The 65,109-nt window shown below is 43.5% G+C and overlaps 1 protein-coding gene and 1 long non-coding RNA gene across 10 annotated transcripts; both read right to left on the bottom strand.

The window, feature by feature from the left end:
- Positions 1 to 6,540: 6,540 nt before the first annotated feature.
- LOC117423390 (septin-9-like) lies at positions 6,541 to 51,941 on the bottom strand. 8 transcript variants are annotated; one of them, XM_058989654.1, is made up of 11 exons: positions 51,749 to 51,941; positions 39,844 to 40,473; positions 25,308 to 25,502; positions 24,061 to 24,189; positions 23,204 to 23,285; positions 22,836 to 22,973; positions 18,778 to 18,895; positions 17,485 to 17,580; positions 17,116 to 17,212; positions 9,085 to 9,136; positions 6,541 to 8,634 (listed from the first exon to the last, which is right to left on the bottom strand). In XM_058989654.1, exons 1-11 carry the CDS (start codon positions 51,768 to 51,770, stop codon positions 8,502 to 8,504), a joined length of 1,692 nt encoding a protein of 563 aa, XP_058845637.1. In that variant the 5' UTR covers positions 51,771 to 51,941; the 3' UTR covers positions 6,541 to 8,501. The 8 variants fall into 8 exon arrangements, with proteins under 8 accessions (XP_058845637.1, XP_058845636.1, XP_058845641.1 ...); XM_058989653.1 differs by lacking the exon at positions 51,749 to 51,941 and adding an exon at positions 50,916 to 50,955; XM_058989658.1 differs by lacking the exons at positions 39,844 to 40,473; positions 51,749 to 51,941 and adding exons at positions 30,335 to 30,442; positions 32,444 to 32,537.
- Positions 51,942 to 56,819: 4,878 nt separating this feature from the next.
- On the bottom strand, positions 56,820 to 64,124 carry LOC131697906 (uncharacterized). Of its 2 annotated transcripts, none has more exons than XR_009307533.1 (3): positions 63,876 to 64,124; positions 59,431 to 59,721; positions 56,820 to 58,063 (listed from the first exon to the last, which is right to left on the bottom strand). It is a non-coding gene; the product is annotated as an uncharacterized LOC131697906 (long non-coding RNA). The 2 variants fall into 2 exon arrangements; XR_009307532.1 differs by having other exon boundaries at positions 59,616 to 59,721.
- Positions 64,125 to 65,109: the final 985 nt, after the last annotated feature.

The following is a 65,109-nucleotide window of genomic DNA, read 5'->3' as shown; positions in this document are numbered from 1 at the left end:
TGTTCGTTCTTGTGCAGACCTGTGTTACTGCATGAGGCCCCTGCTTGCAGTTTCCTCAGATCAGCGTAGGAGCTAAAGCCCGTAAAGCCTTCGTTCTCAAGCCGTGTCAGAGCCTCAGCCACTTGTCTCATTTGTCAAGGTCAGAGAGGGCTGCAGTGTTCTGTTATCATTATTCCCAAGCTGTGGTATCTCTCTTGCTCTGGCGCTGCTGTGCAGTGGAAGAGTCTCAGCACAGATACAGATACATCTCCCCTAGTTTGCTCTATATCTATAGTTTGTTATTTTATTTGTATTTTACTATCAGGGGAGTTTGTGTTGCTTGTGCTAAAATTGATTTAACCCTTGGTTAGACCTCAGCGTTATACAGTAGTCTAAAGACGAGTTATCTTGTCCACATGCAGGTGTATGCCTGCTACTCCTTTCTGTTCATCTCCTGCTATACGCTTCCCATCTCCAGCTGTGGCAATAGATAGCCCCATTTAATCAAGTTCCATTTAGCTGTGAATCACGCTAACAAGATTACTTAGCTGGGGCTAATTGTGCCTGTGCTGAAGTGCAGTATCCAGGGTGAATAATCTCCCAGCACTGGAGTGAGTTCAAAAGCAGTTTAGCTGCAAGCTGGAGCCCTGGCTCCCATACACATCACCACTATTGATAGACATGGCCTTTCTGTCACTCAGTGCCGGGTGATTGAGGAACATGCTGAGAGGGACTTCATTTTAACACATTGTCAGCTCTACCAGGTCATATTTGAGGTCCTATCCCAGAGCACTGCCTCTCTGAAATGTGATTCTCTGATCCTGAATGAGGTGATGAGGTGCAGCTCCTATCCCAGAGCACTGCCTCTCTGAAATGTGATTCTCTGATCCTGGATGAGGTGAGGTGCAGCTCCTATCCCAGAGCACTGCCTCCCTGATATGTGATTCTCTGATCCTGGATGAGGTAATGAGGTGCAGCTCCTATCCCAGAGCACTGCCTCTCTGAAATGTGATTCTCTGATCCTGAATGAGGTGAGGTGCAGCTCCTATCCCACAGCACTGCCTCTCTGAAATGTGATTCTCTGATCCTGAATGAGGTGAGGTGCAGCTCCTATCCCAGAGCACTGCCTCCCTGATATGTGATTCTCTGATCCTGGATGAGGTAATGAGGTGCAGCTCCTATCCCACAGCACTGCCTCTCTGAAATGTGATTCTCTGATCCTGAATGAGGTGAGGTGCAGCTCCTATCCCAGAGCACTGCCTCCCTGATATGTGATTCTCTGATCCTGAATGAGGTGATGAGGTGCAGCTCCTATCCCAGAGCACTGCCTCTCTGAAATGTGATTCTCTGATCCTGAATGAGGTGAGGTGCAGCTCCTATCCCAGAGCACTGCCTCCCTGATATGTGATTCTCTGATCCTGGATGAGGTGATGAGGTGCAGCTCCTATCCCAGAGCACTGCCTCCCTGATATGTGATTCTCTGATCCTGGATGAGGTGAGGTGCAGCTCCTATCCCAGAGCACTGCCTCCCTGATATGTGATTCTCTGATCCTGGATGATGAGGTGCAGCTCCTATCCCACAGCACTGCCTCCCTGAAATGTGATTCTCTGATCCTGGATGATGAGGTGCAGCTCCTATCCCAGAGCACTGCCTCTCTGATATGTGATTCTCTGATCCTGGATGATCCTATCCCAGAGCACTGCCTCCCTGAAATGTGATTCTCTGATCCTGGATGATGAGGTGCAGCTCCTATCCCACAGCACTGCCTCCCTGATATGTGATTCTCTGATCCTGGATGAGGTAATGAGGTGCAGCTCCTATCCCAGAGCACTGCCTCTCTGAAATGTGATTCTCTGATCCTGAATGAGGTGAGGTGCAGCTCCTATCCCACAGCACTGCCTCTCTGAAATGTGATTCTCTGATCCTGAATGAGGTGAGGTGCAGCTCCTATCCCAGAGCACTGCCTCCCTGATATGTGATTCTCTGATCCTGGATGAGGTAATGAGGTGCAGCTCCTATCCCACAGCACTGCCTCTCTGAAATGTGATTCTCTGATCCTGAATGAGGTGAGGTGCAGCTCCTATCCCAGAGCACTGCCTCCCTGATATGTGATTCTCTGATCCTGAATGAGGTGATGAGGTGCAGCTCCTATCCCAGAGCACTGCCTCTCTGAAATGTGATTCTCTGATCCTGAATGAGGTGAGGTGCAGCTCCTATCCCAGAGCACTGCCTCCCTGATATGTGATTCTCTGATCCTGGATGAGGTGATGAGGTGCAGCTCCTATCCCAGAGCACTGCCTCCCTGATATGTGATTCTCTGATCCTGGATGAGGTGAGGTGCAGCTCCTATCCCAGAGCACTGCCTCCCTGATATGTGATTCTCTGATCCTGGATGATGAGGTGCAGCTCCTATCCCACAGCACTGCCTCCCTGAAATGTGATTCTCTGATCCTGGATGATGAGGTGCAGCTCCTATCCCAGAGCACTGCCTCTCTGATATGTGATTCTCTGATCCTGGATGATCCTATCCCAGAGCACTGCCTCCCTGAAATGTGATTCTCTGATCCTGGATGATGAGGTGCAGCTCCTATCCCACAGCACGACCTCTCTGCAGGGTGCTGGGTGCCCCTCTGCTGTCATGTGTATTCATTCTTAATCAGGAAGCAGATAGCAGAGGCTGGCGAACACATCCTGCATCTGCTTTATTAAGGTACTGGTCATGGGGGTCATTAAATTCATGTTTCAAACATGGCTGACGAGATTGTCCATAATGTATTCAGTAGTGATTTCTTCTGTTGAAAAATACCAGCTGTGCATTCTTAAAAAAAAAAAAAAAGCCTCCATTTTCATGGGCGCAAACCCACAACCCTAAACCCACATTTTCAGGAGTCACCCCCAAGGGAATGAAATGGTTAATCATGTCACACAACTAGCATTGAAACGATGGGGGAAATAGAGCATGGAATATATAGAGAGAAAAGAGTCAGGCAAAACTGAGAGATTGTTCATCAATAGCTCATTTCCATCAGAGCACCAGGCCCCCAATTCATCCACTGTGGCACACAATATTTCAGTTTTATTAATATGAAATGTCTGGGCTGGTCCCAATGCCCCCCTTCAATACCTAACTGCACGGCAGCTTTTCAGTGCAATATATTGTTCTTAATATCTAAATTTAGATAAATGGAGTTAGAAATAGTAAATAAAAATATAGTGAGAGTCAATGAGAAGTCCCCACAAATATAGCAATGCAAACATATGCGTGTGCGGGAGTGTCTGTGTCTATGTGAATGTGTGTGTGCATGTGTGTCTTGGTAATAAACATTACAATCCTGCTGGCTACGAGAGTCCCCATTATTGCTTAATATCTTCTAGTTCTCTTCCTCCGATATGAACTCCCCTCAAGGACTGAGAGGATTGCAGCTCCAATGAAAACACACAGGCTGCTGGGAGCCGCATGCTGTGGACTTTATTTAAGGATTAAATGATATGGCCGGAACAAAAGCACTTGCAGGAATTAACACTTTAAAGATGAGTTACGACAGGTTTGATATTCTCTTAAACACTGGCTGGGGAGCATCGGAGCTGCAGTCCTGGCGATGGTTTCTTAATGGATCTGCACACGGCACTGTATCAGCAAGCAGCCAATGGCTATGGAGTACAAGGAGTAAGGGCAGTTGTGGGTTACACCCCCAGCCTGGTGTACCTGCTCAGATGGAAATCAATATAATCACCAATGGTGTCACTCCTCCCAATCTCTCTGTGCTTCTGTCGGCTGCCACAGGTTTACAAGTAGACACTGAGATGAGGCAGACAGGAACACAAACTGTGCTGATGAATGTGTGACTTGGTGTTTATTTATGTGTATTGTGCAGCACAGACACTGAATGAATACCTCTCCACCATGACTGTCAACCTGAAACATCACCCCTGTGTATAAAGCTGTCTGAGGAATCTGCACACAGATCTCATTATGAATTCTCTCCCTGCGTGCCGATTCTTTTAATATGAAAATAATACCTGCTCTTTCCTGGAGAGGCTTTGATCTTCTTTAGCCTTTATGTCACACGCAGGCAGTTCCATCTCCTGTGTTTTAAAGGAGCAGTCAAGTGGAAAATGAATTCCTTATTACCCGATCATATTATTAGGTTTGGGTCAGAGTGCCGGTTAAAGTAACAGCCTGAGACATCTCTCCCATTCTCCAGAATAAAGACTGGCATTGCCCATATGCTCGCAGAGACCAATTTACTCCACGAGAACAAAGTGTAGCTTCATGCTGTGTGGATTTCATACAGCTCAGGCCTTCTGCTTGTGTTTCATTCAATAAGACATGCTGATTTCAACAGCTACTGTGCCGTAGAGCCTGCACGCTTTTTATATTTCTTTAATAGAAAAAAGATGTTATTGCAATCCTAAAATAATCTGGCTAAACTTCTGCAATCCCAAAAAACATAGACAGTGGTTAATGCTTTTCTTAAGCCTACCTTCTATAGGTAGAAAGGTAGAAAAACAGTATTTCTTCCTCAAGGCTACAATTATTATGATAAATAATACATTTGTGATAAAAATGATCATTAGGACTGTTAAATGTTTAGTAGCAGCTACAGCTTTCCACAAACCAAACAAACACAATGCACTAGCCAAGCCATACCACTGGGTGGCAGTGTTGTTATGTTTTTGGTGAACATTGCGAGAAACATCAGCCAACTCTGGAGACTGGAGGTTCCATTCAGTGAAGGGAGTCCCACACCAGAAATGTGTTCCTGTTCAAAACTGCCATCACTGTATAACCCAAGCAGGGCTATACTTCAGCTAGCACTCCCTTCATTTATAATATGCACTCAAAACCAAACCCATTTGGCAACGAAAGTAAACCTACTGTAAGTAAAAACAATTGCAACCGTCAACAAATCGTCACATGTGCGCAGAACAAGTTGCTGGGGAAAAAAATAAATAAATAAATAATGGTTTCCTTTTTTAATTCTTCATCAAATTTAGTTATCAAGGATTTGAGTTAATTTGTTCCAAGAATAATTGACAAAAAACATCACTGATCATTTGTGTTGTTAAGAATGCAACTGCTCATGCCTACGGCTTGGAGTTCAAATCCTGACCTGGTCTCACAGGGCTTAGGTTCTGAGAACTGATGAAACTCAGGGTGGCATGACTAATATTAAGAACTTACAAATGACCTCTGAGCTAATATTCTTGATATTCAGTCATTCATAAAACAGGAGATCCAGGAAGTACTGGGTGTCAAAACAGACGTCAAAGTGTTTCCTGCTTACAAAGAACACAGAACTATCAGCTATTAAAGAGCACCAGACACCCCAACTTTCCTGAACCCCCGAGCAGCATGCAACCCAGCCCACTCCTGGCTCCCCCTCTTTCATTGGCAGGATTACTCATTCATTTCTCTCTTTTATTGGCACTGTTAAACAGTCCAGCAACTTCCCCCCCTTTCTCTGAATTGAATTGACAGCGGCCTTTTACTCGATTAATCGAGATGGACGCTATCTCCTTGATGCAAAGAGACTGACGTAAAGGGACGTCAGAAAAAAATAAATAAATAAATAAACGGATGGATGCAAGAAACAAAAACAGAAAAGCAAACAGAGACGAGCTTAGAAAACAAGCAGAGGAAGCACAGCGATGTGAAAGTGCTGTCTCTCCTGTGTGTTGTCCTGCTGCAAACTACTAACAACGTGTTTCAGTGGCTTCATAACAAAAAAAATCAAAACATGCTCAGATTCCAAGGCCCTCCACAAGCCGCCGCTAATTAATTAGTGAGACATTACCTTCATGCAGATTAGCTGGGCAGGCTCACAGCAGCTTCATGGCGGGGGTTTCTATAGGATTCTTTTCTGTGTGATTTCTTTTTTGTAGCTCCCGCGTATCACAGAATAAAATGGAAATAGAAGAGAAAGGAGTGCCAGAGTGAAGCTGCTCCAGAGGAAAGAATCCCTTGCATATGAAAGCAGCGCATGTAAAAGGACTGCATTCACATCACCCTCAGCCACTGCTCTGTGAGAGCATCCCTGTCGTAGCAGCTGCCTGGAGCAGCCCTGGAAACACTCTCCTCAAAGCAGCCTTTCATTGTGCTGGCACTCCAACTGCTTTACAATATTCTGCTCTCTATTTTGTGTCTCTTTCTAGATAGTAAAAAGCATGTTGGGAAATGATAAATGCAATCAATACACATAATGAATGAGAAGAAAAATTATCCAAGTTTGATCAAATGAGCACAATAATGATGCATTTATTCAAGCAACATCGGATTCGTTTTTGAAGGAACTTGGAATTTCTCAAACATTGGAGTTGCGACCATGAGTTCAGAATGCAATTCAATCGTTTTGCCCCTTCTCCGCTACAGCCACGTATTCACTGGTCACACTCCTGTAGAAGGATATTATTGTTGCCTTTTCTTTCATCACCACTGAGCATTGCTGGATAGAAATGGAAATTAGCCAGTTTGCTAAATAAAGTCCCAGAGTTTTGCATCTGGGATAAATGTTATAGGTTAACAAAATAATAATAAATAAAAAAAAAAAACATAACACAAATTTGCAAATGTTTATTTTAGGAAATGATATAAAACATAAAGTGTGTTATTTATCATCATTTGTTAACAAAAAAGCCTAATATTTGTATTATTTTTACCCACAATGAATAGATTCCATATTGAAAAATGTAAGATATGCTTAAATCTTTGAATTGCCAAAACAAAAACAGAATAAAGAAATGAACAAGAAAACTGCTCTCAATGAATCCCCCCCTCCCCCAGACAGAAGTGCTCTCAATGAATCCCCTCCAGACAGAAGTGCTCTCAATGAATCCCCCCTCCCCCAGACAGAAGTGCTCTCAATGAATCCCCCCTCCCCCCTGGAAGGGCGTGAGGTGTCATCATGTTTAGTAAACAGATTCAAGATGTCAGAAATGCACACTGATAAATACATGATCCACAGAGGAGCTTGCTGCACTTCTATAGCTATTGAACTGAAACACACTGTACATCGAAGCAGCACGACGATCAGTATGCAAGACACAGCTAGACAGGTTGTGCAAATCCCATCATGTTGTACTGTGATCCAACAGTGTGTCCTTTGTGCTGAAGACCATGTTACACACACTGGATCCATCTCGAGCTAGTCCCCCCCCCCCGCCCCCTAAAGAAAAAGAAAGGTGCTAATCAAAGGAAAAATAAATAAGAGCAAGTCATCATCAGAACAGATCATAAAGAGTGCGCCTGGAAGAGGAGATCTCACCAACCATGATCTGCATTCAGAGGCAATACCTTTCCATTCAGTACAAAGAGTTGATCTTTTATTACATCAAATTATACATGTTTTACTTTAGAGGAAAAATAACACAGCTCTTATTAGGTTTACATAAGGCACAGAAAGCAGAACTAATAAACATATTGTGACCCCACCCCCACCCCGTCCTTCGCAAAAACAGGACAAATATTCAAGGACAAATGCAAATGAACAGCACTGAAGAAGCAATCAGACAGTTTACAACAAAGGTCCAGAAAACAATGAATGAAATGCTACTCTACACTGTCTGCACACACAATCAGACAGCCCTGTCAACACCACATTACACAATCACACAGCCCTGTCAACAACACATTACACACAATCACACAGCCCTGTCAACAACATATTACACACAATCAGACAGCCCTGTCAACACATTCCACACAATCACACAGCCCTGTCAACAACACATTACACACAATCACACAGCCCTGTCAACACCACACTACACAATCACACAGCCCTGTCAACATCACATTACACAATCAGACAGCCCTGTCAACGCTGCTACACAAACCTAACAATGCTACACACATTACACCGTGCAGTTTACTTCCAATCGTCTGCATTGCAATTCTATAAAATCACTCTGAACTCGCCTGACCAGTTAGACAAGCAGTCCCCATCTCTCAATTTACTAAATCCACCAAAACCTTTACCAAGCTCTCTCCCCCCTCAACTCAAACCATCCCAACAGCCTTACTTAGGAAAGCTTTCTAAAACTATTTTTATTTAACAGCAAGTACTACAAATAAATTACAAAATTGCCAAACATTCAGAAAACTTGTTATAAAACCCAACTGAACATTATTACTGTAAACTCACAGCAACTTTTATAAACAAGCACCCCACATCACGACCTGCCACATTCCCCTCTATGAACACATCTCTTACTGCTCACACACTGAGACACACACAGAGAGAGACACACACACACAAACAAACAAACATACAGAGACACACACACACAGCAAAGCTTAACCTCAGTCTGCTCCAGCCCCAGGCTCTAGACTCTCTTTTCAGGCTGCTGCAGTTTGTCCCCAGTGTGATTCAGACAGGTTTCAGAGTGAGCAGAAGCTCATAGACACTACACACTACATACTCTACACACACACATTTGGTCACATTTGGCACTTTGTTCAAGTTGGTTTTCTTTTTGGCTGATCCAGGTGGACGGAGGGGTGTGGCCTGCGAGGCCTGCTTTACATTTCATTGGTCGAAGCGTCTTGTTCAGAAACCCCATTGGAGTACGCGTTGCTCTCGTTCAGCCTCTTCACACGGTACATCTCATAGTGGATACTGCTGGTGATGTCCTTTATGTTTTGCATGTGTGTTCTGTAATAAAACAAACACAACATGAAGCTTAAAGCCACCGCTACAGTCACTGCTGTCAATGTAGCAGCGTCTTACAACACACACACTGGGTCCTATTGTGAAGCAAAGGCAAACTGTCAGAGGGGTCTGAGCAGTTTAATTATACTTCCTAGCTAGTTTTATGCATTAAAATATTGTATACATTTATAATAGGAACCACATTTTTTTTAATGCTACACTAAAATTTAAATATTGGTTAAACAATCAAATGAATCCATGAATGTGTAATACAAGATATTATAAACAATATTAGACAGATAAAACCTCTTTCAAAAGATAAAAAGTCTTTCATTTAGAGAGGTTTTATAATGGATCATTAAAACCAAAGAGGTCATTACGAAACAACCAGGCGACATGTCCTGTACAGACAGGGTCATTATTCTCAAAGTACAATTTAGAATGAATACCAACCTTATCAGGAGGTCTCGCAAATATGCAAACTCACAGTGTGCAATATTCTCAACTGAAAAACAAAGATTTAAGACATCATGAGCTCCTGTTAAAGACACAAGCAGATCTGCATTTCCAACCCAGCTCCACCCCAGTCACTAGGCTACAGTTTGACTGACCCAGTTACCCAAGGGAAAGTCAAGCTTAATACTCAACATACAATGCTGCACATTACAACAAATTACAAAATGAAAATGTTCCTTTCTGAAAATAATGAGCAGATTCTCAGGATGAGCAGCATCCCTTCGGTGAGCTGCTATTGTGATGCTCTGGGAAGGCTCACGTGGAGAATTTGACTGTAAATTCATTCATGCATCATTCAAAAGCTGTCACTAGAGGGCAGTCTTGCAGTGTAAAACAGCACAAAAAAGTATGCAGACACAAACATGAGCAATCACAGAGTAACTTCTGAGGAATTCCGTGTGTTGAAACCGTTTCACAAGAGAGAATTGAAGACTCGACTAAATGCACAACAAGCATGCATTAGCTTCTCAAGTGAGAATGCATGTATGAATTTTAGATGTCAGTTTGTAAATGAAAATCGTATTTGTATAACTGCACCTAGAACATAGGCAGCAATGTAAGGTCTTACATGTTAGTTACATTGCTGTTGCTTACAGTGGCCTTATGATGGAATACAGTCAGAGAATGTAGATAGCAGCTTTATATGAGACACACAATATCCACCCAGATAAAGGCTGGAGTGTACACTAGCCACCTGTCAGAGACAATACAAATTATTTGAATGAAAATACACGGCAATTTGCACATAGCAGACAAAATGAGACAAACAATTATCATTGAGAAACAGAATCAGATCAATCAAATTTATTTTGTATAGCGTCTTTCATGCCAAGGCATCCCAAAGCGCTTCACATTACAAATAAACACACGATACAATAATACAATATAATATACAATAAAATATCAAAAAACACCCAACAACAAAAAGGAAAAAATATATACATATAAACAACTCTAAAATAGGCCATCCCGATCTACAGAAAGGCCTCTGTGTAAAGATGTGTTTGAAGCTTTGATTTAAATGCATTTATTAAGTCAGCTTTACGGATTTCAATTGGAAGACTGTTCCATAATACAGGTGCATCGTGACGAAAGGCTCTTCCACCACAAGAGCTGCGTTTTATCACTGTAGGCACCAGAAGCCCAGCATCAGCAGAGATCAACTGGCGTCCAGGGACACAAGGTAAAAGCATATCATTAAATGTAAGCAGGGCCATTTCGAAAGCCAGATTTAAATTTTTCAAAAGAGATTATTAGCAGAGAGACATGCAGACAACTGAGCAACAACAAGCTTTTCAAGGTAAATTAGAAATGGGACAATAATTAGACAAGACATCAGGATCCCATGTCCAGTTTTTAGGGAGAGATTCACGATGTATTACAAAATCACAGGAGCAAGCGTGTCTGCATAATGACGGACAATATTAGTGGGAGGCGGTGTGTGTCTCTGCAGGCAGTGATGTATGGTGTGTGGGGGGGGTGTCTCTGCAGGCAGTGATGTATGGTGTGTGGGGGGGGTGTCTCTGCAGGCAGTGATGTATGGTGTGTGGGGGGGTGTGTCTGCAGGCAGTGATGTATGGTGTGTGGGGGGGTGTGTCTCTGCAGGCAGTGATGTATGGTGTGTGGGGGGGTGTGTCTGCAGGCAGTGATGTATGGTGTGTGGGAGGGGGTGTGTCTCTGCAGGCAGTGATGTATGGTGTGTGTGTGGGGGGGTGTCTCTGCAGGCAGTGATGTATGGTGTGTGGGAGGGGGGTGTGTCTCTGCAGGCAGTGATGTATGGTGTGTGGGGGGGTGTGTCTCTGCAGGCAGTGATGTATGGTGTGTGGGGGGGTGTGTCTCTGCAGGCAGTGATGTATGGTGTGTGGGGGGGTGTCTCTGCAGGCAGTGATGTATGGTGTGGGGGGGGGTGTCTCTGCAGGCAGTGATGTATGGTGTGTGGGAGGGGTGTGTGTCTGCAGGCAGTGATGTATGGTGTGTGTGGGGGGGGGTGTCTCTGCAGGCAGTGATGTATGGTGTGTGGGGGTGTGTCTCTGCAGGCAGTGATGTATGGTGTGTGGGAGGGGGGTGTGTCTCTGCAGGCAGTGATGTATGGTGTGTGGGGGGGTGTGTCTCTGCAGGCAGTGATGTATGGTGTGTGGGGGTGTGTGTCTCTGCAGGCAGTGATGTATGGTGTGTGGGGGGGTGTCTCTGCAGGCAGTGATGTATGGTGTGTGTGGGGGGGGTGTCTCTGCAGGCAGTGATGTATGGTGTGTGGGGGGGTGTCTCTGCAGGCAGTGATGTATGGTGTGTGGGGGGGGTGTCTCTGCAGGCAGTGATGTATGGTGTGTGGGGGGGGTGTCTCTGCAGGCAGTGATGTATGGTGTGTGGGAGGGGGTGTCTCTGCAGGCAGTGATGTATGGTGTGTGGGAGGGGGGTGTGTCTCTGCAGGCAGTGATGTATGGTGTGTGGGGGGTGTGTCTCTGCAGGCAGTGATGTATGGTGTGTGTGGGGGGGGTGTCTCTGCAGGCAGTGATGTATGGTGTGTGGGGGGGGGTGTCTCTGCAGGCAGTGATGTATGGTGTGTGGGGTGTGTGTCTCTGCAGGCAGTGATGTATGGTGTGTGTGGGGGGGGGTGTCTCTGCAGGCAGTGATGTATGGTGTGTGTGGGGGGGGGTGTCTCTGCAGGCAGTGATGTATGGTGTGTGGGGGGGGGTGTCTCTGCAGGCAGTGATGTATGGTGTGTGGGAGGGGGGTGTGTCTCTGCAGGCAGTGATGTATGGTGTGTGGGGGGGGTGTCTCTGCAGGCAGTGATGTATGGTGTGTGGGGTGTGTGTCTCTGCAGGCAGTGATGTATGGTGTGTGTGGGGGGGGGTGTCTCTGCAGGCAGTGATGTATGGTGTGTGTGGGGGGGGGTGTCTCTGCAGGCAGTGATGTATGGTGTGTGGGGGGGGGGTGTCTCTGCAGGCAGTGATGTATGGTGTGTGGGAGGGGGGTGTGTCTCTGCAGGCAGTGATGTATGGTGTGTGGGGGGGGTGTCTCTGCAGGCAGTGATGTATGGTGTGTGGGAGGGGGTGTGTCTCTGCAGGCAGTGATGTATGGTGTGTGGGGGGGGTGTCTCTGCAGGCAGTGATGTATGGTGTGTGTGTGGGGGGGGGTCTCTGCAGGCAGTGATGTATGGTGTGTGTGGGGGTGTGTCTCTGCAGGCAGTGATGTATGGTGTGTGGGAGGGGGGTGTGTCTCTGCAGGCAGTGATGTATGGTGTGTGGGGGGGGTGTGTCTGCAGGCAGTGATGTATGTTGTGTGGGGGGGGTGTGTCTCTGCAGGCAGTGATGTATGGTGTGTGGGAGGGGGTGTGTCTCTGCAGGCAGTGATGTATGGTGTGTGGGGGTGTGTCTCTGCAGGCAGTGATGTATGGTATGTGGGGGGGTGTGTCTCTGCAGGCAGTGATGTATGGTGTGTGGGGGTGTGTCTCTGCAGGCAGTGATGTATGGTGTGTGGGGGGGGTGTCTCTGCAGGCAGTGATGTATGGTGTGTGGGGGGGGTGTCTCTGCAGGCAGTGATGTATGGTGTGTGGGAGGGGGGTGTGTCTCTGCAGGCAGTGATGTATGGTGTGTGGGGGGGGTGTCTCTGCAGGCAGTGATGTATGGTGTGTGGGGGTGTGTCTCTGCAGGCAGTGATGTATGGTGTGTGGGAGGGGGGTCTCTGCAGGCAGTGATGTATGGTGTGTGTGGGGGGGGGTGTCTCTGCAGGCAGTGATGTATGGTGTGTGGGGGTGTGTCTCTGCAGGCAGTGATGTATGGTGTGTGGGGGGGGGGTGTCTCTGCAGGCAGTGATGTATGGTGTGTGGGAGGGGGTGTGTCTCTGCAGGCAGTGATGTATGGTGTGTGGGGGTGTGTCTCTGCAGGCAGTGATGTATGGTGTGTGGGAGGGGGTGTGTCTCTGCAGGCAGTGATGTATGGTGTGTGGGGGTGTGTCTCTGCAGGCAGTGATGTATGGTGTGTGTGGGGGGGGGTGTCTCTGCAGGCAGTGATGTATGGTGTGTGTGGGGGGGGGTGTCTCTGCAGGCAGTGATGTATGGTGTGTGTGGGGGGGGTGTCTCTGCAGGCAGTGATGTATGGTGTGTGTGGGGGGGGGGGTGTCTCTGCAGGCAGTGATGTATGGTGTGTGGGAGGGGGGTGTGTCTCTGCAGGCAGTGATGTATGGTGTGTGGGGGGGTGTCTCTGCAGGCAGTGATGTATGTTGTGTGGGGGGGGTGTGTCTCTGCAGGCAGTGATGTATGGTGTGTGGGAGGGGGTGTGTCTCTGCAGGCAGTGATGTATGGTGTGTGGGGGTGTGTCTCTGCAGGCAGTGATGTATGGTGTGTGGGGGGGGGTGTCTCTGCAGGCAGTGATGTATGGTGTGTGGGGGTGTGTCTCTGCAGGCAGTGATGTATGGTGTGTGGGGGGGGTGTCTCTGCAGGCAGTGATGTATGGTGTGTGGGGGGGGGTGTCTCTGCAGGCAGTGATGTATGGCGTGTGGGAGGGGGGTGTGTCTCTGCATCCAGTGATGTATGGTGTGTGTGTGGGGGGGGTGTCTCTGCAGGCAGTGATGTATGGTGTGTGGGGGTGTGTCTCTGCAGGCAGTGATGTATGGTGTGTGGGAGGGGGGTCTCTGCAGGCAGTGATGTATGGTGTGTGTGGGGGGGGGTGTCTCTGCAGGCAGTGATGTATGGTGTGTGGGGGTGTGTCTCTGCAGGCAGTGATGTATGGTGTGTGGGAGGGGGTGTGTCTCTGCAGGCAGTGATGTATGGTGTGTGGGAGGGGGGTGTGTCTCTGCAGGCAGTGATGTATGGTGTGTGGGGGGGGGTGTGTCTCTGCAGGCAGTGATGTATGGTGTGTGGGAGGGGGTGTGTCTCTGCAGGCAGTGATGTATGGTGTGTGGGGGGGTGTCTCTGCAGGCAGTGATGTATGGTGTGTGGGAGGGGGTGTGTCTCTGCAGGCAGTGATGTATGGTGTGGGGGGGGTGTGTCTCTGCAGGCAGTGATGTATGGTGTGTGGGGGGGGTGTGTCTCTGCAGGCAGTGATGTATGGTGTGTGGGGGGGGGTGTCTCTGCAGGCAGTGATGTATGGTGTGTGTGGGGGGGTGTCTCTGCAGGCAGTGATGTATGGTGTGTGTGGGGGGGTGTCTCTGCAGGCAGTGATGTATGGTGTGTGGGAGGGGGGTGTGTCTGCAGGCAGTGATGTATGGTGTGTGGGGGTGTGTCTCTGCAGGCAGTGATGTATGGTGTGTGGGGGTGTGTCTCTGCAGGCAGTGATGTATGGTGTGTGGGGGTGTGTCTCTGCAGGCAGTGATGTATGGTGTGTGGGGGGGTGTCTCTGCAGGCAGTGATGTATGGTGTGTGGGGGGGGTGTCTCTGCAGGCAGTGATGTATGGTGTGTGGGGGGGGTGTCTCTGCAGGCAGTGATGTATGGTGTGTGGGGGGGTGTGTCTCTGCAGGCAGTGATGTATGGTGTGTGGGAGGGGGGTGTGTCTCTGCAGGCAGTGATGTATGGTGTGTGGGAGGGGGGTGTGTCTCTGCAGGCAGTGATGTATGGTGTGTGGGGGGGGGGTGTCTCTGCAGGCAGTGATGTATGGTGTGTGGGGGTGTGTCTCTGCAGGCAGTGATGTATGGTGTGTGGGAGGGGGGTGTGTCTCTGCAGGCAGTGATGTATGGTGTGTGGGAGGGGGGTGTGTCTCTGCAGGCAGTGATGTATGGTGTGTGGGAGGGGGGTGTGTCTCTGCAGGCAGTGATGTATGGTGTGTGTGGGGGGGGTGTCTCTGCAGGCAGTGATGTATGGTGTGTGGGGGGGTGTGTCTCTGCAGGCAGTGATGTATGGTGTGTGGGAGGGGGGGTGTCTCTGCAGGCAGTGATGTATGGTGTGTGGGAGGGGGGTGTGTCTCTGCAGGCAGTGATGTATGGTGTGTGGGGGGGGTGTCTCTGCAGGCAGTGATGTATGGTGTGTGGGGGGGGTGTCTCTGCAGGCAGTGATGTATGGTGTGTGGGGGGGTGTCTCTGCAGGCAGTGATGTATGGTGTGTGGGGGGGGGTGTCTCTGCAGGCAGTGATGTATGGTGTGTGGGGGTGTGTCTCTGCAGGCAGTGATGTATGGTGTGTGGGAGGGGGGTGTGTCTCTGCAGGCAGTGATGTATGGTGTGTGGGGGGGGGTGTCTCTGCAGGCAGTGATGTATGGTGTGTGGGGGTGTGTCTCTGCAGGCAGTGATGTATGGTGTGTGGGAGGGGGGTGTGTCTCTGCAGGCAGTGATGTATGGTGTGTTGGAGGGGGGTGTGTCTCTGCAGGCAGTGATGTATGGTGTGTGGGAGGGGGGTGTGTCTCTGCAGGCAGTTATGTATGGTGTGTGTGGGGGGGGGTGTCTCTGCAGGCAGTGATGTATGGTGTGTGGGGGGGTGTGTCTCTGCAGGCAGTGATGTATGGTGTGTGGGAGGGGGGTGTGTCTCTGCAGGCAGTGATGTATGGTGTGTGTGGGGGGGGGGGTCTCTGCAGGCAGTGATGTATGGTGTGTGGGAGGGGGTGTGTCTCTGCAGGCAGTGATGTATGGTGTGTGGGAGGGGGTGTGTCTCTGCAGGCAGTGATGTATGGTGTGTGGGGGTGTGTCTCTGCAGGCAGTGATGTATGGTGTGTGGGGGTGTGTCTCTGCAGGCAGTGATGTATGGTGTGTGGGGGGGGTGTCTCTGCAGGCAGTGATGTATGGTGTGTGGGGGGGGGTGTCTCTGCAGGCAGTGATGTATGGTGTGTGGGAGGGGGGTGTGTCTCTGCAGGCAGTGATGTATGGTGTGTGGGGGTGTGTCTCTGCAGGCAGTGATGTATGGTGTGTGGGAGGGGTGTGTGTCTGCAGGCAGTGATGTATGGTGTGTGGGAGGGGGGTGTGTCTCTGCAGGCAGTGATGTATGGTGTGTGTGTGGGGGGGGGTCTCTGCAGGCAGTGATGTATGGTGTGTGGGGGGGTGTGTCTCTGCAGGCAGTGATGTATGGTGTGTGGGGGGGGGTGTCTCTGCAGGCAGTGATGTATGGTGTGTGGGGGGGTGTGTCTCTGCAGGCAGTGATGTATGGTGTGTGGGGGGGGTGTCTCTGCAGGCAGTGATGTATGGTGTGTGGGGGGGGTGTCTCTGCAGGCAGTGATGTATGGTGTGTGGGAGGGGGTGTGTCTCTGCAGGCAGTGATGTATGGTGTGTGGGAGGGGGTGTGTCTCTGCAGGCAGTGATGTATGGTGTGTGGGGGTGTGTCTCTGCAGGCAGTGATGTATGGTGTGTGGGGGTGTGTCTCTGCAGGCAGTGATGTATGGTGTGTGGGGGGGTGTGTCTCTGCAGGCAGTGATGTATGGTGTGTGGGGGGGGTGTCTCTGCAGGCAGTGATGTATGGTGTGTGGGGGGGGGGGGGGTCTGTATGTTCTCCCTGTTCTAATTGGCTTCCATTGTCAGACCTGATTTATTTTTAAAAAGCTGTTCTTGTAGGATCTCTCTACATTGTGTTCACATCTCATTTTCTGGGGATACTTGGTAGTAGCACAGCGTTGTGAATGTTCTCTGGCATACTGCTGTAAATCACAGCAGCACTTCTCAGGTATCAGACCATTGCTTTTCCATGGAGGAGGTAAAGTTATACAAGCATATACAGTAATGCAGTGGCCCAGAGTATTTGCTTCCATTACTACAGGTACGGTTTACTGATAAGAACCTTGTTCTGAACAAAGGAAACTGCACACACGCTGTGCATGGCTTGTGTGTGGAGTCAGGTTAGCTTGCACTTTGCATGTGGCACCCGGAGGCACACTGTGTAATAGAAGCTTATAAGCTTATTCATTGTGCAAGTAGGTCTGTAACTTCGGTAACTTGTCTTTGCCAGCCCAAGAAAGGAATCCTTATCATAAAGCAGAGCAGAGCCTGACATGAGCACACATACAGACCACTTCCCACTTCATCGCGCATCCCGTTTCATATTTACTCATTAACATACCTTCAATGGTGCCCCATTTCGTTTTTCTCCCCAGGATTCTCCTCCCATTCACCTGGTACTCCTGGTCACTGCCGACCACAGCGAATGGAATCATTTCCTGGAGGGCAAAACAGAAGCATGAAGAGGCGGGCGAGTAGAAAAGAGAAAAACTGTCACACGAACTAAACAAATGAGACGGATCTGACATTACATGAAGAAATCTACAAATCAATCATTTTCCTAAAGCGGCTTTCCTTTTCTTTCCTGTGCTGTGCTGTAACGCACAGCAACCACTGGAGCCAAACCTCAGCGCCTGCTGGCCAGCTCGCCTCTCCACGAGTCTCTAGCTGAACACAGCCGTGTCTCTTCAGTGATCAGGCAGACACTCACTCTTATCTTCTCGTTGATCATGCGGTCCTCAGTGTCCTCGTCAAACTCTTTCTGTGGGTACACGTCAATGCCGTGGGCTCCAAGTTCCTCCCTGATCTGCACAAACACACAACTGCATGCTTCTTCAAACCGCTCACATTTATTGCCATGGTGTCAAAATGGCGATGTCGAGTATATTAGAACTCCTGGAACTTGCAATACAGAATTCACAAGATCCCAACACAGGCCCTCATTCAAAGGGTTACCAGTCAGTTATTTTAATAGTTAACACAGCTATCAAAAAAAAAAAAAAAAAAACCACCACCACACACACACACACACACACACACACACACACACACACAGAGCAAAAAGGAAACACAGATTTCGTAGAAATGTGTGGGATTGTAATCCATTTGAAGTCATGGACTGTTCAGCTTCAGGAAATGTAACACTTTACTGTTTTGCCATCACCAGCTGCAGCATGCGAAATGGCAGCTAAAGGGGAATAAAAAACACCTAGATAGATACAGGCTCCCTTTTCCTGATGTTCCTGATTAATGAAGTATGATGTGAGAGGCATGCTGCTATTAATAAACATGTTCAAATGAACGGCCAATGCACTGAGGCAGGCTGGGCTTCATGCTGTGAGGAATGACTGGACCAGCTTCCCAGGAAGTGATGTCAGCGGGCCTCGCCCACCGCCACATCAGCAATGAGGAGTAAGTGAGACAGCAGAGGAGCACATGGAAATAAAGTTCAAACAGACCCCAAAAGCAGCCTTCACTGTAAAGCTGTGCTGGGAGAGCCAGAACGAGCAAGACGTGAATGCCAGCGCTGCTTCACATTCACTCAGCTCAGAGTGCAGTCCAAGAGCAACACAAGGAAGGGGTTATTTTTATAGCCTGCAGGCACACTGCAGTGAATGGAGTCAGATAAACAGGCACAGGATGGAACCGTGCCCCGTGTTTGAACAGGACTTTTAAAGGTTACTTGTAGAGCAACACTCAGGATATCTTTTACTGTATCTCGTTAATTATTAAAGAGACACATGATTGGGGTGGGGGGTGGGGGCTGTTAACCCTTTCCTGCATATTGTTAGCTTTGTGAATAAAGTCTGGCATTGAAACATGGATTTGCTATAACACAGTGCTGTGTATCTGGTAAGTTCAGAGCAGTCATGCACACTGAACCATGGATTTGCTATAACACAGTGCTGTGTATCTGGTAAGTTCAGAGCAGTCATGCACACTGAACCATGGATTTGCTATAACACAGTGCTGTGTATCTGGTAGGTTCACAGCAGTCATGTACCTTTTGTTTAAAGAAGTCCCTCTCCTCTAGAGTCAGCGTGTCTGCCTTTGCGATCACAGGCACAATGTTGACCACTTTACTGAGACGCCTCATAAACTCCACATCGAGGGGTCGAAGGCTGAGCAGGGACACAAAAAACACACACAGGTTAGTCAGCAATGGAATCTAAACAACCAAGTTTAAACACGTGATCCTACGAACCCATACGCTACCACCTGCACTGAGTTTAATGATCCAATGAACCCATGCGCTACCACCTGTACCGAGTTTAAACATGTGATCCTATGAACCCATACGCTACCACCTGCACTGAGTTTAAACATGTGATCCTATGAACCCATACGCTACCACCTGCACTGAGTTTAATGATCCTATGAACCCATACGCTACCACCTGCACTGAGTTTAAACATGTGATCCAATGAACCCATACGCTACTGCCTGCACTGAGTTTAAACATGTGATCCTATGAACCCATACGCTACTGCCTGCACTGAGTTTAAACATGTGATCCAATGAACCCATACGCTACCGCCTGCACTGAGTTTAAACATGTGATCCTATGAACCCATACGCTACTGCCTGCACTGAGTTTAAACATGTGATCCAATGAACCCATACGCTACCGCCTGCACTGAGTTTAAACATGTGATCCTATGAACCCATACGCTACCACCTGCACCGAGTTTAAACATGTGATCCTATGAACCCATACGCTACCACCTGCACTGAGTTTAAACATGTGATCCAATGAACCCATACGCTACTGCCTGCACTGAGTTTAAACATGTGATCCTATGAACCCATACGCTACCGCCTGCACTGAGTTTAATGATCCAATGAACCCATACGCTACTGCCTGCACTGAGTTTAAACATGTGATCCAATGAACCCATACGCTACTGCCTGCACTGAGTTTAAACATGTGATCCTATGAACCCATACGCTACCGCCTGCACTGAGTTTAAACATGTGATCCTATGAACCCATACGCTACCACCTGCACTGAGTTTAAACATGTGATCCAATGAACCCATACGCTACCACCTGCACTGAGTTTAAACATGTGATCCTATGAACCCATACGCTACCACCTGCACTGAGTTTAAACATGTGATCCAATGAACCCATACGCTACTGCCTGCACTGAGTTTAAACATGTGATCCAATGAACCCATACGCTACCACCTGCACTGAGTTTAATGATCCTATGAACCCATACGCTACCACCTGCACTGAGTTTAAACATGTGATCCTATGAACCCATACGCTACCACCTGCACTGAGTTTAAACATGTGATCCTATGAACCCATACGCTACCACCTGCACTGAGTTTAAACATGTGATCCTATGAACCCATACGCTACCACCTGCACTGAGTTTAAACATGTGATCCTATGAACCCATACGCTACCACCTGCACTGAGTTTAAACATGTGATCCAATGAACCCATACGCTACCACCTGCACTGAGTTTAAACATGTGATCCAATGAACCCATACGCTACTGCCTGCGCTGAGTTTAAACATGTGATCCAATGAACCCATACGCTACCACCTGCACTGAGTTTAAACATGTGATCCAATGAACCCATACGCTACTGCCTGCACTGAGTTTAAACATGTGATCCAATGAACCCATACGCTACTGCCTGCACTGAGTTTAAACATGTGATCCAATGAACCCATACGCTACTGCCTGCACTGAGTTTAAACATGTGATCCAATGAACCCATACGCTACTGCTTGCATTTGCATTTTTAAAAGTAATTCATGAAAACAGACAGCAGGGAATTAATCTCTTGGTCTGGTAAATAAGCACGCGTGGAAGCAACAGATTGCATAAAGACAGTGTGTGTGCTGCATAGTACAAGAGGAAAGCTTTTTTGTGGCACAGTTCCAGTTGAACCACTGCTTATGTACATACGAGCACTTAAGTGGAAATTGAATCAACACAAAGTAGTTATTTACAGGAACAAAATCTCATTGTTACTTGAAAACAGATGCAGCCAGCTTAAAGCTCGGGGATGTTTTCTTCCCTTCTGCAAAATACCCTATTTGCACTGTAATAGCACAGTAATTCTGCACAGGGCTGTACCGTTACAATGCAACATGCTTAAGTGTCTTTAATTCCACTGCATTAACACACAGTGTTGTGTCATTACATGCAATGAAAGTGTATTGAGAGATCCTTCATGTAAAGGGTCTGATTCTTCATCTGGATGTGAACACTGCGTCCATGCTATGACAATCTATCGAATATCCACCCAGTATTAAGACTCTTATTTCATCTTTTTTTAGACTCTCTTCTTTTCACTCTTGGCACTAGCTTATATAATGCCAGTAAAGTACTGGATCTGGTTATTGCAGACTTTTTCCACCAATTAGTATCACAGTTCAAAGCAGCCCAGCAGCTGTTAGTAGCTTTTTACTCTTGAGATAAAAATCTATGATGCTGGATAAACATTGAACACTACAGGAATATGTTAAATGGGACTTTCATTTTAGGAATATCTCTACTATTACTGGCCTCAGTAAAGAGCATTCTAGATCATTATGTTTCCTAGCAGTAATGAAATGTGCAATCTCACGAAAATGAAAAGGTGCCACTATTTTGTGTTCAGTCTGAGTGGGGATAATCCTCCGAGTTTCTGTGCATGATAAAGTCAGCAAGCCTGGCATACAATCTGCAGTGCTACAGAGGAGAGCTTCAGACCCGATTACTGGGGTCTGAACTGTGACTGAACCTGGCCTGTGTTCTGAGAGTCATGTGCAGGTGTGAGGCTACAGACACCATTCAGTGGTGACGTGAAACCATCTAGGTTATATGAAAGCCGGGTGCAGGCTTCATGTTTACAGGGGAGCCTGTAGGTAATATATCCGTGTGTGTAATCTGATCAGTTACTGTCAAGCAGGCCTGAGGAATGGGAGGGTTGTGTAATTGCAGAGTGTCGATCTCACTCCCTACAAGGAGTCTGTTTGAATTCAAGGCGGCTATTAGACTAACTGTATGGCATGCATCAAACTACTTGCCTATATTAACCAAAGGATTAAAGACTCAGGTTTTTAATGTTGTGATAATCGAGTTGCATGAAAAGGAGTGGAACAGAGTCGACACAATTGCATTAAGGCAGAAGATAATCAAATGAAAAGGTCAAGGTTCAATGCACCCCGTCAGCCAGAGAAAGTATGTTCCTTTGGGAGGTTGTGCACTCAGTGACATGAACAGACTTCCCATGAATATTCCACACAAAGCAATCTGTGCACCATGAATATCCCAGTCAAGATTTAACACAGCTGGTGCTCAGTGAAGCACAGGTACTGTAAAAGTCAGGAGTTATTTGAACATGTCACAGAATTTGAAAGTTCAAACGCAAAGCCACTAACAACCAAACGAGCAAGATGGGCCGAATGGCCTCCTCTCGTTTGTAAACTTTATGTTCAAATTACACAGAGCATGTTGACTATTTGGCAAAGAAGACCCCCCCAACCCCAGGCCTGCCCCCCCCCCCCCCTTGCTTCCTGACGTCCTGCGCAGAGTTTCCACGATTCTGCGTTTCCTCGGCTCGTCAACAGCCAACTGTGTCCTCCCCAGTCATATGGACAGGAAACCACAGCCCTGCGAGACCGGCCTGAACACACAGCTAAGCCAGAGCGAGCAGAACAGCAGCCTTCAGAGCAGCTGACAGCACATCTAGCTCTCTCACATACCCACAGCAGGGTAGAATTCAGAGCAGCTCTCTCACACATACCCAGAGCTCTCTCACATCTCTGAATATTGAGGAAAGGAAATGCTCCATACTGCGTTAATGACAGTGGGGTACTCGCGAGTGTGAAATGCATCATACTGTGTTAATGACAATGGGGTACTCGCGAGTGTGAAATGCTCCATACTGCGTTAATGACAGTGGGGTACTCGCGAGTGTGAAATGCATCATACTGTGTTAATGACAATGGGGTACTCGCGAGTGTGAAATGCTCCATACTGCGTTAATGACAGTGGGGTACTCACGAGTGTGAAATGCTCCATACTGCGTTAATGACAGTGGGGTACTCACGAGTGTCCGGTGGGGGGAATGAAGTATATACAGCAGTGCACTCTGGAGTCCGGGATCCACCTCTTCCTGTTAATGTTGAGCTCCTCCTGAAGGTACTTCTCATACTGATCATTGATGAACTTCATGATGGGCTGCCAGCTTCCAAGAGTTAGAGAACAGGAATCAGGCACAGAAACACTCTTGTTATAGTCCAGACACAAGGGCTTGGCAAGTCTGCTATATCATTTAACAGTTCACTTAAGTGGAGGTTTAAGTGGATCAATGATCATTCAGGAGAACAAAGACCTGCTCCAAAACAAACAGCCGCTGCAGAACATGCTTTCTATGTATTGATTGGGGCACACACACACACACACACACACACACACCAGTTCTCATTGTTGATATGATCTCCGAATCCGGGCGTGTCGATTACAGTGAGCTTCATCCGGACTCCCTTCTCCTCAATATCTGGGAGGGTAAGGGAAAAGAGCGAGAGCAGGGATGAGCAGGGACACAATGCGAGAGCAGAGGAAAATTTCTTTAATTTGCATTGTATTTAGTTATTTAAAAGCAGCATAAAGTGCTCCCGAGTGGCGCATTCAGTAAAGGCGCTACACGTGGAATGCAGGACACGCCCTATAGCCTGGAGATTGCAGGTTCAAATCCAGGCTATTTCACTGCCGACCATGACCGGGGGTTCCTAGGGGGCGTCGCACAATTGGCCGAGCGTCGCCCCGGTAGGGAGGGCTTAGGTCAGCAGGGGAATCCACGGTTCACCGCGCACCAGCAACCCCTGTGGCCAATAGGGCGCCTGCGGGTCTGCAGTGGAGCAATTAGATCTGTGTTGTCCTCTGGTGGCCTCACTGTGGATCCGCAGTGCGAAAAATGACGGCTTGGCAGGAGCACGTTTCAGAGGACACGTGTTTCAGCCTCCGTTTCCCGAGTCGCCGGGGGGTTGCAGCGGTGAACCGGGATACAAACAACAATTGGGCATTCCAAATTGGGGAGAAAATCGGGGAAAAAACCATTGGTGACGACTAAATTTAAGAAAAAAAAAAGCAGCATAAGCTGGACCCTACACAAGTCTCCTATTCAGTACACACTCACAGAAGGCGAGAGGTCAGAAGAGTACACGATCCCTGTGGCTCATTTCGTTCTCGTTTGAATGTGAATGCATCTTTCTAAAAGACTGTCTGAGTACCCTGTGCCTCAGTGGAAGCTCATGGCTGTGTGATGCTCTCACCGTGGCTAACAGATTTGATCTCAATGGTTTTGGGGATCCTCTCCTCGGCAGTGGCTTGCATGGATCTGCGGCTCACCTTGGACTTGAAGAGAGTGTTCACCAGCGTGGACTTTCCCAGTCCGCTCTGACCTGCGCACAGAAGAGACAGAGAGACAGAGAGAAGGAGAGAGAGAGAGAGAGATAGACAGAGAGACAGAGAGAAGGAGAGAGAGAGAGAGAGATAGACAGAGAGACAGAGAGACAGAGAGGAGAGAAGGAGAGAAGGAGAGAAGGAGAGAAGAAGGAGAGAGAGAGAGAGAGAAGGAGAGAAGGAGGGAAGGAGAGAAGAAGGAGAGAAGGAGAGAGAGACAGAGAGAGAGAGAGAGAGAGAGAGACAGAGAGAGAGAGAGAGACAGAGAGAGAGAGAGAGCGAGCAAGGTAGCAGTCAGAGCTTCACACTGAGCATTGGAAAGAGATGGAGTCCTGGGGATTCAATACAAATTATAGCCCTACTATAAACATCCAAGTACATGGATGCCAATGAGAATCAGTTTGCTCCGGTGTTTCTTGTATTGAAACATATGCCCTGTTCCTTAGAGAAGTCTATCGCCTACAGCAGAGGCCCTGACTATTATTACTCTTTCTAGATGTACTCGCCAGTGTGATTAAACTTTACGGAGAAGCTTTTGAATTTTGGGCCCATTGAAATCCGTTCATGTGCCAGATCCCTCTCCTAATCATCCACAGCAGAGGCTGCCCATTCACTGAGGCCCACGGCGATTGCAGCTGAGCTCCCATCAGAAATCTGCTCTGAAACTTCCAGCCTTAAAAAGCAACAGCTTTTATTTTTCCAACATCAAATCCTGCTAGATAAACTGCGGGGGCAAAGTGGCTGCCTGGATGAATTCCCCAGGGATGGCCTCAGCTTTGTATAAGCAGAGTAGAGCTCGCTTATCAATCTCTATAGTGTACGGTTATTTGTCAATTGTAATCTTGTCGTCATTTTTACGTCCTTTGCTTTCAGAAATAACAAAAATCCATACAAAGCATTGTTTTATATTAGTTTCTATATTAGTGACTCTATTGATTTGTTTTTTCCACTTTCACTCACTAGAATAACAAACAGTCTTCCCCCTCAAAAAAAAAAAAAAATCCCAATTTTTGAAAAGAATGCATTTGGGTTAGCAGAGGATTAAACAGATCAGTTACTGTGTTTGGGTGACGAATGAGGCTTTGTAAAGTTAGGAGAATACAAGGCAGGGACTCACCCACAACCATAATGTTGAGCTGGAAGCCCTGCTTCATGGCCTTCCTTCTCATCTGCTCCAGGATGGCATCGATGCCCACGTAGTGGAAGTCGGGGGGCGGCCTCTCGCCGCGTACGGACAGGACTGGCTTGCTGGCCGGGTCTCTGGAAGGCTCTGCCATGGCGGTGCTTGTGTTGCAGGGAATTACCTCTGGCACTGTTGGGAAACAGAGGACGGAAGAAGGGAAGCTTTAAAACAGCAAGCATTGTGGGTTATGTTGCAAAGGCTTCTTAATCCTTCTTAGGGAGATCTGGGTTGTCCCCGTTCAGGAAGTTCTGAGAGCCAGATTGTTGGTCTCTCTCACTATGTATATTGCGTATGACTTTGGAATATTCAAAAGCAATGTTCAAGGTCAATAGAACTATTTAATTAGCATGTTTGCTTCACAAACCACATGGACCAGCACTGGATCAGTAGAAAGAACAAGGGTGATTACGCACAATGGCAGCGTAAACACAGCTTTAACAAAGCAAGGGTTCCTAATAGTGTGGCGCCCCTGGCATCAAATTGAGCGAAACAAAACTTCTAAAACCGACCGGTTCTTCTCCAATAAAGATTGCTTTACAGATGGCAGCTCACCTTATTACTTTAATTTGCCATGTCATTTATGAAATGATTACTTTTAGCTTTCATAGCATGGTGTGGTTATTTTGAAATAGAAATCAGAAATGAAGCAATTATAAAGTGTCAACACAATGCGGTGGTGGGAGTACACCAGGAGGGGGAGTGCCGTTACGAGCCCATTTCAATGGCGCTGGGATCTATGATGCAGATCATTGGCAAGACAGAATAGTGCAGCTGCTAGTCAGAGCGAGAGCTGGAGAGACCGGGCTGCTGCCTGCTGTCAGAGCTGTGGTTGCTGAGCTAGCAGGAAATGAGAAGATAGGACAGAGATAAGAGAGTTTAACGCTGCTTTCTGGTACAGAGTAGTGCCTGAATGCAGCTGTATAGATGCTGTCAAGATTATCCAATTAAACTCAAATACAAAACATATTCACCGTGAACACACAACTTCACGAAATACTGACTTCATACTTGTACAATTGAAATAATCCTATAAAACTGTGTATTGCTGCTTTAACATTCTTTTGTGTTTTAAAAAAAGGTAGTTCTACAGCATTTAGGGTATACCCCCAGTTACATCTATTTCTGTGCTGGCACTGCTGTACATCAACAGAAAAGTACTTGAGTAAAGGACTTTGAATTTTGCTCGTTGTTAAAAATCAGCTGGATGAAATGAAAGAGAGATGCTCTTAAGCAATCTGGGTTAACATATTGGAGTTGAAGTTCCGAATGCATTGTTCTGCACTGGACATTAACAACAGCATCTGTTCCAGACAAGACCCCTCCTCTCCCTACCACAGCAGAGCAAACAGAGCTCCACTGAAGGGCTTTCCAGAACCCCTCTGTCTAATGAACTGCTGGTCACTGGCTGCTACAAATCATGGGGCACAAGTCAAACTTTTATAGCTTGTTCCCACAGCGAGAAACACAACTGTTTATACATTAGGCAGTAAATGCTAAACCGTTCTTCTGTGGGTGTCCGCACGCATGCACACACACACACACGCACGCACGCACACACACACACACACACCTGCCTTACATTTAGTTTGTGTTATTACATCACCCTGGCCATCTTCACTGTCTCTCTCCCCCTGAGGTTCAGTGCCCAGCCCTAACCGACCTACAGAGTAATACTGGCAGGAGAAAACTTTCCACACAGTGGAGCCATCGATGCTGGAACAAGGCTCGTTTAAGAAACCTCGTACAGTCCCGTGCACCAACCCTAGTTAAAGAGGTGTTCGAAGCACTTTGTGAAACAGAGAGTGGGCAGTAACTGCTGTGCAGTCCCTTCTGTTAAAACTACAGCATGCCACGCTCCAAACACAGACATCACGAACAGAAACAAGTCAAACAAAAGCAAGATTTCCATCGGAAAGTCAGCCAACTTCATTTGCTGCGGATAACCACTCGAATAAACTGACTGTTGTAAATGCAAAGCGAAGCAGGTAACAATCCCTCCAGCTAAATCATTTGAGTAGCTCTTACAATCTAGTATTATAGTAGAACAATAATAATATGCATGTATATCATCAGCACTGAGCAACATGCAGAGTATTCTCTGAACAAGATTCAAAAATAAAAACAGCTACATTGTTCTTCGAGTGCTCTGCATAGTCTGTTGCTGGCTGAGACAGTATGATACCGACATCAGCAAATTCACAAGAATGTGTTACTTCTCTCAAACCTCAGAATATATAAAACCCCTACAGATACACAATTCACAATACCTGCATCACCAAGAGCAAGCCTGCTCCAATAAATAGAACACACAAATACCATGGAATAGGTGTTATGAGAGGTGTCTAGCATAAGCTCTCACCCCATTAAACAATTACATCAAAGTGTGCTATTTTAACTGCAGCAATCGCACAAACAATAGGTACATCTAAAACGGCTTGACTTTTCAACGTGTTCATAGTTTTGTGGATAGAAAGTTCCATGCTGACCTCACCTTGTGCTACTCAGCTGCCCAGCGCAGGTTCCTCCTGATTAGAGAATCGAGCTGTTGTGAAATGGAGGTGCCTGAACAGGAAGAGCTAACGGATCTGGTGGCTTTCGCTGTCTACCACCAATAACCAAGCAGCACTTTCAAAAGAGGCACAACGAGTATTTTGTTATATTTTTTTTTAAGTAAAAAATAAGTGTCCTTTATGAAGAGCTAGGTTTGATCTGTAACAGCCTGCACTGAACCACCCCAAGCACTATCTTTTCATTTTCTCTCTCTCTTTCATGAAAGTATACATGGGAGGGCTTCTTTTTGCTTGGAGGTGATTTTCTAGTTCCTCTTAATAGAACTATCCATGTATTCCCAGCTTTCGTAAACTAAATGCACCTCAATTAGGCTTTCACTTGAAAGAACAGAAACCCACAACACTAGACATTTCTGTTTTGTGAGGTCAAGGGTTCTGTGGTCCACGTTTATATGACTAGGCTGTGCTCTCCACAGTGATTTTTTTGTGTGGGGCTTCTTAATCCTGACTGATTGAAAAGACTTTCCTGATTTTCAAAGCCACCTATGAAATCCCATTGCAGTGCTTTTAGTAGCAGGTACCCTTGCTTGTTCAAAACTAGACACTAGGCAGGAAGCAGCAAGCCTCACTATCTCCCCCGCGGTCAGGACCGGCTTCCGCTAAACTAAACTACTCTCTCACAGAGTCAGGTGACAAGCTGCTCCCCTTAATAAACCACAGTGAACATGTAGCATGTATCAACAATACGAAGTACAAGCTAGTTTGATTTTTTTTTTGTATTCTGTTCCAATAAATTATTACTATATGGTACAAACAAGGCGATATACAATCTAGGCAGGAAATTAAAATACTACACACTGTAAACAAGAAAATGGATGTCTCTAAAAAGGCTAAAAATGTGTCTGCAGCAGATCACGTAAAGCAGTATCCAGCAGGAGTTTTACACAGTGATGGAGGGAAGCTACCTGCACTACCTTTCCCAAGTTAACATTAGACAGTCCAAGATCAGGGTTACTCAGGGTCTGCGAATCCTTAGGATAGTGTACATGTACCCAACACCATTGAGGCCTGCCATCTTCTTTCAATGCAACTTTATTTTGCAGGCATATTTGAGTGAAATCCTTCTTGCTGAATATGTTATAGGACAGTGATCATACTGCACCGTTTCCAATGTTAGTTTTATTCTACGAGACACGGTTTTCAGGTATCAGTTAAATGTGTGGAGGAGAATGTTTGGAAAGTAAATGGCAAGTCGAATAACTTTATTTAATCTGACAAACAGCTCTGCTTTACCTGCAATTACCTGCCCTGCGTGTTTCTAGTAAAGCGTTCCAGGAATCGCTGTGTGTAAATGTGTCATTATCTGGCAATACATTCCTACACTGTCAGCCATTCCTACACTGTACTCAACATAAGACACAATGTGGCACTTTGCTCCTCATGCAATGGCGCTGAGCCACTGAATGTGTCGTGCAATCAACTGGGAAATAGAAAGATGCAGTGCAAAAACAAGGCTTTGAAACTGCTATAAAACAAAGATTCATCCTCCATTCAAATAAGGATGATGGCAGCTTCCAAACTAGTTGGAGAATCTGTACCGGTCATTAACGAATAGCTAACGTTCAAACACAGCACTGCAACACAATATTGCATGTCTCTATTTGTGGGATCAAATCTACTTCGCAATACAAAGCAGAGGAGTTGGGCTTGTTATGCTGTTCATTGGGTAGGTCCTCCCTAAAAACATTCACTCTGTTTCAATCTATCCATTCTTTACAGAGTGAACAAAGCTGGTTAACAGAAACAAGTACATCGATGAAAGAGACCATGCAAGTCCTTTTCATTTTACACCAGGCTATCCTTTACTATAGTGTTTCAAATCCACAAAGATACCAACGCACAGCAAGCTAAGAGACTGCCAGGGGCTCTAAAAGAACAGCAAGCTAAGAGACTGTCAGGGGCTCTAAAAGAACAGCAAGCTAAGAGACTGTCAGGGGCTCAAAGCACAGCAAGCTAAGCGACTGCCAGGGGCTCTAAATGAACTGTAGACTGTTTTGTAATAATTCTTTGTGTTTAGTTGTACTGAACTAAGTTTAGTAAACAATGATATGAAACATGGAACCCAGCATGTTTGCAATGATTTATTCCCAGGGGAGTTTGGAGATGTAAGAAGAATGGAGGAGCCAGTGGCATGAGGCATGGCATTCCTCTTTAATTCCAGGGATTCCAGATTCAGGACTAAATGAATGAAGACGGTTCCTGAAGTTCCCACCCAAGTCACGATACAGAAAAGGAAAGTAGAGTGGGTCATCCAGTGGAGTGCAGGATGCGCCCTATAGCCTGGAGATCGCCGGTCTGATGGAGGGGAGTTCCTAGGTGGCGGCGCACAATTGGCCAAGCGCCGCCCGGGGTGTGGAGAGATTTAGGTCGGCCAGGGTGTCCTCGGCTCACCGTGCACCACCAACCCCTGTAGACAGGCGCCTGCGGGCCTGCCTGTAAGCGGCCCAGATCTGCGTGGTCCTCCGACGCTGTAGCTCTGAAGGTAGCTGCATGGTGGGCCTGCAGAGTGAAAAGAAGTGGACAGCTGATGGCACACGTATCGGAGGACGTATGTGTTCATCTTCGTCTCTCCCGAGTTAGCGCAGGGGTGGCAGCGGTGAGCCAGGCTTAAAAAGAATTGGGCATTTCAAATTAAGGGAGAAAATGGGGTAAAAAAACAATTGGCAAATCCAAAATTAAAATAAAAAAAGAAAAGGATACTAAACCCAGCTTCCCTATCTCTGAAATGTAGTTCAACAGAGGGGCTTCAAATTCCACATCTAAACATCACTTTCCACACATATTCAGCTACTGCACTCAAGTTAAGCATTACAAATGGAAAGAAGTGGTTCTCTCAAACACTGAAGCCTCAGCAGTAGTGGACATGGTTCAGCAGCCATGTGCCCCCAATAACACTCCTACATACAGCAATGGCTTTGTTCCACCCTTTAATCCGAGTGACCAATCTGTCACTATCAGGTAGACGGACTCTGCTGAACTCAGACTTACTGAACTATGTGGCCTTCCCTGTCAGAATGGTCACGAGCCCTATGGACAGCCTCCTCACTGTAGCTAGCTAGTCAGATAGACAGAAAATCCAGGGTGAATCTTATACAATAAGTGAAAATGGGCTGGAGAAGGGAACCAGCCCAGCAAAGCGGTACTATAATACAATTATTAATACATGCAATCCATTATGCTCTGCCTCCCAAACCTGCAATGCAGTAATGTAAGGCGCATTACAGTTCCAAGCAACAAATGAGCAGAAGACTGAATTAGATAACCAGTTCAGAATGAAGCCATCAATCTGCTGTACTTCCTATTGTCTCTTTGCAATCTCCACTCTACCCAAACATTTCAGTCAGAAATACTGAACACTGTTTTGAGTATTTACACGTTCTCACCACACAGAAAAGGGTGTGCAGGTCTTGCTGTGTGCGAGTACTGTTGTGCTTTATCAGATAACAATCTAGCGTGCAACATGTTTCTACATATACATGAAGACACATAGTACAGACTTAAATAGGAAAGTTGTATTCATGCAAAGTGAAAATCATACTAATGTGTGTGTGGGCCTTTCCTGAGAGAGATATAACACATTGAGGTTAATTGATGGTAATTGTGGGTGTGAACTCAAGGCTTTCTCTATTACTTTATTTAGAAGATGTGATGAGGAACACATTAAGCTGTTGCATTTAGAGTACAAACAGAGAAGTTCTTTATGTGGAGCAGTAGCAATGAAACATTGAGCTGGCTTTACTGTTCATGCATGCAGAAAAGGATCTGAAACCTTAATATAAGAATGCATGTGAATACAGAGGTGATCTGAAACCTTAATATAAGAATGCATGTGAATACAGAAGTGATCTGAAAATTGTGTTGCAACAGGGAACACTGGTAGAAACCTCACTCTGCAACACAGATCCCAGGTGTTGTCACTTTGAGCAAAATTCACGTAAAAGTCTTCAAACAGGATATCTAGCAAATTAATGCTTAATCGCCAGTACAATCTACTCTGAACAAAACACTGAAAATGACAATCCTTTTGGATTAAGGATAAAGAGAGAAGATGTAACCTCTGGATTATAAAGAAATTAAGAGAACATAAGTATTCCTATTCTACTGAATACAATTAATCAAAAGATAATTAGTTGTGAAACACATGCACGTTTCTCTAATTGCCCCAGCTGCATTGCTGCAGGAACAAAACAATGGAATCCAAGACTTCAAAGCTGCTATTCCTGCAGTTTACACAGAGCATTTAGGAAGCGACTTTAAAGAGAAAGTTAAATTCTTACAACAAGACTGCTGAATGAACCCAGCAGGAATCGTGTTTCAACTGGATTAGAAATAACAACCATGTCCTGCCTGTCTCCCCTGCTGCACAGATGATAATCCTTTACTTGCAACAAACAAACACAACCATTCCAACATGAAACTGTACAGCAGCATTCCTGGCAGACAGCTGTACGGAAACAGAATGCTATGTAACAGAAGGATTTATATTAAAAACTCACTCACCCAGCTCTGCTATCTCTGAATCCTCCCTGTGAGCTTGAAAGAGAGAGACACACTAAAGCAAACAGACTCCTCCCACCAGCTAGGCATGTGACAGATAGTGGAGCTATATACACCACACCCCTGATTCACTGATCAATAGGGCTTTGTGCTGCATACTGTAACAAGGACACAGAATCACTGAGGCAAGCATCGGACCTTCAGAGTACAATTGTTAGATTGTTTTTATTCTTGCTCCCACACCTTTAAGTTTGTGTTCTGTTGTTGAGCAGCATGGCTACAGATAGCTCAGGCATGCGCATTCTCAAGTGTAGCTCGAGTGACATCCGAGAATAACCATCGCTTACCATTCTAGTTTTTACTGTTTCAGTTGAATGCTTTTCAAGCTGCTCAGTTCCCTAGTTTGTGCTTTGGATGAGGTTCATTAGCTGGGGGATTTGTTGTGTATAACTAGGGAATGTATTTTTACTACAGCTAGATCATGTTATCTAATGTGGCCTACTGTTTGCATGTAGAACCATATATAGTAAAACAACTGCTTGTTCTGTGTCTTAGTTAGAATCAGGGGTATGATTCTGCCGCGGTGGTCATGGAACCCACACATTTTGACATTAATTTGTTTCCACAGAGTGAAAATAGGAAAGGAGCAGTTCATGTCTTTTAATTGGTTTCAGTGCAAAGTTAAAGCGGTCAGCAAACATCAAATAATGATGAACGATGAACAATAAAAGTTAAGCAACTAGCAGAGCAATATCCCAAACAGTTTCATGAAAGCGGAGGGAGCAGCTTTAATGAGAAGCAAACTGCATATTAACTGATCTTGTAATACCAACACCACAAATGTATTTAAATAGACGTTAATGAAAAGGATATTGTAAAATTCTCAATTTACAACCAGAACATTTATTAAAAAAAAACGAAATTTCAGTGTTCAATTCAATGCCTATGGGGTGGCAGTGTGAAGTAGTGGTTAGGGCTCTGGACCCTTGACCGGAGGGTTGTGGGTTCAATCCTCAGTGGGGGACACTGCTGCTGTACCCTTGAGCAAGGTACTTTACCTAGATTGCTCTACTAAAAACCCAACTGTAAAATGGGGAATTGTATGTAAAAAAAAAGTGATGCATAAAAAAATGCATTTACTTGAATCCTTAGTTTCAGAATTAATCTTTTATGCTGGACTTTGTCAAAAGCATTCTGGAAATCTAAAAAAACCATGTCATATGCTTTGCAATTATCCATTTTCAATGTTGCATCCTCAAAAAAATCGAGCAGGTTAGTTAGACACAATCTCCCTTTCCTAAAACTATGCTGACTGTCTCCCAGGATACCTTTACCATATAGGTAATGTTCCATTTTGGATCTTATTACAGTTTCTATAAGTTTACATATAATAGAAGTCAGGCTTATTGGTCTGTAGTTACCTGGTTCAGTTTTGTCTCCCTTTTTGTGGATCGGTATTATGTTTGCAATTCTCCAGTCTGTCAGTACAACCCCTGTGTCAAGAGACTGTTGCATGATCTTGGTTAGCGGCTTGTAAATAACTTCTTTCATTTCTTTGAGTACTATTGGGAGGATCTCATCTGGCCCAGGGGATTTGTTTATTTTAAGACCTCCTAGTCACTTTAACACTTCTGCCTCTGTTATGCTAAAGTTATTTAAAACTGGATAAGAACAGGTCGACATGTGGGGCATGTTGTCCGTATCCTCCTTTGTAAAAACTTGTGAAAAGTAATCGTTTAGTATAGCTGCTATTTTTTTCTCCTTGTCTATGATTTTGCCATTTTTATCTCTTAGACATTTTACCCCCTCTTTGAATGTTCTCTTGCTGTTATAATGTTGGAAAAAACTTTTTGGAATTGGTTTTAGCCCCCTTAGCAATGCTCATTTTTCTATCTCTCTCTTGGCCTTTCTAACTTCCTTTTTGATTTGAGTTTGCAGTTCCAAATACTCTTTCTGTGTATTTTGTTCTTGGTCCCTTTTAAACACTCTGTAAAGCGTCTTATTTCTCTGAATATCTTTTTTTAATTGATCTATTAAACCATTTTGGGCATTTTGTTTTAGATTTTGATTTGTCTACTTTTTGGGTGTAATTGTTTTGCACCTCTAGTTTTACATTTTTGAAAAATAGCCATCCTTTTTCTGTGGATGTGTTTGCTCCATTCTACTTCTGTTAGTCTCTGCTTCATTCCCTCATAGTTTGCCTTTTTAAAATTGTAAACCTTAGCTTTAGTCGTTACTTTTTGGGTTTTAAAAAGCACTTCCAATGAGACCATGTTGTGATTTGAGTTTGCCAATGGTTCTCTGACCTCTGTTGTAGTTATTCTGTCTTTGTTATTTGAAAAGACTAAATCAAGGCATGCCTCCCTTCTAGTCGGTGCCTTGACAAATTGCGTTAGGAAGCAGTCATTTGTCATTTCTACCATTTCAGTTTCATCTGTCGTGGTCCCCACCGGGTTTTCCTATTTTATAATACTTCGACAGTAGCCTACCTTCCAGGAAGTGGGTTAAACAACCATGAGCTGCTATCTATTTAAAAGCATGCAGCAGCAGATACAGTATGTGTGTGTGTGTGTGTGTGTGTGTGTGTGTGTGTGTGTGTGTGTGTGTGTGTGTGTGCAGGCAGATCAGTTTGTAGGCGGTTGGGTTTCTCATTGATTACATGCATGTAAATGTATCCACACCTGCAGCTACTAGACTGGAACTGTGTGTTAATGAATCTTGAGGTAGAGATCGTTACTGGGGAGCTCACAGGGAGCAGACTCTCGCTTGGACCCCTCACAGTCCCACAGTCAATGGACTCCACTAAGCTGGACCCCACTGGAAGCAACTTTCTGCCTCTTAAGTAAATACTGAAGACGTTAGATTTGCCAACTTGTTTCTAAATAATTTGTTGGTTCTACTTCTATTTTCCAAAGTTTAATTCTCTGTATTGCATCTACTGGCTCTGAAGATGCCCAGCACGGAGATTTTCAGTCTAGCAACTGTTTGAGAAATGTTGAAGACACTGAGAAAGACTTAAAAAAATATTTTGACAAGAAGTCTTTCTCAGTGTCTTTCATTTCTCAAACAATTGCTGCAAATCTACCAATTGCATTTATTTTATTAAATGGCAGTCTACTAATGCATCCCAAACTGAAAAAGTAAAGAGAAAACCTTTCTTTTGAAATGAAGGTCCAATTCTTGAAGTCTGATGTAACTGTTAATATCAGATTTCATTCAAATCCTGAAAATGTTTTTCTGTATGTTCTTCTTTTACGGGTCTCCTGTTAGAGCTGCTGGCAGATTCTGCAGTGCCTTGAAAGTGCAAGTCCAGATTTTATTTACTGATGCAGATACAAAAGGCAGCTCTGTTCTTATCTCTCTTTCCACTGGACACACACAATACAGTACACAGCTACACAGACCACACAGTCCTGTTTACTGTCTGGGAGCGTGTGGCAGGAGATCACATGACCATGTTTCAATATACAGAATCCCTTTTTTTTCTCCTGTATCTGTTCACCCAGCAATGAAGCGCTCGAGTAGTTAAAGCTCAGAGAATGGGCATCTCCGTTCATCCTCTCACAGCCCGGGTGAGCTTTCAGTTTGATTTTATATGGTAAAAGAGGTGTAATACATTAAAGTAATGTCAAGACCACACAAGTCTTGAGACCACACAGTTCAGCAGTGAATGAAGCCTGTGTTTGCACTCACACCTCAGCAAGGCAGTGTATGGACTTGTAGCTGAGCTCCTCAGAAACATGTGATATTTAATAAACAGTTACGCCTAAACTTGTGTGTTTCATTTGTATTCAGTTCCATTTGTAAAGTCAGTTTGCAGTTTTATCCTTTGAGGTAGAAAGAGTTTGTCTGCCCCCTGTGACCACACACTGCAACGACAGTTTCATTTCTTTGTGTTTTAACTTAGAACACAGTGCCACCAGTTAGACAAGTACCCCATTGTCATGTATATTAAAGGACATGTCATAGCAGAATGTAATTGAGGGATAATGAACTGCAGTTTTGTAAGAGATGAGGGCTCTCCATTGGGTCACATGTAAGTGATAATGAACTGCAGTTTTGTAAGAGAGGAGTGCTCTCCATTGAGTCATATGTAAGTGATAATGAACTGCAGTTTTGTAAGAGATGAGGGCTCTCCATTGGGTCACATGTAAGTGATAATGAACTGCAGTTTTGTAAGAGATGAGTGCTCTCCATTGGGTCACATGTAAGTGATAATGAACTGCAGTTTTGTAAGAGAGGAGTGCTCTCCATTGAGTCACATGTAAGTGATAATGAACTGCAGTTTTGTAAGAGAGGAGTGCTCTCCATTGGGTCACATGTAAGTGATAATGAACTGCAGTTTTGTAAGAGAGGAGTGCTCTCTATTGGGTCACATGTAAGTGATAATGAACTGCAGTTTTGTAAGAGAGGAGTGCTCTCTATTGGGTCACATGTAAGTGATAATGAACTGCAGTTTTGTAAGAGAGGAGTGCTCTCCATTGAGTCATATGTAAGTGATAATGAAGTGCAGTTTTGTAAGAGAGGAGTGCTCTCCATTGGGTCACATGTAAGTGATAATGAACTGCAGTTTTGTAAGAGAGGAGTGCTCTCTATTGGGTCACATGTAAGTGATAATGATCTGCAGTTTTGTAAGCTCTGCTTGATGTTGCCAGAGGAGACCTGCTGGGAAGCATGTTAACCCGGGGCTCAGACTCAGCTGCACTTTATCAAAGACTCACAGCTCCAAACCTGGCCTTAGACAGTTAACATTAATTGGAAACACATTTTGAAGGAAAATAGATACAATTCCTCACTGTCCCCTGGGAAATGGCCGTTTTTAATTCATTTCTGTAAGAATAACTGAGCATCTGTAGCAGAAACAAAGTTTCCAGGGAGTTTTTCAAGTTGTTTTGCCTCTTGTTTTTATTAAGATCTCTCAAACAGAGTAAAACAGAAATCCTGTTTAAACCACACAGGACTGCATTGGAATTACAATTCCATCCCCATTGCTATCACCATGCTGTCCTTGACTGAAAGCAGTACCGCTAGTTTGCACTTCTTTTTGTTTCATCACTCTAGCATGATAGCATTGTAGTACCAATCCCTAAAACGTGTACTGAAATCTAAATCTAGTATTCACAGGAGTGCAATAATGTGCTGCTGTGGATCGGTCAACAAACCCTAACAATGTGGAATTCCTACAGATCTCCCCCATGATCTGTTCTACTGTGTCAGAGCTTGCTGACAGTGCACTTACATGACACGCAATCACCTTGAAAGCAAGCAGACCTTCTCCATAGCAAATCTCGCATGACTCCACCAGAGGGGGTTTTGTTGCCTTGAGCAATAAAGACTTTTAATAATATAGGATTGTCAGAGGTGTATCACGTTACTGCAGGGCCCCAGGTGCATGTAAAACACAACTCAGCTGTACTCAGAGTCACAACCAAGGGTCCAGTAGCCTTAACATATTTCTACCATTGCAGTTATATTGCTAGTACAATATTGTCACAACACTGCCTGGGATAACTAATCCCTTCTCAGCATCAAACTTTCTTTAGTGGTGCAAGAGTAATCCCCTCCCTGTCACACTGCAAGAGTAATCCCCTCCCTGTCACACTGCAAGAGTAATCCCCTCCCTGTCACACTGCAAGAGTAATCCCCTCCCTGTCACACTGCAAGAGTAATCCCCTCCCTGTCACACTGCAAGAGTAATCCCCTCCCTGTCACACTGCAAGAGTAATCCCCTCCCTGTCACACTGCAAGAGTAATCCCCTCCCTGTCACACTGCAAGAGTAATCCCCTCCCTGTCACACTGCAAGAGTAATCCCCTCCCTGTCACACTGCAAGAGTAATCCTCTCCCTGTCACACTGCAAGAGTAATCCTCTCCCTGTCACACTGCAAGAGTAATCCCCTCCCTGTCACACTGCAAGAGTAATCCCCTCCCTGTCACACTGCAAGAGTAATCCCCTCCCTGTCACACTGCAAGAGTAATCCCCTCCCTGTCACACTGCAAGAGTAATCCTCTCCCTGTCACACTGCAAGAGTAATCCCCTCCCTATCACACTGCAAGAGTAATCCTCTCCCTGTCACACTGCAAGAGTAATCCCCTCCCTGTCACACTGCAAGAGTAATCCCCTCCCTGTCACACTGCAAGAGTAATCCCCTCCCTGTCACACTGCAAGAGTAATCCCCTCCCTGTCACACTGCAAGAGTAATCCTCTCCCTGTCACACTGCAAGAGTAATCCCCTCCCTATCACACTGCAAGAGTAATCCCCTCCCTGTCACACTGCAAGAGTAATCCCCTCCCTATCACACTGCAAGAGTAATCCCCTCCCTGTCACACTGCAAGAGTAATCCCCTCCCTATCACACTGCAAGAGTAATCCCCTCCCTGTCACACTGCAAGAGTAATCCCCTCCCTGTCACACTGCAAGAGTAATCCCCTCCCTGTCACACTGCAAGAGTAATCCCCTCCCTTTAGGGATTGGGACAAGGTTAGGGTAGGGTTAATGATTGGGACAGGATTAGGGTAGGTTAGGGATTGGGAGAGGGTTAGGGTAGGTTAGGGATTGGGACAGGGTTGAAATGAAGCTGATTGGTTCAGTGGTATGGCGGCCATGTTGGATAATCTAATTAACACACAAATTCTCCAAAACCGCTAATCTGATCTAAGTACTATTTAGCATACATGATCGAAGTATGGTTTTCTTTAAAATTTGCCCAAATGAAGTTGCTATAGTAAAAAATATGGCTGTCGTGGGCCAATCAAATTTCAGCATTGCTCTAGTGCATAAAATGAATACTGTTGAAGAAAAACTCTTGAAACTTCACAGAGTAGTGTCTACAACTGAGTGAATGATAACCAATGGGTGGCAACCAATCAAAATGCTTAAATTTAACAATAACTCCTTGGAAGCCGTATAGTTGCTTGCAATTATGTTTGCTTTCTTTACAATGTTGCCACATTAGCTCATGCTTGGCTCTCTACTGTTTAAACAAATCCATTTGGCTCTCTTCTTTCTTTCCCTCTCAAGCTGTGAGCAGTGAAATTCACAATCAGTAATCTAACCCAAATGTGTCCGATGCTGTTTTAAGCATTTTGCAAACGTTTCCCTAAGGACCACATTTTTCTCCTCTGTCTCATTCCTTTTTTTTAAACTGGAAAATCTGACCTATTGTGCGTCTATAGAAATGTTAGTCTTTATAGCAGTTTACTGTATATTTCCAGTATGTAATTCCCAGATAAACTGTGGTAGCTGTAGTTCTGTTTCTTGGGGTTTAAGCTTGACAGCAATACCACATCTTTGAAGGAAATGAACCCACAGATTAGCACTGGATGCTAATATTCTGCACACAATCAAATTCAAATAGTATCAAATTGAAACGATGGAGAAGCAGTAGAAAAGCCACTACGTACCATCTCGACTCTTGATTAAGATCTCTGTATCTGCAGGCTGTGGCTGGCTCTGCTGCACACTGATGGCAGCAGGGAGGTTGTTTGGCTCTGACCTTGCTGGAGCAGGGAGCTCTGCAGGTTTTGTGACCTGAATCTCAACACGTTTTGAAGGCACCTCAGCTTGTGGGGCTGCTGTAAATTCTGTCTTCCTGGGATGCGGGTCGGGGATCCTGGAGAAGGGAGGCTCTGTACGTCTCAGGGGGGATTCCTGGGGCTTGCCGACGGATATCTCTGCCTGTTTCTGAACTAGCTCCGGGGACTTGTGACCCGGGGCCTCTGGCCTCCTTAGCCCGAATCTCGATACCCCTGGGCTGATGTTCTCCACTTGCTTGGAGGAGATGTCAATGGAGATCTCAGTGCGCCGGGAGGCTGCTTCAGGGAGCCGGGGGCCTGTCAGCTCCACTCTCCTCAGGCTCGTCTTGGGGGATTGCTGGGTTGAGAGCTCTGAAGAGTGTTTGGTTCCCAGGTCCTGGAATCTCTGTGCAGAGCTGGACACTGCAGACCTCAGGAGAGGGTTTGCTGTTCTTCTGGAAGGGAGGGAGGGATGCGTTGGGGTGTCTACCTCCTCTACTTCAAAAGATCTTTTTAAAGCTGAAATAAAACACATACAAAATGTTTTTAGAAAAATATATTATTCACCATCACTGGCTGTGCCACACATTGATCAAGTGAGCTGATTTCTGTCAGGTCCATAAACACTGCAGCCAGGGTTTTAGTTTATCCAACACAACTACAACTAATCCAGCCCATCCCTTTGGGTCTGCACAAGCCCTCAGGGTTATGAAAGGGTTCTATTGCTTTCATACAAGAGCAGTCACATGCCCTTTCTGTGTACCAACACTAAGGGTTTGTACTGTGCCAGGGGGCATTTCATCTAAATATCTTAATATCAGCATATTCAATCAATTTAAATCATCCCACAGTACAACACATAACATATGCTGTATGTACCATATTCTATTAATCATGTTATACATCATTTCATTGAAGCACACAGACATGTTTATAAAGGGTGGTGTAAACTGTAGAAGTCTAAATGAACTTCCTCCAGTACCTTAACAGAAACGCAGCCATTCCTCTCCCAAACAACTGGGACAGGAATTTCAAATCCTATACCTTTCAACACATCTGCCAGGGTCCTTCAGACCTTCAGCACAGACAACGGCAAGCTTTATCTCAGCACTCCTTTAACATTGCTTGATCTCAAGTCCTATCAAATGCACACCAGCGGGTCATTGTTTTGATGAAGGATCATATCTCTTCCAAAAAAAGGAGAGATTTGAATACTTTCAAAAGTGAACCCTCACCCAGTGCCCTGCTGAAGAAGTGGACATATGTAAAGCAGGCTTGTGTTTCTTGTGGTAAAGGGGTGATATACAGATCTGGCCAAAAGATTTGTATCACCTAGAATCTTAGGATTGAGATATAACTTAAAAAAAACTAAATTAACATAATTTAAATATTTTATTTAACATCATGTAATCAAAGAAAATGATATCGCAAAAGTCTACCAGAAACCATAATAGTAGTACAGTATTTCATGTTAGATATCGAAATAAGTATGGGGAAAACTACAAAGTGGTGTGCAATTCAATATGTTAATGTAACATTATTCAACAGGTTTCATTCAACTTCATGAAGCAACATTTGTTAATTCTATAGGGTGCTACTAAACGCTTGACCATAGCTGTAGACTGAAATCCCTTTCAGCACTTCTTAATCTGATTGCATACTCAACTGCAGTGAAATCAGTTAGAGCATCATTAGAAATACAAGCAAATTCAAAGCAATGGTAGTTTTATCTAGACACAATGTGACTCCCCTCCCTTTCAGAAATATAGGTGCCTCATCAAATCAGTAGGCTACAGTATCATATCTATTGAGCTTATATAAGAGTCATCTTCATTTACAGATATGTACCAGGAAACACAAAGCATTGAAAAGGCGCGTCGACCCAGACATTGTGCACCGCGGAATGTGTGCTTCCCAAGGAATTTCCTTTTCCAACCCCAACTCTCCTCCCATCCGAGTGCTGCAGTGTTTCTGTGTGAGGGTCAGAATTTCAATAGAACAATAACAATAACAATAACAATAATAATAATAATAATAATAATAATAATAATAATAATAATAATAATAATACACTAGTTACTGTGATACTGCTGTGTGAGGGTCAGCATTTCAATATAAAAATCACTGTAGTTTTGTTGATATGATTATTGTGAATAGAAGATCTTAAAGATGATAGACGAAAAAACAGCACTGAGATGTAAAAGACGACACAGCCAAAACACAACGAAGGATCCAAAAATAGGAAGCAGTGGAGAAGCAAGCTAGTTATCCAGTCAGCTCCAACTGTGTTGATCTCGTTAAATCCTCATGTTACAGATTGCACTGGGGCATATCCTGCCTTGGGCTTAGCACTAGAATTCATCCCACTACATAGCATTTCAAATTCAACACATGGATCAAAATTTACTGAAATCACAGCACACTCTGACCCACTTTTTCTGTTTTTTAAATAATTATTTAGTATATTCCATTCCAATCTGGGGAATGTGGGCGCAGTTACAGTCCTTTATAAAAGGTTTTCACAATCCATGAGGGCAGCACCATCACTGCTTCATACAGTGCAAACAGACGTACAAGCCAGCTGAAAGAAACACATTTAAACACATGGAGAAAGCTTGCAATTACATTAATAAGAAAAAAATAACAAACCCCAATCATCTGGACACATCCCGTCGGACGAGCAACCAGGGGCTGTCTGTCCCTGGAACATGCATTAACAAACATGTCAGTGCCCAGGCTAGCACTGACTCATGGTTAAATCCATTGGCTGAAAATTGCATTGACAATGTATAGGATTTTAAAAAAATGGATTTATTTAAAAGAAATAGTCAATTTTACAGTATGTATACTGTAGTTATCCATAACTTTGACTCAGTTAACACATTGTACATGAAGTATAATAGACAATCTAGTCTACCCTAATAATAGTCAGCCATACACACTTGATGCAGATTTAGTTGGTAAGATTGTTTAAGTTGTTCAGAGCAATTCATCAATGTTATCTGTGGTGTGATTGAGGTCATTTCCTTGTTCATGCTTATCATTCCATTTGATCTTGTATTTAACATCTTGTTATATTTCTCAACTGGCGGATGTGTGTTTGAGTTGTAGACTGAATGAGATCAGCATGCATCAGTGGATTTAGGTACTTTTAATTGAAGCACCACAGACTTAATAGATTCTGCCTTTATACCATCAAGCACAAAATCTGTAACTGTAAGTAAATAACAACACCCCACTTCCCTCATTACAGTGTTCCCCCCTTCCCCGTAACTCCAGTGAAACAGAGTTATCATCTGTTATTTAAAAGAGTAGTGGCAACAAACATTTGGTGTTTCATCTACTTGGGGGGAAAAAAACTTGTGCATAAAATGAGTCATAGAGGAAATCCTATACTTGTATGGAAAACAGACGTCAGACAAATGCCTTAAGCAGCACACTTTTACTATTAGTCTGCAGTGCTTAAATGTGTTTAAATCATCTTTTAGTAGAACTATGTCTTGTGAAGGAGTGTTCAAAGTCTTCAGATTAACAATGTTATCTGGGCTTAATGCCGATCCACAACCACTGTGAGGAGAAAACGAAAGCCCTCACGAATTACAGAGAAAACACCAGAGTGAGCTCTCTGCAGTGTTACAGAACTGGAGCTTAAAACAAGCATACAGTCACAGGGACAGGAGCTTCAATCATCTGAGTGGGGAATAGGAACTGGGGTGGTGAATAGTGACATCTTGTGGATCAGTTTCATTCAGACAAAGCAGGGCTCTGCTGTAGCTATATGCTACAATGGTCTTTCGCTTAGGAATGTCACGGTATACCTGGTTTACGTGGTATAATTAAAGTTTTGTTTCTTTCCCGATAATTTTAGTTTATCAATGAGCAAGACAGTGATGCAGCAACTGTTTCAGCCAATTGCCGTGCGGGTGCTGACATTTAGCATTTCAACCAATTGGCGCTAAGCAATACTATGCAAGGGCTGACGTTCATGGTTTCAACCTATCGCTGATCGTATCAGCACCTGCTGCGAAAGACGGCATTTACTGTATTATGCTTTCGCTAACTGTGAAATCTCTAAGTTATAGAACGTCACATTTAAAACAATCGAAAATAAAAATATTTTACTATGTTGTCGTAGCAGTAGTAGCGGAGAGACTCAGGGGCTCTGGCATCATGTGCATAAACTCTTACAGTACAGCACAAACTCCAAAGAAAGTATTGTAATGCGTGTTTCTATTTATTTCACGCCTCATTAATGCAGTGGTTTCATTTGCATGGTAGTTTCTATACTGTCATTTATAAATTCTGTGACGTGTATAGAATATGTTTTAATTCAAGCTGCGTAATTTGTCCCAGTGCTAAACAAAACAATTGTGTTGCATGTTCGGTTTTGCCAAGATCGTACCGTATTGTTACTGCATCATAAAGAAAATACAACTGCATAAGGATTATACCTTTCTACCACAGAATATATTCTTTAATATATCGCGTGAGAGAAATCACTTATAAACAGTGAATTGTGACTTATTTTATGCAGATCTAGATAATGCCTGACTGCCTAATAAACATTGCTGATTTAAAATGTAAATCTTCATATCTTCAACATGTCCGCCTTGCTGTTCCGTTTAACTCAGATACTCTAATAAAATAAGTATGCAGTCCTGTTAACAGTACACTGACTAGCTAACTTCCTTGTTAAAATAATTTGCTGTACATTAACATATTTTAAAATGTATTTACACGTTCAATATTCAATTATGTATGTAGGTGTGTGCAAATTTATTAAAACAACCCCCCGCCTCTGTCATTTGATTTGTTATACAATGTATACCACCTTTTTCATTTGCAAATGGAGATCTCAAAGCCAGACCAGTTCATTAGAGTGGTATAATTAAATACAGACTTCTGATGTAATATTTTGTTTTTCAAATTGATGGAAACTTTTTGTTTTGTAGCAGAAGTTGAACTACAGCAATGTAACATTAAGATTTATTTTAAAACTTTAAAGTTATTTCATTGTTTAAAAATGACTTGACCACAGTGTGTTTCTTTAAATAGCCATTTAAAAAACGCATTACAAAAAAATGACATTATACCGCTGTACGACGATAACCGGGGGATATAGGGCAGCAGTGTGGCGTAGTGGTTAGGGCTCTGGACTCTTGACCGGAGGGTTGTGGGTTCAATCCCCAGTGGGGGACACTGCTGTTGTACCCTTGAGCAAGGTACTTTACCTAGATTGCTCCAGTAAAAACCCAACTGTATAAATGGGTAATTGTAAAAATAATGTGATATCTGTATAATGTGAAATAATGTATAATGTGATATGTTGTAAAAATTGTAAGTCACCCTGGATAAGGGCGTCTGCTAAGAAATAAATAATAATAATAATATATCAGTCCCGCGTGAGAGTGGATGGCCTGACTATTGTGTGATGGTTCTAGCATTTCTACAATGTAAGTTCTCATTTTTCTTGCATCTGTCTTTAACTTTCAATATGTTAATAACATGTGGTCCAGGAACAACAAGAACAAGTGTTTGAGAAACGGACTGCACAATTCCTTTTTCTATGAGTCTATTACGACTGCTGAGATAACAACTTGTGCATCCGCTGCTGGCAGCTCAACAAAGCACAACCTCTCAAACACAGCATCTCTGTGCTACACAGCAGCTGCCAGGTCAGAGGGAATCCAAGCTACCTGGTTAATTGTGTCGGATTTCCAGTAGAGGTGAACTGCAGCTGGTATGAGGTGGAGGTGGGAGTGAGGATGATTTGCATCTTATAACCACAGGTGCGCAGAAGGGGCCTCAGAGTATGTCTTCAAAGTAGATAGGGCTTTCCAGTCAAAGTATTATAGAGATGCCTGAACACTAGAAAAGTGCTTCAAACATGAACATTAAGGCTTACATCAACTCTGCTCAGCTGACTTGTACATGGCACCTCGCAACTATGGAGCTCAGCTACAGATGCATTTTATTACTTCAATTTTTCTTTCAAAGTTTTGGTCCAAAAATGATGTTATTTTAATCCAGATTGTACAGTATTGTGTGACTCTGCTCTTCTCAGATTGTACAGTATTGTGTGACTGCTCTCAGATTGTACAGTATTGTGTGACTCTGCTCTCAGATTGTACAGTATTGTGTGACTCTGCTCTCAGATTGTACAGTATTGTGTGACTGCTCTCAGATTGTACAGTATTGTGTGACTGCTCTCAGATTGTACAGTATTGTGTGACTGCTCTCAGATTGTACAGTATTGTGTGACTGCTCTCAGATTGTACAGTATTGTGTGACTCTGCTCTCAGATTGTACAGTATTGTGTGACTGCTCTCAGATTGTACAGTATTGTGTGACTGCTTTCAGATTGTACAGTATTGTGTGACTGCTCTCAGATTGTACAGTATTGTGTGACTGCTTTCAGATTGTACAGTATTGTGTGACTGCTTTCAGATTGTACAGTATTGTGTGACTGCTTTCAGATTGTACAGTATTGTGTGACTCTGCTCTTCTCAGATTGTACAGTATTGTGTGACTGCTTTCAGATTGTACAGTATTGTGTGACTGCTTTCAGATTGTACAGTATTGTGTGACTGCTCTCAGATTGTACAGTATTGTGTGACTGCTTTCAGATTGTACAGTATTGTGTGACTGCTCTCAGATTGTACAGTATTGTGTGACTGCTTTCAGATTGTACAGTATTGTGTGACTCTGCTCTCAGATTGTACAGTATTGTGTGACTGCTCTCAGATTGTACAGTATTGTGTGACTGCTCTCAGATTGTACAGTATTGTGTGACTCTGCTCTCAGATTGTACAGTATTGTGTGACTGCTCTCAGATTGTACAGTATTGTGTGACTCTGCTCTCAGATTGTACAGTATTGTGTGACTGCTCTCAGATTGTACAGTATTGTGTGACTCTGCTTTCAGATTGTACAGTATTGTGTGACTGCTCTCAGATTGTACAGTATTGTGTGACTGCTTTCAGATTGTACAGTATTGTGTGACTGCTCTCAGATTGTACAGTATTGTGTGACTCTGCTCTTTTCAGATTGTACAGTATTGTGTGACTGCTCTCAGATTGTACAGTATTGTGTGACTGCTCTCAGATTGTACAGTATTGTGTGACTGCTCTCAGATTGTACAGTATTGTGTGACTCTGCTCTTCTCAGATTGTACAGTATTGTGTGACTCTGCTCTTTTCAGATTGTACAGTATTGTGACTCTGCTCTCAGATTGTACAGTATTGTGTGACTGCTCTCAGATTGTACAGTATTGTGTGACTCTGCTCTCAGATTGTACAGTATTGTGTGACTGCTCTCAGATTGTACAGTATTGTGTGACTGCTTTCAGATTGTACAGTATTGTGTGACTGCTCTCAGATTGTACAGTATTGTGTGACTGCTTTCAGATTGTACAGTATTGTGTGACTCTGCTCTCAGATTGTACAGTATTGTGTGACTGCTCTCAGATTGTACAGTATTGTGTGACTGCTCTCAGATTGTACAGTATTGTGTGACTGCTCTCAGATTGTACAGTATTGTGTGACTCTGCTCTCAGATTGTACAGTATTGTGTGACTCTGCTCTCAGATTGTACAGTATTGTGTGACTGCTCTCAGATTGTACAGTATTGTGTGACTCTGCTCTCAGATTGTGCAGTATTGTGTGACTGCTTTCAGATTGTACAGTATTGTGTGACTGCTCTCAGATTGTACAGTATTGTGTGACTGCTTTCAGATTGTACAGTATTGTGTGACTGCTTTCAGATTGTACAGTATTGTGTGACTGCTCTCAGATTGTACAGTATTGTGTGACTCTGCTCTCAGATTGTACAGTATTGTGTGACTGCTCTCAGATTGTACAGTATTGTGTGACTGCTCTCAGATTGTATAGTATTGTGTGACTGCTCTCAGATTGTACAGTATTGTGTGACTGCTTTCAGATTGTACAGTATTGTGTGACTGCTTTCAGATTGTACAGTATTGTGTGACTGCTCTCAGATTGTACAGTATTGTGTGACTGCTCTCAGATTGTGCAGTATTGTGTGACTGCTCTCAGATTGTACAGTATTGTGTGACTGCTCTCAGATTGTACAGTATTGTGTGACTGCTCTCAGATTGTACAGTATTGTGTGACTCTGCTCTCAGATTGTACAGTATTGTGTGACTCTGCTCTCAGATTGTACAGTATTGTGTGACTGCTCTCAGATTGTACAGTATTGTGTGACTGCTTTCAGATTGTACAGTATTGTGTGACTGCTCTCAGATTGTACAGTATTGTGTGACTGCTTTCAGATTGTACAGTATTGTGTGACTCTGCTCTCAGATTGTACAGTATTGTGTGACTGCTCTCAGATTGTACAGTATTGTGTGACTGCTCTCAGATTGTACAGTATTGTGTGACTCTGCTCTCAGATTGTACAGTATTGTGTGACTGCTCTCAGATTGTACAGTATTGTGTGACTCTGCTCTCAGATTGTACAGTATTGTGTGACTGCTCTCAGATTGTACAGTATTGTGTGACTCTGCTTTCAGATTGTACAGTATTGTGTGACTGCTCTCAGATTGTACAGTATTGTGTGACTGCTTTCAGATTGTACAGTATTGTGTGACTGCTCTCAGATTGTACAGTATTGTGTGACTCTGCTCTTTTCAGATTGTACAGTATTGTGTGACTGCTCTCAGATTGTACAGTATTGTGTGACTGCTCTCAGATTGTACAGTATTGTGTGACTGCTCTCAGATTGTACAGTATTGTGTGACTCTGCTCTTCTCAGATTGTACAGTATTGTGTGACTCTGCTCTTTTCAGATTGTACAGTATTGTGTGACTCTGCTCTCAGATTGTACAGTATTGTGTGACTGCTCTCAGATTGTACAGTATTGTGTGACTCTGCTCTCAGATTGTACAGTATTGTGTGACTGCTCTCAGATTGTACAGTATTGTGTGACTGCTTTCAGATTGTACAGTATTGTGTGACTGCTCTCAGATTGTACAGTATTGTGTGACTGCTTTCAGATTGTACAGTATTGTGTGACTCTGCTCTCAAATTGTACAGTATTGTGTGACTGCTCTCAGATTGTACAGTATTGTGTGACTGCTCTCAGATTGTACAGTATTGTGTGACTGCTCTCAGATTGTACAGTATTGTGTGACTCTGCTCTCAGATTGTACAGTATTGTGTGACTGCTCTCAGATTGTACAGTATTGTGTGACTCTGCTTTCAGATTGTACAGTATTGTGTGACTGCTCTCAGATTGTACAGTATTGTGTGACTGCTCAGATTGTACAGTATTGTGTGACTGCTCTCAGATTGTACAGTATTGTGTGACTGCTCTCAGATTGTACAGTATTGTGTGACTGCTCTCAGATTGTACAGTATTGTGTGACTGCTTTCAGATTGTGCAGTATTGTGTGACTGCTCTCAGATTGTACAGTATTGTGTGACTCTGCTCTTTTCAGATTGTACAGTATTGTGTGACTCTGCTCTTCTCAGATTGTACAGTATTGTGTGACTCTGCTCTAAGATTGTACAGTATTGTGTGACTGCTCTCAGATTGTACAGTATTGTGTGACTGCTTTCAGATTGTACAGTATTGTGTGACTCTGCTCTCAGATTGTACAGTATTGTGTGACTGCTCTCAGATTGTACAGTATTGTGTGACTGCTTTCAGATTGTACAGTATTGTGTGACTGCTTTCAGATTGTACAGTATTGTGTGACTCTGCTCTCAGATTGTACAGTATTGTGTGACTGCTCTCAGATTGTACAGTATTGTGTGACTGCTCTCAGATTGTACAGTATTGTGTGACTCTGCTCTCAGATTGTACAGTATTGTGTGACTCTGCTCTCAGATTGTACAGTATTGTGTGACTGCTCTCAGATTGTACAGTATTGTGTGACTGCTCTCAGATTGTACAGTATTGTGTGACTCTGCTCTCAGATTGTACAGTATTGTGTGACTGCTCTCAGATTGTACAGTATTGTGTGACTGCTTTCAGATTGTACAGTATTGTGTGACTGCTCTCAGATTGTACAGTATTGTGTGACTGCTTTCAGATTGTGCAGTATTGTGTGACTGCTCTCAGATTGTACAGTATTGTGTGACTGCTCTCAGATTGTACAGTATTGTGTGACTGCTCTCAGATTGTACAGTATTGTGTGACTCTGCTCTTTTCAGATTGTACAGTATTGTGTGACTGCTCTCAGATTGTACAGTATTGTGTGACTGCTCTCAGATTGTACAGTATTGTGTGACTCTGCTCTTTTCAGATTGTACAGTATTGTGTGACTGCTCTCAGATTGTACAGTATTGTGTGACTGCTTTCAGATTGTACAGTATTGTGTGACTCTGCTCTTCTTTCTTCAGTTCTGTTCTTACTGAATAAATAACACTTCAGACAGAATGAAGGTGAACATGCAGCCCTGTAAGCTGTGATGAAGATGAACATGCAGCCCTGTAAGCTGTGATGAGGTCACTCTGGAACAGGCATTCACAGAACCATGTCGAGTATGTAATACTGCAGACTCTGCACTGCTCCCTCACACACACATCATTTCTTTAATGTACATTTTTATGTTTTTTTCTCCCATGTTTAGCCAACGCTCGTACTGTTTTGTCAATACCAGTAACAGAAACAGTAATGTCTTTTTTCTGAAGCAGTTTGTGTTACATAAGGTCAGAATCTCAATGTACATTTTGCATGTTCAAATCTATAAAATGACACATACTGTAACACATCCACATTCGTAGGAAATACATTTCAATGTGTTGGGATTCACAAGGACACTAACCACCAGTCTTGTACCCACAGCATATGTACAAAAACATAGCTTTAGTACATACACACTGACAGCCATAAGTGCATGGATATAGCTACAAATAAATCATTTAAAATAACTACAAATGTTCAGACAGCATTTTAAATATCTATAGAACAAATGAATGAAACACACAGTGTACTCACAGTCCCCTACATCTGATGGCTCCATCTAGTCTCCTTCTAAATTTCCTCAATATCACCAGTTAACCCAACCTGTACAATCCCAGGTAGTGGCGTATCCTGTGGCTGTTCAATGGCAGACTGGCTCCGCCCGCTCCGGCACACATTTGCAGCCAAATGCAATCCAGACAAGGAGCTCGCCTGCCCACTGAAACCAGCAGCAGCTCCCCACTGAAATAGCAGCCACTCCCCACTGAAATAGCAGTCGCTCCCCACTGAAACAGAAGCCGCTCCCCACTGAAACAGCAGCAGCTCCCCACTGAAACAGCAGCCGCTCCCCACTCAAACCAGCAGTAGCTCCCCACTGAAACAGCAGCCGCTCCCCACTGAAACAGCAGCAGCTCTCCACTGAAACAGCAGCCGCTCCCCACTCAAACCAGCAGTAGCTCCCCACTGAAACAGCAGCAGCTCCCCACTGAAACAGCAGCCGCTCCCCACTCAAACCAGCAGCAGCTCCCCACTCAAACCAGAAGCAGCTCCCCACTGAAACAGCAGCCGCTCCCCACTGAAAACAGCAGCAGCTCCCCACTCAAAGCAGCAGCAGCTCCTCACTGAAACAGCAGCCACTCCCCACTCAAACCAGCAGCAGCTCCCCACTGAAACAGCAGCCGCTCCCCACTCAAACCAGCAGCAGCTCCCCACTGAAACAGCAGCCACTCCCCACTCAAACCATCAGCAGCTCCCCACTGAAACTGCAGTCGCTTCCCACTGAAACAGCAGCAGCTCCCCACTGAAACAGCAGCAGCTCCCCACAGCCCCTCTTTAAATTAAAAGCAACAAGAAAACCCAGAACCTACCTGAAATCCTGTCCCCCTCCATAACTGGATTACACAATCAACCAGTCACATGGAGCGAAACCTCTTTCTTTAGACTTCCCCCTCTCTCTCTCTCTCGCACATGTTCTCTCTCTCTCTCTTCACAGTCTAATTCCTTCAATCTGTTGGGATACTGAAGGCACGCACAATGACTGCACTGCCATGTGCTGATCATATGGAGTTCCTTTTTTTCCCTTTCTGCCCGACACTGAAGCAGCATTGTGTCTGAAATGGAAACCAGGGTCACGTGACTTGTACTGCTCAAACCAAAATAACCCTCTCTGCTCAGAATACTCCAGATGATGCAGCTGTGCTTCCTCTGTGAGGCAATTAGAAACACCCCTCTACAGACCTGGGAGCCCACAATGCTGTTTCACTCATCCAATCCAAAGCACAACTTTCTGTTTTCAAAATGTTGCCAGTCTAATTTGCATTGCACCATTTTTTTTTTCTGAAAGTACCACAGCACAAATGAGTTTATACATCTATTTAAATAAACATTTTAAAATGTAGGCTTTAAGTATCCTGGAGGTCCAGTCTGCACCAAGTAGAGCAGGTATAATGTATCAGTGAACTGCATGATGGGTAACCCCAGTCCTGGAGGGCCAGTCTGCACCAGGTAGAGCAGGTATAATGTATCAGTGAACTGCATGATGGGTAACCCCAGTCCTGGAGGGCCAGTCTGCACCAGGTAGAGCAGGTATAATGTATCACTGAACTGCATGATGGGTAACCCCAGTTCTGGAGGTCCAGTCTGCACCAAGTATAGCAGGTATAATGTATCAGTGATCTGCATGAGGCCCTGAATCGGGTTTAAGTAGAACATATGAACATAAGAAAGAACATAAGAAAGTTTACAAATGAGAGGAGGCCATTCGGCCCATCTTGCTCGTTTGGTTGTTAGAAGCTTATTGATCCCAGAATCTCATCAAGCAGCTTTTTGAAGGATTCCAGGGTGTCAGCTTCAACAACATTACTGGGGAGTTGGTTCCAGACCCTCACAATTCTCTGTGTAAAAAAGTGCCTCCTATTTTGTGTTCTGAATACCCCTGGTCCTTGGGTCGACATTGTCAATACCTTTTAGAATTTTGAATGCTTGAATCAGATCGCCGCGTAGTCTTCTTTGTTCAAGACTGAATAGATTCAATTCTATTAGCCTGTCTGCATACGACATGCCTTTTAAACCCGGGATAATTCTGGTTGCTCTTCTTTGCACTCTTTCTAGAGCAGCAATATCCTTTTTGTAACAAAATGACCAGAACTGAACACAATATTCTAGGTGAGGTCTTACTAATGCATTGTAGTTTTAACATTACTTCCCTTGATTTAAATTCAACACTTCTCACAATATATCCGAGCATCTTGTTAGCCTTATTTATAGCTTCCCCACATTGTCTAGATGAAGACATTTCTGAGTCAACATAAACTCCTAAGTCTTTTTCATAGATTCGTTCTTCAATTTCAGTATCTCCCATATGATATTTGTAATGTACATTTTTATTGCCTGCGTACAGTACCTTACACTTTTCTCTATTAAATGTCATTTGCCATGTGTCTGCCCAGTTCTGAATGCTGTCTAGATCATTACTGTTACCGTATACATAATTTTACATTTTGGATCTTATTATAGTTTCCATAAGTTTACATATAACAGAAGTCAGGTTTATTGGTCTGTAGTTACTTGGTTCAGTTTTGTCTCCCTTTTTGTGGATCGGTATTACATTTGCAATTCTCCAGTCTGTCGGTACAACCCTTGTGTCAAGAGACTGTTGTATGATCTTGGTTAGTGGTTTGTAAATAACTTGTTTCATTTCTTTGAGTACTATTGGGAGGATCTCATCCGGCCCAGGGGATTTGTTTATTTTAAGAGCTCCTAGTCCCTTTAACACTTCTGCCTCTGTTATGCTAAAGTTATTTAAAACTGGATTGGAACAGTTCGACAACATGTTGTCCGTATCCTCCTTTGTAAAAATTGTGAAAAGTCATCATTTAATATATTTGCTATTTTTTTTGTCTATGATTTTGCCATTTTTATCTCTTGGACATTTAACCTCCCCTTTGAATGTTCTCTTGCTGTTATAATATTGGAAAAACTTTTTGGAATTGGTTTTAGCCCCCTTAGCAATGTTCATTTCTAGCTGTCTCTTGGCCTTTCTAACTTCCTTTTTGACTTGTGTTTGCAGTTCCAAGTACTCTTTCTGTATACTTTGTTTTTGGTCCCTTTTAAGAACACATGAATAAAACAGCACCAGAGTGTTATGTTCTGAACTTCACAGAGACCAAGAGGGTTATTTAAAAACACACTGTACAGACAACCCGAAATACAAGCACAGCTGTATGTGTTTATTTTAGCAGTTCAACTGGATGTGTTTCAGTCCGTATACTATGGTTTGAGACAGACTTCCAATTTAACTGCAGCTAAATGTCCATACTTAACCCAAGGTTGCAATTAGTGGGACAGATAGGTGGATACAGACACTCACTTTTAGCAACATGAGATCCAGATTCCTGGGGTTTTGTGTAGATAACTCAAGCAGACTGTTCACAGTAAAGGCATGTTTTTATTGTTAATGTGAACTTTACACAAAATATGTCTTTGTGTAAACTTGGGCTGCAGACTTGGGCAGCTACTATTCGGCTCTGAAGTGCTAATAGGATATTTATAGAGATCCCCGGACTGTCGCAGTTCTGTACCTTCATTGAACCGTCCCAGCTCCTGTACTTCTCAGTGAGAGACACAAGAAACCTGCTTGCTGTACATTGTATCCGGTCCAGTCATTTCTTATGAGATTTCATTTCGATTGACCTATTTAGAGTGTTGTAGCCTGTAAAGAACAGCAGATTTTTTAAATTATTTCCATGAATCACAAACATTCCAGACACTTGCGGAGTAGTTTTTTATGCAACTAAAAAAAAAAAAAACAACTGGACGAATATTTGATTCTCAGACATTCAGTGCTTGAAATGGTGTGGAACATGGTCAGTATAGAGGGGGATGATGATAAGTATAACGTTTCAGCCAGCCATCACAGTAAACGTATTGATCATAGTGGTGGAAGCGAGCTCGGGCTGCTGCACACCCCCTGGTGGCTGTGCTGCAGGTTGCAGGTTGAAGCCGAGCAGCTGGTTTGTATATAGAAGCATCCACACAGACTGATCTCAGTGCCGTTCCCCTGGCTGCAAGCAACAGCTTACATGCTGAAGGGTAAGAGGCATTGGTCCAAAATCCAATCAAGCATTGACTCATCAGTTCTGTGCAGCTGAAAGTGGACTGTTTGAGAAGGGTTAGGGTTAGGGTTAGGGTTAGGTTGAGGTAGGAACTTTGTTTCCCTGAGAACTCCACACTTGGTTGGTTTTTCAGGGAAAGAAAGATGCACTGGCCATCTGGCTCTTTTTGGATTTCTTTCTTTGTTTTTTTGTGTTTTGGAGCTCCTTTTCTAGTGTAGGTCTATCGTGGAGTTTCTAATGTTCAGGCCTAGCGGGAAAGTTGTTTGTAGTTTGTTGATCCAGTCTTTTTCTCTCCATTTCCTTTCTCCGATTGTCCAGTTCTGGTTCCTCTCCAGCCCTGTAATTTTCAGAGATTCCAAGTTGTGTAGAAAGTGTGCTACTAGAGGTGTTTGTGATTCTTTTTTGTGTTTGATATTATAGATGTGTTGTGTTAGTCTTACTCGGATAGTGTTGCCTGTTTCTCCAATGTAAATGATTTTGCATGTATCGCATTGTATTGCGTAGATGCAGTTCCTGCTGTTTTGTGTAAAGGTTTGTGGAATGTTGTATGCGATGCCTGTGGATTGGCTCCGGAGGGAGGAAAGTTGCTTGAAGTGTCGTGATGCTTTTGTTGGTTTGCGATTAAGTGAAGGCAGTTTACTGGACACTAAATAGTTGGTCAAGTTTTTGTTTTTTCTGTAGGCTGAGATGATCTTGTGTCCTGTAAGAAGGTTGGTGTCTTGTAATTTGTTGGTTAGGTTTTGTTTTATCTGTGAATTAGCTGCCACACTAAAATGTGAGTAGGTAGTTATAAGTGGAATAATCTTTTTGTTGTCTCTAGGCTTTTGTTCTAAGAAGGTTTTCCTTATTCCTCTGAGGAAGGAACGGGAGTACCCCCTTTGTCTGAGTGCTGTGAATAAGACTTTGGTAGCTGCCTGGAAGTCAGTATGTTGTGTGCAAATTCTGTGGAATCTGAGTAGTTGTGATTTTATTAAACCTCTAAACGTGTGTTTAGGGTGATAGCTGGTTTTGTGTGTGTGTGTGTCAGTTTCTTTAAAATATACTTTGGTGTCTAGTTGGTGTGTTTGTGAAAAATGTGGTCCTTTGTAAGTGGTGGTGTCTAAAAAGTTTACTTTGCTGTTATGTGTGGTGTATTTTACCTTGATGGACTGGTGGTGTGTGTTAAGTAACGAGATGAAATTTGTAAATTCCTCCATGCTATGTGTCCAAGTGCCCCAAATGTCATCTAGGTACCTGAAATAGTGAGTTGGTCTGTGTGGGCATCTGGGGAGGATTGTTTCTTCCCAATCGGCCATGTAGATGTTAGCATATGATGGCGCAAAGCGTTTCCCCATCGCTGTCCCTTTGGTTTGGAGGTAGAATTGGTTGTCGAATTCAAAGTCGTTTTTCGTTAAGCTGATTTCCAGGAGTTTGATCAGTTCCTCGTCTGGTCTGGTTGGATCCGGATTTAGATTTAGACATTTCCTGATAGCTGCAATGCCTGCGTTGGTCTCTATGTTTGTGTACAAGCTGTCTATATCTATTGTGAAGAGAAAAGCTGTTTCTGGTAATTTGAGTGTTTTAATTTTGTCTATGAAGTCATATGTGTCTTTAAGGTAGCTAGTGTGTTTGGTGGATAGGGGGTTTAAAAAGTGGTCTATGTATTCTGCAATTCTATATGATTCACTGTTGCAATCCGATACTATCGGTCTGCCTGGTGGTATGGTGTGTGGGATAGTCCATGTGTCTGGTGATTTGTGTATTTTTGGTAGCATGTAAAAAATGCGTGCTCTGGGTGTGTCTGCCCCCTTGAGATAGTGTGCCTGTTTTCTAGTAATTATTTTGTGGTCTGTTAGTGTTTGTATTATTCTGTTAATTTCCTGAGCAGAATCAAGATAAATTGGTGCGTCTAATTTCCTGTAGTGTTCTTGATTATTTAGTTGTCTGTTGGCTTCAAAGATGTAGTCTTCTCTATCCATTATTACTATTGAACTTCCCTTGTCTGCTGGTTTGAAAATGATGTCGGTATGTTTTTGTAATTCCTTAAGTGCAATCCTTTCTGGTGCTGTTAGGTTGTCTTCTGTTTTGTAGTTACCTGGGTTAAGGCTGTGTATTGTTTTTAGATCTTCAAGAATAATCTCTGTGATTTCCTGTGGAACTTGGTTGTTATTTGGTTCCCAGTTGGATTTGGGTAGGAAGGGTATGTGATTTGAGTCTCCTTCCTCTTCAAAGAAGGTTGCGATTTTTAGCCTCCTATGGTAGTCTTGTGTTTCTGCTCGCAGTGTCTGCTTCTGTGTTGCTTTAGTTTGCGGTGTGGGTATGAAGGAGAGGCCTTTGCTCAAAAGGCTGTTTTGACTCTCTGTTGGTGTGAAGTATTTACATAGATTGACTATGTTGGATGCCCCCTCCCTGGAGATATTTGGGCTTGTGGGGTCTCCTAGTTTAAATGCTGGCACCAGTGCTGGAGCATATCTTTGGCTGTGTTGGTTGTCCAGTGGATGTTGTCTCCGCCAGCTTGAAATTTCTCAGTTGGTAATAGCGGTATGTGTGGTAGGTTGGCTGAGATGAATCCGTTTAGTTCTTCCAAGTTCCGTTGGGCCTGCATGTCTAGTGCTCGTGAGAAGTTCACCAGTGGCACTTTGATTTCTGCAGTTGGGAAGGTTGTCTTTGCTGACCTTTGTAGGTTTTTGATAGCTGTCTCTTTGACTTTCTGGTCCTTGTTGTTGATTCCGAATGATAGGATCACTTTGGTCACTCCTCTATCTGTTTTGGCTTTGTCCAGAAGGTTGGTGTCTCCCCTGCAGTGCAGCGTGCTTTAAATGAACAAGCATGCCCTGTGAATGCCAGCGGTGTCTCCCCTGCAGTGCAGCGTGCGTACAGACAGTGGCATCACAGTACAGTAGATCACTCACATTACAAGACAAATCCACAAACAGCAGCCTTCAGAGAGTCCCTCCACTGCGATGACTTTGTTATTTCACATGCAGACACGGTGCTGTCTCCCATACCTGCTCACAACGGCAAAACCAAAACCACATGAAAAGGATACTTCTCTCATCAGGCCCCATATTCAAAGTGTCACTTCATCACCTAAAATAAAAAAAAAAATTAAGCAATCTATAAATCCTTTCAGCCTAGTTGGACATTATATACAACTTTACCTGTCCCACAAGTGTCCCCCAAAAAATACATAGCATGCACCCCAAGTTGAAAGAGGCAGCATTAATCCTTACAATAGTTGCAGGGAAGAACAACTTCTGCGTTAATTAACTGCATTGAAATCAAGACAATCACGGATATAAAGAATCATTAAATACAATCACAAGTGTTACTAACTACCTTAACAAACAGTTACTCCGGGTTCAAATTATTATTATTATTATTATTATTATTATTATTATTATTATTATTATTATTTATTTCTTAGCAGACGCCCTTATCCAGGGCGACTTACAATCGCAAGCAAATACAAATACATTCAAGTGTTACAATATAAGTCATACAATAAGAACAAGAAATACAATAATTCTCAAGTGTGACAAACCACAATTCAATAATACAGCAGATAATAGTGAAAGTTACATCAGGATATGATTAAATAGTGATAGTTACATCAATACAGTCAGCACTCTTTATTGCCACTCAATATTATTTTGAAAATATCACTTGCCAAAAGAGACGACATGTGGCACTGTAATACAGAACATACTTTTAAATCCGGTGTGCATTGTAGCAGTGTGTGTGTGTGTGTATATATATAGTAGTGTGTGTGTTTATTGTGTTCAGGTTACCTTGTGTAGCTGCTCCACACTCTCACTGTGTGTGTGTGTGTGTAGCAGTGTGTGTGTTTATTGTGTTCAGGTTACCTTGTGTAGCTGCTCCAGACTCTCACTGTGTGCGTGCGTGTGCGTGTGCGTGCGCGTGCGTGTGTGTGTGTGTGTTTGTATATAGCAGTGTCTGTGTTTATTGTGTTCAATTTACCTTGTGTAGCTGCTCCAGACTCTCACTGTGTGTGTGTGTGTAAATATAGTAGTGTGTGTGTTTATTGTGTTCAGGTTACCTTGTGTAGCTGCTGCAGACTCTCACTGTGTGTGTGTGTGTGTGTGTGTATATAACAGTGTGTGTGTTTATTGTGTTCAGGTTACCTTGTGTAGCTGCTCCAGACTCTCACTCTGTGTGTGTGTATATAGCAGTGTCTGTGTTTATTGTGTTCAATTTACCTTGTGTAGCTGCTCCAGACTCTCACTCTGTGTGTGTGTGTGTGTGTGTAAATATAGCAGTGTCTGTGTTTATTGTGTTCAATTTACCTTGTGTAGCTGCTGCAGACTCTCACTCTGTGTGTGTGTGTCTGTGTGTAAATATAGTAGTGTGTGTGTTTATTGTGTTCAGGTTACCTTGTGTAGCTGCTGCAGACTCTCACTGTGTGTGTGTGTGTGTGTTTATTGTGTTCAGATTACCTTGTGTAGCTGCTCCAGACTCTCACTGCGTCGGCAGGGCTGAAGTGTTTGTTTAGAAGAGCAGGCAGGCTGTGCCACACTGACCCGGGGTGAGGCGAGGAGTGAGAGGAGGGGTGAGGTGAGGGGTGAGAGGAGGGGTGAGCTGTGCTGTGCTGTGCTGTGCTGTGCTGTGCTGTTCAGCCTACCTGCCAGCGCCTTGCCTTTGTAGAGGAGTCCCTGTTGATTGACAGGTATGTTGAGGCTGTCAGAGATCAGACTCCAGACTGTGGAGACCTTCTCATCCTCACAGACCTGTCAAGAGACAAGACCACACAGACACACAGTGAGGGGATGAGCATTAAACACTGAAACTACATCTTCATCCTCACAGGACAGGCGAGAGACAAGAAAACACACACAGACACACACACACAGACACACACACACACACACACACACACACACACAGTATCAGAGCAATCTAGCGAGGGGACGGTCGAGTATTGTCAAGAGCAAAAACACACTTTCATAAAAACTGCTGCTTTTGTATTATTATGGTCTGTATGTGTGGCATGCTATAGAAATGTATTGTGTTTTTTTTCTTTTTTTGTGCTCTGTACTGTACAGTGCTTTGTGAAACGCTTGTACAAAAATCGCTATATAAATGCAATAAAAAAAAATAAAATAAATAAATACACTGGAAGTGCTTCACATTGTCACAGAACAGTATTATGAATTTTCTCTTGGTCTACAGACATAATATTGTCTGAGAATTATTTCTCAGTCTCACAGATGAAGCGACATTTAATACAAGTGCAGAAAAAATTGTGTCAATTTAAACACAATAGCAACACTGAGGTGAAGAGACAAGCCCAACACATTTCTCTTAGAGGTAGTCGAGCAAAGCAAGAGGCGAGGACGGATACATCTGCTGGAAACGCATGGATTTGAATTTGTTTCCAGGTTCAGTATTCCCTTCACGTGTGCAGGAGTGACGGCAGGCGTAAGAACGCTGTGTGTTGTGTGTGGAGAGAGTTCGGGTGCGTTCACGACACGCAGACTTCCGTCATTCTGCGCAGAATCCGCACAGAATCGGAGCAAGTAGCCAAGGAATTTTCAGAATCTGCGCAGACTTAGCAAAGTCTGCCTCTCGTGAACGCACCCCCTGTAGTCTTAAATCGTGGGTCACGTGATTACGAGGCACACACTGACAAACCCCACACATTGTGTGTTTTCAATTTATATCTTGTTAAAACAGAAAACTATATTAATTAAAACAATAAACTCCACACAAATACATAAACAACACAGTGAATTCTAATCAGAAATTACAGTTTAAGTGACTAATGTAATCAACCACCATGGATCCCAAAATGATAGATACAGATTGGCTAACATTTCAATGCTGCAGGGAACAAGAACAACAATATAATAAACAGCGACGTCACTCCTTCACAACTCGTGTGCAGCGAACACACAACAATAAAAAGAAATTAACACACACCCGGTGATATTAAAACCATGAAGAGGCAACAACCTCGTGTGTGCACAATAAAGCATTAGCGGGGGCAATCAGATAAATCATCCATAGCAAAAAACAACACAGCAACATTAATTTGCGGTCCTTTGTCGGACTGGGTCCGACATCATTATAGCAACGCAATAAACGGGTGTTTAGTCGTTTTTTCTCCGGAAAAAGCCGAGAAAACAATTCAATTGCCGAGTGGGAGCGACAGGAGCCGAGACAAGTCGGAAAAAAAAAGAGGCGTATCTCATGAATAGTCATACATGGTATCAGGTATCAGATAACGGGGCGTTCATAGTAAACAAGCTGGCTGAGTGCGTCAGCGCACAGAGACTATCATGGACATTTGCAGAGCTTTTTTCAGATGTTATAGTAATAAAATAATGACTTGGATCGCATTATTGAGGAGTTTGGTGATAAAACGAGTGATCCGGAGATGATCGATCGCAATCGGTATGTACGACTATTATTATTATTATTATTATTATTATTATTATTATTATTATTATTTTTTATTTCTTACATAGGTAAACGCTATAGCAAACAAAGGGGTGGGGCAGGGCTGGAGATGCCTAGCGAGTGCTTTGTTGATACGCAGGGCCATTTAAACCCGTTTGACTGTGAAAAAAAACACTTTTAAACAGCGCGTATAAAATTAACTGCGCATGTGAAAATTAATTAGACCTGGCGTGCCTGACGCGCACTTAATAAATGGACTGCAAAGGGTTAAAACAAACACAGAAAACGGAGGCTGGCGCACTTTCGATTATGACAAACAAAAAGGATGAGATGAAGCCGTACAGCCAAAAAACAAGCCCCTTAAACAGGTATAAATAACAATACGTTTTTGTTTTACCTGAGGAGAATCCTCCTATTGCGATGTGAAACTCCAGGCAAGCATGGGGGCGGACATTCTGTGAAGCGCACATGCTGACGTAGGCTTTGTTATGACCGTGAACGCGCCTGATAGAAGTCTGTGGGGACCCTGGTTTCACTGCTCGTGCTGTGCCCTGTAGCTCAATATGCAGGGGTTATTTTTTTTATATAAAAAAGCCGTTTTGTGGCTTTCCAAAGACGTATCATGCGTCTGGATCGGATGTTCGTAGACAAAATGATAATTGTTTACATTTGGTCAAATACAAGATTGCATGCAGTTTCCAAACATCTCCCCCTGGTGGTTAATTGCGGTGTTTACGGCAGAATAATTCAATGGGTTTCTCCATATCCCATATATTTTCATATTACCCATAATTCAATTTGTGACACTTAACTGGAAAGGTACATATATTTAAATTATATATATATTTTTAATAATTAAAATTGTATAAAACATTGAACATATATTATCCACAAACGCCGTTTTGGTAACAATATAATATTTGAACTTATTTTAATATATAAATTAATGAGTAGTAACCCTAAATTGAATTTTACTTAGTTATACGAATTATAAATAGCTATTGGAATGATGTAATTAGCATATATCCCATTCATCCTGAATTGTAAAATTACTGATTTGTGAGGAATAAATCAAAAGTTATGTGTAATATATATATATAGATATATATTTTTTTATTTTAAAGAATTAAATTGTATAAAACATTAACCATATAATCCTCAATGACCACTTTGGTGACAATATAATATTTTTTATCATTTTAAGATAGAAATATACTGTAATAAAATCAAACCACAAATAGACTTTGGACTAATTATATGAGTTATAAATAACAATTGAACTCTTTATATATTATATAGCAAGAGCTGTGTGGCTTGAGCTAGTGATTGTGCTTGGTATGAGTGAAGTGGCTGAGATTGAATGTGTGTGAGTAAATACAGTGCTGAGAGAAGGCTGGTTGGAGAGAGAGAGAGAGAGATGGGAGCCCCCCCCCAGGAAAGGAAAGGGGGGGTGGAGAGATGGGAGGGACAATGGGGAGGGGCGCGGAGGATGAAGAGAGGCAAAGACGAGCCACGCGCGTCAAAAAGGCCAGCGCTGACCTTTTTGACGCGCGTGGCTCGTCTTTGCCTCTCTTCATCCTCCGCGCCCCTCCCCATTGGACATAGACCACCCCCCCGACCACTGCCTTTTGACCCATGACCATTCACTTATGAGCCCTTCAACCTTTTAGGATATACATTTTATTTTCTTTTATATATTTTAACCCTTTAGACCCCTGAATAATTAAAGAACCCTTTTGGAGATTCCTTGAAATTTTGGCAAAAAACAGATTTCACTTGACTTATTGAAATAACTGTCTTGGAAATTCTATTGAAAGGAAGACTGTAGATTCTCAAACAGCAAGTTTTATTAAGATTTGCAAACCTGGAGCCTGTCACAACACTCAGTGCAGAGTCAGTTTGAGAACAAGCCCACATAACACTGCCAAACTTGTGACAGTTGGGCATGTAGCAACTTGAGCAAAACTCTTGCATACAGAGGAGACAGAGACCATATTTTTAGTAGAACAGACAGTCAAAAGGGTGGCTCAAAATTATCTTCATGACTCATAACTTCTACTTTTGCAATTGGTTGCCACATTGTAACGGTTTGAAACTAAAAGCTTCAGCCAACAGCGAATAAAACAAACAAAAAAAAAACGAGGGTCCTCAATTAACAAATTTAATGCCACACACACCAGTAAACTACACACAAGTGAATCGCAAATGATTTAAGACAAGCCCACAAATAGTAGAGGGTAAAGCAACAAACAATTTTAAAGTCAGGCAAGGAAATAAAGATATGAAATAGCCAATTACTAATATAGTAAAAAAACTTATAAATGTATAAGTTATATATATATATAACAAAAATGATCACACACATATCACTCATGCAAAACAATGTCCCGAACAAATCAAGCCCAAAAAACAATCCAAGTAATCCAACCGAGCAAAAAAGAAACAAATGCAAAAAATGGAAACAACCCCAGAATGATCTCACCTGACTGTTTGTTTGTTTGTTGATGCTTATTCTGTAGTTCCAGTGGCAGTCCAACAGCAACAAGTTGTCCAAGAGATGCTCCAAGGTAGGTATAGTTCTTATTTAATATAATTTTCTTGTAAATAAAATCCTGAAAGTCAACTGGAACCCATTCAGAACCTGCACACAAACCACACCGCCATACACAAAATGGAGGAACCCAGAACACAAAACCTGCCTCCCTTCAACCCTCTACCTGTTTAAAAAAGAACAAAGGCTCATGGGAGATCAGCCTTCTTAAAGGGGAATCCTTAATTAAATAGATACAATAATTAAGAAGTTACCTGGCCAGGCATTTTAACTAAAGGGAGTGTTTATTTAAACACTTGTGTGGCTAGTGCCACAACATGTTAGCGTTCACATTTAGAAGACAGGATGCTTGGTGCTATCTGTGGATACCCCTCTTGCTGACAGCGGCATTATTCTGCACGCAGCTATTTGTTGCAAACATAAGATACAGAGTAGAAAAATACAAACAGTTACAGAGTGCTACAATACAAGTTATTACATTAAAATATGTGTTCTTAACATTGTCTAGAATACCTTGTTTTGTGAATTTTCTACCACATAACCATAAATGAAAAACTTTGACAAATCTTTCACTACACATTTTCTTTGTTTTGAACAGGTCAAATTATTGTTTCAAATAACACAAAATTGAAAGTTTTCTAAAATAAAACCTGTTGTTTTACTGCAACAAATTTAAGCCGATATAAAGAAATGCAAGAAAAAAACCTGTTTAACACTAAAACCACAGAGACATCGGACAACATACAACCACTGAAGCTGCAAAATATGTGTCTATTTATTTACAAAAACATCACATATATATAAAAACATGACAATCAAATCAAATAAACTCTATGCGATGTTGGTTATTATTATTATTATTATTATTATTATTATTATTATTATTTATTTCTTAGCAGGCCCTTATCCAGGGCGACTTACAATCGTAAGCAAATACATTTCAAGTGTTACAATATAAGTAATACAATAAGAGCAAGAAATACAATAACTTTTGTTCAAGTGTGACAAACCACAATTCAATAATACAGCAGATAATAGTGATAGTTACATCAGGATATGATTAAATAGTGATAGTAACATCAGGATGTGATTAAATACAAAGTACTACAGGTTAAACACTTGGCAGATTACAGTATTCTGAAGTACAGGATTAAATGCAGTAAAA

The sequence above is a fragment of the Acipenser ruthenus genome, chromosome 17 (assembly GCF_902713425.1).
Source record: "Acipenser ruthenus chromosome 17, fAciRut3.2 maternal haplotype, whole genome shotgun sequence".
NCBI classification, from domain to species: domain Eukaryota; kingdom Metazoa; phylum Chordata; class Actinopteri; order Acipenseriformes; family Acipenseridae; genus Acipenser; species Acipenser ruthenus.
The sequence above is the reverse complement of the archived record's forward strand: the minus strand, read 5'-3'. Positions and strand labels throughout refer to the sequence as shown.

Coding starts and splice junctions, on each gene's coding strand:
- LOC117423390 (XM_058989653.1), bottom strand. CDS start 50,940: ATGGAGCCATCAGATGTAGGGGACT. Junction 24,190..25,307: donor GCTCAACATTATGGTTGTGG/GTGAGTCCCTGC, acceptor TTCTGTGCGCAG/GTCAGAGCGGACTGGGAAAG. Junction 17,213..17,484: donor TGATCAACGAGAAGATAAGA/GTGAGTGTCTGC, acceptor TTTGCCCTCCAG/GAAATGATTCCATTCGCTGT.